Source organism: Oncorhynchus clarkii, chromosome 2 (genome assembly GCF_045791955.1).
Source record: "Oncorhynchus clarkii lewisi isolate Uvic-CL-2024 chromosome 2, UVic_Ocla_1.0, whole genome shotgun sequence".
NCBI lineage: Eukaryota > Metazoa > Chordata > Actinopteri > Salmoniformes > Salmonidae > Oncorhynchus > Oncorhynchus clarkii.
In genome coordinates this window covers 20,935,815-20,993,314 of record NC_092148.1, presented here as the reverse complement: position 1 = coordinate 20,993,314, position 57,500 = coordinate 20,935,815, and the positions used below count along the sequence as shown (strand labels likewise).

Here is a 57,500-nt window from a genome sequence, read left to right as displayed (position 1 = left end):
CTCGGACCAGTAACTGTCTAGAAAATATTCTATATTCAAATAGAAAATTAGAAAAATGTAATGTGTTATTTCAAGCACATGATTTGGCTGCTACTGTAGCCACACCAATTTTCAAAGGTACCCAACATGACATGCAGCCCTGTCGGTAATTCTCCGAAATAGGTTTAGGATTTTGCCAGTATTCCATTGTTTGTTTGTTTCCAGTACACATACAGTACACATTAAAGGAGTCAGACATACAGTTGCCAAGCCCAAAGGTCTTCCTTCATTTAGAATAAAATGTATATTTTAAAGGGTCTACAAAATGCATACATTATCCACAAATTAAAAAACACAGGTAATGTTTTGTTTTAGAATGTGCAAATGAAGGTTGCTGGTGTCGTCCCTCTATTGAAAGGCTCTTTATGATGTTAATGACTTGTTAGCGTAATTTCCAGCCTCCGCCATCAGCCGTGAGAAGTTCACAGACCCGCTGTTAAATACGAGTCACTGCTATGGCATCGTTTCAAGAGCTCCCAAACAGGACGGCAGGACGATAACGAACAGGTGATGTGGCCTGATGATGGCTGCCTATGACCACGGATAGGCGGGAATTATTACAAAGACAATTGAAATAGTGAAAGGATAAGGAATGAATCATCTGGACAGCATATCAAATGTTAACTCTAGCACACCAGTGCATGCTATTTACTCATGCAGTGGTAATAAACTGTGCTTATTTAAAAGATAGACGGAGGAGAAATCTGGGGACAGTAAATTGTGCATGCATGTTTATTCCTCTCTATCAGTATGATACAGAGGGTTTCTAGTCTGAGACTCACCGTCACAGGCACCTGTATTTTATGGCTACAGTGTCTGGGATATCACCAGGCCTATTTTTGATGTGGTGCTGCAGTTGTCATTAATGTTTCATTAGTATCAGTAGTATTTGTGTGGAAGGTACTGGAAGTGGACTTTGTTTTCTATTTCCTTAGTAACCTTATTATCAGTTCAGCGGCTAGGGTTAAATTTGAGGTACTTGTGGCTTTTGTGATAGAGGCACCACATTTCACACACAACTTGGACAAGTCCTTAGAAGCTATAGTGTCGTTGCAGATTTGTTATATTACCCCCTGGCGGCCATTTTTAATATGGCAGCCAATCAGCTCCGTAGGGCCCTATTAGACAGGTGTCACATGACCATATCTACATAAATAATTGGTACATGAAGGCCAATGATGGTTTAAAATGGTTAAAAGGGTCTGGAGAACATCATAAAACATCCAAATATGCCATATATATGTATCCTTTAAAATGTTAGTAGAAAGTGCCCAAAAAACGACCCAAATGACTTTCGTCCTCATTTTCAGTATTTAGGCCTACTGCGCTTCTTTGTAATGTTATGTATAAATGTCTATGAATGATTTAGTTTTTGAATAGAGGAACGATCTGGCTGGTTATCCCATTGTTCTCTATGGAGTCTCGGAGCCTCACAAGGTTAAACGTTCCAACATTCCAACTTTTTTCCCCGGGAATAAAAAGCCATTCCAACAGAGGGAGTTTCATCTCCTTAGCCCCCGCGAACGAACGACTGCTAATCTTTACCCTCCGCTATAGCGTTTCCATTCCGCTTCCTCCGACTCCAGACATATTTGCTCTCCCTTGCTGGCTGTGTCCCGTTAAGATTTAAACAGCAAACATAAAATACAGAAGATAACCTGTGCCGGCTTTGGAGAGACTTGACTCCCAACATTATTTTAAAGACCAGATCTGAGAGCTCCACCGCGGCAGTCGGGTGCGATTATCTTCTGTGATCCCTCTCCGACGCAACCAAAGTCATTCATCTGCCGATCCCTCCACCCTCCTCACCCCCTCCCTCACCCTCCCACCTCCCCCTATGCATAGGCAGGGCCCTAATCAGGTCTCCGTCGTGTGTCAGGATCTGTGGATGAGCAAGGCCTAAAGATGGGAACAGCTCTGTAAACATGGCCAGGCAGCAGGGAGCTTCCGTCTCCCCCACTACGTTCTGAATAAGCAAACATGGAAAGATTTAAGGATTTTGTCAGGCCCAACTTTGTAGTATAGGCTCAGGGTTCTTTTATTTCCAGCAGTTTCCGGGGCGCTGCTGCCTGCCTATGGGATATTGTTCTTAGCTTATGAAGTGCTGTGTCTTGTTATAAGCTGTGTGCTTTTGTCAATAGTATTACAATATGGAGCTTCTTATTTTTTTTTCTCTATTTTGTTTACACAATGGTCTCGTGCATTTTCAAGAGAGATGGGCTGCCTTGGGTTTAACCCATGGAGGTCCTGTGTGTGTGTGTGTGAATTGGTTATGTTTTTATTGACATTTCTTTTGTTGTTGCCGGCCTTTGTTTTCTCCCCCACTTAACCTAGATAAACACCATCAAATCTTCTCATAGAATTCACATTGTTATACAGCCATATAAGCCGAATGTCTTTCGACCCCTCCATTGTCACAAGTCAACTTTCCCGTCGGAACTGATTAAGAACTATCATGACCAACCCAGTAAATCTGGACGTGGACGGTGTACTCCATAATAAACGGGCTAATATAATTGGCTCTATCAAATGGGATGTATACTAACAACAGTCGGCTGTGCTCACCCCTGTCAGGATTCTATTATAGAGCCTGCTCCCTCCCCTTGTTTTGATACAGCAGTAATTTAAAGACCCATCTTAATTGACTTATTTTTTCTGCATGTCTGTCGGAGCTTGTGCTGTGCATGCACAGAGTGCAATAAGGGTCTTGTTCCTTTATTGGGCCACACACAATGTACTGAGTTCAATTTTACCATTCATAATGAATGCAGTCTCGCCATTCAAATGCAGCCATAAGCACACAGCAGATAAGAATTTAATTAAATGTAGATTAAAACCAAACAGGAAAACACACTCGCTGATCATTTTTTATCACGTCCCCTGGTCATATCCCCCTCATACTTTCCACTGACTTGTTCTTCCTTGGGCTACAGCTTTTCAGCGTGCCAAAAGTGGCGAAACACCTCACACATCTCGCTGTGGCGCTGTGAGATTGTGTAAAATGCAAAACGAAGGGGCGGTCACACGATTAATCAGAAATCTCATGTCGGGGGAGAATTGGGGGGTAAGGGGGAGGGAGGAGGAGAGGCAGAGGTGGAGGGAAGGAATTAGTTGCCTCATCCCCAAATTTGCATCATTTTTTTCCAACGGACAATCCCAGCACTGTAGGCAAGGGGAATCATATCTCTCTTCACAGGAAGGAACAATCACAATATTGCCACAATATTGAAATAAATGTCACCTTCACATCCTATCAAATTGTCCATACTTGCTAAACATGATGTTAGCGAGCTAGAGAGTAGTGCTTTGCAAGCATGCCTGATCCGTAAGAGCTATTTTAGGTTCCATCCACAGCCTCTACAGACGACTAGGCTTCACACTGCATGGTCACCTCAGGCTCAAGTGTGTTTGTTTTAACTGCAGTGGGATATAGGAGAGCTGGAGAAGAGTCGGTTGAAAATGTAGAGAGACATACCATATTATAAACATTATATTATAATATCATATTATACACATTATAAGGAATTCATAAAGGTTAACAAGTTAAAAAACATTATTCCTAAGGAACTATAGTATCCTCTGTCCAATTACATACCATTAAACGAAATAGCATAAAAGATCGCATCTTAACATGGGCTTCTATATTATTGTTTTGAAGTGTTACAGTTGTTGTCCTCTGTTTTTATAATTGTGAACTGGTATTTTCTAGGTTGGAATCTAATATGGAAAAAATATTTTATTTAATGTGTTCCAAATTCAGTATATTTTTTCAAACCATATTTGCAAGGATTCATTTTTATTCCTGTCATATGTAGATAATGTATTTAAATACTGGTAATTTCAATGCTTTATTATTTCATATAGTTCTGCACTTGAATTATTCCTTTTCTACACAAAACTAAAGTAATCACACAGCGTCTGGTGCGTTTTCATGTACAGTAGGAGCATATTGTTCAAGTTTCAATAAGGTGTTGTCTCACAGATAGAGTACCTGTATTCAGCGTGAACGTGATGTACTGATTCTCATCAGGTTCAAAGACCCGGTTGTTATTATCAGAGCCAGTCGCTTTTCATTTTAGTCTTTTCAACACACACTTGAAAACTAAAACGATTCATAACACCTCACACTTTTCAGAGAGGAGAGGAAAGAAGTGGAAAATATTGAAGTGGAAAATTGTGGCTAATATAGTTTTCATTTAGCTTCAGAGCTTGAGTTATTCTCACACTTTAAAATTGAGTGTTTTGTTGAAACAGCAGCAGCAGCAGAGAGTAAGAGAGAGAGTGTGGCTGGTCTATTGGCTCAAACTGGCATTGGACAGTAGTGGCTCGGCCACCTCACTCCTGCCATCCCTGCCACTACCGCTGCTGCCTGCCCTCCCGCCTGCCTGCCCGCCTGCCTGCCCGCCTGCCCGCCTGCCCGCCGTGCTGGTGGCGTATCTCAGTTCCACTCTATTACCCTCACGCAAGCGATTGGCCTTTTCTGTGGGGAAAAGAGCAATATCCTGTCGCAGTCTGTTTGATCAAGTGCTAAACCCTTGTGATCAATAGAGGGACAGATGTCGGCTCCAGATGGCTGCGTGGCGATACCTGGGGCAGTGAGGGGCCTTGCCAGGACGACAGAATGGCAACGAGGAAGGGCCAGCGGCTGCTGCTCCCATCGCACCAGCCACCGAGACCACAATGTGACAAACGCAATTAGGCCTTTTAGCTACAGATTATTTATTTCTCCTGCAAACTGACAGAAAATGTAATTAGCGCTTAGTTTAAGCAATATGTAGAATTACAGGGGTGCAGAGGCAGAGGGCATGTTAGGGTGGGATGCAGGGAGCTATGGTGGCTGTTGTGGTGGTGGGCGTCTGGACTCAGGAGGCTGTGCTGCCGTGTTGCTGTTCTCATTCTGTCTGTGCTCACTGTCTGTCTTCCTGTCTGTCGCTGGGCTCTGTGAACAACAGCAGGCACAATCCCACTCTGTTTTTCTTTCAGAGGAGGTTGCACAGAAACCTTTGCAGCACACAGTATATGTTAGTTTGCTCATCAAGTTCATGTAGACCACAACTTTGGAAATTCCGGTTCCATTCTCACCCAGATCAGATAAAATATGTCCCAACATTCCAAAATGGTTGATAGCCTAGGCAGGTGCATCTCTCATCTCCCCCTCTCATCGCCAGAAGGCCCAAATAGACCTTTCCAAAAAGGAGAGTGGCCCATTTTAAACGGTGTTAGGGCATTTGCATTAGGGCTGGCGTCCATATACCAGGCAGGCCATGTGGTGCGTGGTGGCGCGGGGACAGAGCCATGTTGGAGTAGCTACTGAGGCGCTGCGTCCTTGTGTCTCTCTCCCAGTCCCTGGCCCTCCCTTTGGAGCTCCGCCGTTCACCTGCTCCCCTGCTCCCTCCCCGAGTAGCATGATCGGAAGGGGGACGTGGGCCACAGGGCCACAGCTGAGGTTCTGGGACAGCTTTGCTTAGTTGGCTCTGCCCCGGGTGGTGGTGGTGTTGGTGGTGGTGCTCAACACAGCAGCGGCCTGTCACAGGGACCTCCACGTCCCATTAACACATAGCCTGGTCAGGACAGAGAGCCAGACCCAGGCCCCCAGCAGGGCCCCAGTAAACACATGTCGCCTGGCCACAACCAGGACCCAGCCCGGGAAGAGGAGAGAACATAGCACAGTTAGACCTGGGAAACCTAGAGGACAAGGGTGGGTTTTTTTTTATTTTTTATTTGGTAAATGGCATTAAAACAAAATGTACAATGCGAACCCAGAGGATAGCCCTTAAAGGTTTTAATTAAAACCCTCTCCAAAAGTGGTCCTCGTTATGCACCACACTTTAAATGTGTTGGTTAGAACATTTAGCCTAAGTCCGTAAGGGTTTTAGCATTGGTTCATGGAATTTGTCATGTTTTTACCTAGAAATAAAATATAAAAGTGACACCCATGAGAATCTAAAAGTCCTTTTGAAATGTGTTAGTGTTCGTAGTGTAATGTTCAGAAAAACAATTCAACTATACATTTCTGATCATGTATTATCATAATTACAGAAAGTGTTTGTGTCATTTTGAGATTGTTATATTCACTACATTTTTAAATACATTTCACAGCAGTCTCTTATCATATTTGGCTCACACATTTGTCATTTATAATTTTGATATATATGACAATTTACTTTATATTGTTTATATCTCACTGCACCAATTCATTTCAATAAATACTATTTTTATATAAATTGTAATCAAAGAAATGTAGCATTTAACATCTTTTCAATTCCCTCATCATTTCTCAGTTCTAATAGACCTATAAAAACTTGGCATATTCGTTCACATTTAGATCTCTCTCTGTCCCTCTCTCTCTCTCTCTCTGTCCCCCTCTCTCTCTCTCTCTCTCTCTCTCTCTCTCTCTCTCTTTCTCTCTCTCTCTCTCTGTCTCTCTCTGTCTGTCTGTCTCTCTCTCTCTCTCTCTCTTTCTCTCTCTCTCTCTGTCCCTTTATTTATCTCTCTCTCTCTGCCCCCCTCTCTCTCTCTTTCTCTCTCTCTCTCTCTCTCAGTGATATTACCAGACAAACAGGCACTTGCCAATATCATTTTCACTGTGCAATGAAACAGATTCATGCGTCTCCAGAGATTTGCTAAAGAAATATCATTTAATTATAAAAGGAAACATCTCATTTCTACACTGTGCAAAATCATCCACTCAATCAGATCATTGCTGGAAACTAGGAATTTTGAAACCGATTTTCTTTGTTCCAGAACTCAGAATGACGGAATTGAATATATGTTAAATGAAATAATATGATTCTTCTGAGATGTGTTGTAGTTTAGTGTCTTTGTAGCTGGTGTGAATGTGTACCAGTGGGATTCTGTATGACACTCTCCTGGGAACCCAGGTTTAATTTATGGACTCTGACCCCTGTGCCATTTGCTCAAGGCCATCCATGAGCTTTCAGTGTTGGCTATCATCTGCAAAACACTTGATGTTAAAATGAGTATATATTTATTATTTATTCAACCATGCTTATTTAAATGAGTGGTATTGTCAATAGAAGACATTATTTTATGCCTCAAAAAAAATTGTATTTGCTGCACCAAATTGACTCCTAGGCTATTAGTATTTTCACAAACGTGATGACTGGTACAACAGATCGATAACCGTCATAATACCTTAGATATGATGAATATCCTCATCATATACATTGTCATCAGAACAACTTGTTTTCACTGTAGAAACAGAGTAAATGAAGGTCATAAGAGTGCTTCCCATTCTATACCTTCTTGAACGTATGGACGGAGTCTGTCAGTCTGACATGCTGCGGTGTTTAGGGTGTCTATGCATCAACACGATATCATACGTACTGTGGTGGGTACGGAGTTGCATTTTAGCATGAGAAGAGCGCCTTCTAGTGGTGGCCAGAATAATATCATCAGAATGGGAGGCGGAGTGAGCAGAGAATAAGAGGATTCAAATCTATGTTATAAGGTTATAGTCCGCTAACTGCAGTTTATTCCACACCACACCCTGTAACAATAGGATTGTTTGACCCATTAGTGACTTTTCATATTCACTCTGTCATGGGAAGTCTCACTCAGCTTTCTCTCAGCCTGTCTGTGCTGCTGTCTGGCTGTTGTCTTAACCTGATGGTTTGACAGTCTGCTGCCATATCACCATCCTGTCTGTTCAGAAACACTCTCAATATTTGCTGTTATTCATGAGAAGAGGAGTTTGTTTAGTTTTTCTGTAGGTATAGGCTGTTGTTAGTATGAGAATTGTCTTCTGTTAGTTCCATATATTAATAATGTAGACATTGCACTGAATATGATTTATGTTTATGGTTTAGTGAACCATACTTGTGTGATTAGTAGCCTTGTGACGGAAACCTGAAGAGTTGCGTTAGCTTCCTGAGATAATTTCTAGGCTTTAGCTCAACGGGCTAACACAGTCTAGGTTAATAGAACATTTAAACCACGAACAAGTTAACAAACATGGCAGGCAGGCAGCTACTTGATATTTGTAGGTGCCAGGAGGCTTTCCCTGGTTAGCCGTCCATTCAACAACAGTCTGGGCTGATTTGGAGACAAGACCAGAGGTCTTTAATTACAAAAGCACTGAGCCCTCCGGCTTTACCACCATCACTTCACAATTGAGAGAGAGAGAGCGAGAGAGAGCGAGAGAGAGAGAGAGCGAGAGAGAGAGCGAGAGAGAGAGAGAGAGAGAGCGAGAGAGAGAGAGAGAGAGAGAGAGAGCGAGAGAGAGAGAGAGAGAGAGAGAGAGAGGATAAGGGGCTGAAATAATCAGACCGTTTGCAAATCACCATCAAGCTCCTGGAAACAGCTCCTCAAGGAGAGAGACCACATGGTTACAGTGTCCTGTCTCAAAAGTGTGCTGCAAATCCATAGAACACAATGTGGTTACTGTATGTTTGCTAAAAGCCACCCTCAGCCCCATAATGTGCAGTGGGCCTGGCCTGTGTTGTAGACAGATGGGAGAGCTGATGTGCGTAACTATGCATTTTACAGCAAACTATTACAGAGTCGTGCTGTTTACACACAAACATTTGAATACCTGTCTGCAGGCCAGTTTAATTATGCAAACCCTTCTGTTATGTGTGTTGCTTTGTTGTCTCCTCCCAGCTCTCTCACTGCAACAAGGCTGGAGAGATGTGTTTGTGTTCTCATTAAGATACGGACAGTGGTGTGGCGCAGGCAGGAGCAAATGTATTCCATTCCTCATAACCTCGAGTATCTTATACTGTCTGTTCCTCCCCACCACGGTGGCCCATGTTCACATTTACACTAGCGTGGCAGGTAGCCTAGTGGTTAGCGCGTTGGGCCAATAATCGAAAGGTTGCTGGTTTGAATCCCCAAGCCAACTAGTTGAAAAATCTGTCAATGTTCCCTTGAGCAAGGCACTTAATACTAATTGCTCTGGATAAGTGTGTCTTCTGAATGTAAATGTATAGCCATCAATGTCATTATTCCCCTCCAATCAGGGACTGATTTCGATCTGGGATATCAGGTGGGTCCAATTCATTATCAGGTAGAACAGAAAACCAGCAGGCTCTGGACCTCGTAGGGTAAAAATGGAACACTTCTGCTGTATAGGCTACTTTACTGTACATCCATTGTCATTTAAAGCTGAAGAAATGTAAAATGACCTCTGATGTGTGACTTTGAAATCTCTGGAGTTTGTAGTTGGGGAGGAGGGGCGTACAGTACATGTGCCTTATTTCCCCATACGATTCATCCTTTGACGTTTGATTCGTGAAAGTACTTACATATACGATGCACCCCCCCTCTCATCATTTTGTTTCTTGAATTCTGTCATATGTTCATCTTCAACTACATGTTCAAATGCGGCATTCATCAAAGGGGAAGAGAAGGAATGGGCATTAGGCCAGCTGAGCCTCAGTCGCCGGCCCAATGTAGAGCTGGTGAATATTATATTGAGAGAGAGAGAGAGAGAGAGAGAGGGGCAGAGAGAGAGAGAGGGGGAATGTAGAAAGCAAAGCAGTGTTTTTAATTATCTGGACTAGGTACAGGATGCGGTTTTTTGATTGTTTTAATGAAGCAGCTGGCCTATTGTCTCTCTTTAATTCCTCTATTGTTTTTAGAATAAGTCATAGTTCTTTATTCTTTTATCAGGTGCTCTGCAGGAGGATTCAGCACAATAGCGTTCATTCCAACTGCATTGGCCGCTGCACAAAGCCAGGCAGGCAGCTCATTGCAGAGAGCTAGCTTGCTAACAGGCAAAACAGTGCAAATCACACAAGCTGCTACTTTTTAGCCTTTTCCCCAGTTTTACTTGTGGGCTGTGCACTTTCAAAATTGGCAAAAAGCGGCCAGTATGATACAGATAAACTTTCATGAACTAATCACAAAATGATTTGCCTTTGCTGCCCCTCTCTCTGTACAGTAAGAGGTGTTTCCCAATCCTTGTCCTAGGAACCCAAAGGGGTGCACATTTGTGTGTGTCAGTGCTGGCCTAGAACAAATCATTTGGTTCTCCATCAAGACCAAGCTTGGGAAGCAAGAACTGTGGTGTACAGTGATGCCCTGAGAGCAACATCTCAGTGGATCTCCAGTGGATCTCCAGGGGATCTCCTGAGCCTCCATCTATGTGTATTTCCCAAATGCCACCCTATTCCCCATTTAGAGCACTACTTGTGTCCACGGCCCATAGCTCTGGTCAAAATAGTGTGCTAATTTGGGAATAGGGTGTCATTTGGGACTAAGCCTACACCTGAGTTTGGTGGTGGAGGTCTCCTCTGAGGCAGGAATGATTCTGTGTTTTAGAACACCACCCCAGCATTCTCACAGATGACAGATGGGTGTCTGTAGTGTGGCTGGCTGAAGGAGTCACATTGTTGTGCATATTTCATAGGTGAATTGCATTGTAGGTTAGTACTAACAGTCATTAGCAATTAGCAGTGGAAGGCTTGCAGTAATTCAGAGCATCTTTAACTGAAATTGTTTTCAAAGACAGTGAAAATGTAAGTCTGTCGTGAGTTCAGTATCAGGGTGGTTTTCTCCATTCTCTTTGTTAACCGAGAACCTGAGAAGTGGAATCTCTACCAATTTAAACTTTTGATGGTGAGTAGTGACGATCTGCCCCCCACCTGCCCCCATTGTGGCTGCTCGCTGGCAGTTAGTATCTACCTTGATGGTAACTCTGTCTGACGGTAGTGGAGTTTTGTTACTTTAATTAGGAGATAAAAATTCAAAGGGCCTCTCCAGGCTGTGTGTGGTGAGAGAGAATCAAAACCAGCGCTCAAGTGGAGGGACCTGAAGTGTGTCTCTCATCACGGGAGATTGGACAGCAGATAGGCACTGTTCTTTAAAGGAGCTAGTGCTGCCTGCTGCCTGCCACTCACACGGACACACACACACACACACACACACACACACACACACACACACACACACACACACACACACACACACACACACAGCTTTCCTTGCACACAGAAATGGGACTTTAAAAGATGGCATATTTTACTACGTCTTGCTTCACTCCTCTGACTCATTTCTATAATAGTGTTTAATTTCAGTGCTGTTTGACATAAATGTAATGAAAAGGTTGGGAAATGTGTTAATGGGAATAGCGAGGTTATGACCAGCGTCAGGTGGGAGGTGGAATGCCGTGGAAGGTGTACCAGAGAGGAATGATACATCCTCAGATTGGTGTAGAAGTTAGGCTCCATAACAATCATTCCATCATGTCATTTCATAGTAACTACAGCAGTTACTCTTCAGGTTTCCTCCCTGGGTTGGGGGAGCCTCACTTGAAAACCTCAACCCTGTCTACACTGACCTTTAAAACGAGTGATTTATACGTTTGTGTAAACATTTGTAATCAGTGTCTCTCTAAAGGAGGATGGAACTATGAGTGGGGTGCAGTTAGTATTCTGTTCTACCCTTCAAACCTCTCCCCTCTCTTCTGCAACGCCCCTTATTTCCACAACAGCTGGACTCAAATTACAGGTCCTCTCTCATCCTGACGCTGCTCTGTCGGAGTGTTTGCACATCTTTGAAAGCTAACAGAGTGCCCTAATTAATTGTCCAGCTTTTCTCTGAAACAATGTCCTAATTCTGCCATTTAGCGTGAGCGTATCATCGTTTGTTGTTATCGCCCCAGCCAGATTTTTGTAAATAGTCATATTAAAAACTTTAATCTCTTCAAAGGAAAATGAAGTGCAGCTGAAAAGCCTGTCATGTGCAGGAGATAAATATTATCTAAGCTAAAAACCTTCCTCTACCCCTTCCTCCCCTTCCGCTCTCTCATCCTAACTTAATGAATATGTTCAGAAGATTTCACTGGAATGTTTAATCCCTAAACACAAACATCTAATAGTGTGTAGAGGATCTGTTTGAGGTTATGCTATATTACTGAAGTATACAGTATAGCTCCAATGCATAGACCTACTACAATTTACCCCACTGAGTATGACATTTCTTACTGCTACTTTAACCAAAGTATGACATTGTGATTTCACACTTTAGTCATTATATAGTCATTATTATTAGGTCCTTATAATATTTCCCTCTGGATGGAATTCCATACCCTCTGAACTCCAGAGTTTGGAGTCACCTATAGGGTGAAACATCAATAATAATAATATAATACTGTCCCCAGTGGGAATTGAACCCATCAACTAAGCTACACAGGCTAACACTACCATGCTCTACCAACAGAGTCACACAGGATAAAAACAACATTTTTCAGCATGTTCCCCTTCTGTCTGTTCCAGGTGGCCAGCTGTGGTGTACCACCACTAAGAACATCATGGGGGGCGAGGAGCTAGTGGCGTTCGCCGTGGACTTTGACTCCCGTCTACAGGCCATCAACCACATGTCTCTGAGCGAGGGGATGTACCCGGCTAGACTGCTGGACACCATCCAGCTCCTGCCTCAGCAGGCCGCCATGGCCTCCATTCTGCCCACCGCCATCGTCAACAGTGAGTTACAATACACTCCATGGCCAGTCTGTACTGTAGTCTCACCTAGGGCTGTGTTTGAAATGGACTCTATTCCCTATGTAGTCCACTACTTTAGGCCAAAACTTTAAGTAATGCGCTATAGGAAAGAGGGTGCAGACTCTGGACAAAGGTATTGCACTATATAGGGAATAGGGTGCCGTTTTGGACATAGCCCTAAATGTCTGTCTGTCCATCCGTCTATGGGCTGTAGATTAACCCAGATGAGTCTGTGTTAAGAGCGGTTGAGATAAGAGCTGTCGACCTTCTGTTTGGGTTCACATAAACACAGGCGAGCCTCCCACTAACCTGTTAATTGCAAAATACAAGCTTCATGCAAATAGTGCATTTGTTTACTTAATAAGGGCTATCTGGGTTCAGCTCGACAGGGAGGCTGCTCTGCTGCAGGCAGATGGTCCAGTGTTTCAGTTGCCCTTGAGAAAGGGCATCAACCTAGTGGTATCGACACAGTCCTATCACAGGCTTGGGTATTACAGGGTTTTTGCCTGGCTTTGGGTATCAAATCAGAGCTATAAAGAGAAAGAAACGTGTGCATGTTGTTGTGTGCGCACGAAACGTACACGGACGTTCTACCCTGACGTTGTACCCTGACGCTCTACCCTGTGTTTTACCCTCTCTCTCTCCAGAGGACATCTTCCCATGTAAGGCGTGTGGGATCTGGTACCGCAGTGAGAGGAACCTGCAGGCCCACCTGATGTACTACTGCAGTGGCAGGCAGAGGGAGCCAGAGAGCCAAGGGGAGGAGAACGACAACGGACTCCACCAGACACCCAGCATTTGCCCCTTCCCACAGTGCAACAAGAGCTTCACCAGCGCCAGGGCCCTGGAAATGCACCTGAGCACGCACAGCGGTGAGTAGAGATGTCCTGCTAGTACTATTAGTATAGTAGTTGAGCTTCTACTGTAGTAATACTTGTAAAGTACTGTAAAGTAGATGAAATGTAGATTTATTTCAGCTTTCATTTAGTTGTAAGTATCTCACCATTGAGTGATGTTGACATGAGATGTGCTTATCATTAAAGGTGATGCTATGTATTATTTCATCACGTTGAGTAGTACAGAACAGTATACCTTTAATATTTCTCAGTCATTTTAGTATTCGGTTTTGTAATGAAAAGTATTGCTTGACATTAAGACACTGTCAGTTTCACATTAGTCAAGTAAAATAATTGGAAAAGTGAACTACTGCTCTTAGCGCCATAAATATACACATCCCCCTGTCAGCTTAAGCAGTTGACAGTTTAGCTTTCAGCCCAACCAAAAATCAGGAAGGTTGGCAGTAAGCTTGGCATAATGCATCAGGTTTTGATCGTAGCCGTAGTTAACGTTAAGGCAGAGTGGGAAGGCGACGAAGAATCTCAACAGTGTCCTTTTATCTCCCTAACAGGTGTCAAAATGGAAGAGACGCTCCCCCCTGGCACCAGCTTGAAATGCACAATCTGTAACTACACGGCGGATTCTCTTATTACGTTCCAACATCACATCCTCTCTCACCTGTCACAGGCCGCCTTCAGATGCAATCACTGCCATATCAGCTTTCAGAACCACAGGGAACTCTTGCAGCATCAGGACTTACACAGCCACCATGGCCACGGTGGTGGCAGCAAACTTCACAGGGAGAGCGACAGCGAGCACTCCCCCAGGGGGGCGGAGGAAGCCCTGCAGCAGGCGGCGGCCCGCGTCGAGCTGGCCAACCGGAAGGAAGCCCTCCAGAGTCCCAAAGGATCCCTCAGCAAGGACGCCACCATCGACAGCGAGCTGGAGAAGGCTGAGAAAAAGCCCATGCTGTCAGGGTTGAAGGGGGACGGTGGCCATCCGGGCAGTAAGGCAAGCTTCTCATACACCCGAATCAAGTCTGAGCCCTCCAGCCCCCGCTTGGCCTCCTCTCCTGTTCAGCATAACATGGGTCCCACCTACCCCATGGGGCCCTTCCTGTCCCAGTTCGCTTTCTCCCAGGACATTTCTGTCGTCCCGCAGGCTTCTGAGATTCTGGCTAAAATGTCAGAGCTGGTGCACCGGAGGCTACGCCACGGAGGGAACACGGTCTACCCTCCGGTGATCTACAGCCCCCTCATCCCCAAAGGGGCCACGTGTTTCGAATGCAATATCACCTTCAACAACCTGGAAAACTACCTGGTCCACAAAAAGCACTACTGTAACAGTCGTTGGCAGCACATGACCAAGTCGCCTGACTTCTCCAGCATCTCAGACAAGGCCGTGAGCCCCAACAGCGGCCACAGCTCAGTCAGTATGCTCACCGGATGCCACCCGTCTGAGGTCACCGACAGCCACCTGATGCAGTCGGCCTGTTTGTCAGTCAACTCTCAGAGTGTTCTGGACATGATCAATGCAGGAGGGGCAGTGAAAGGCCCAGGCCCAGAGAAGGAGCTCCCGGGGCAGGTGAAGAAGGTCTCCACCACCCCGACCGGCGTAGAGGAGAGGCCGAACGGGAAGCAGCAGGCAGTGGAGGGGAAGAGCCCTACCAACACGCCTCTGGTGGAGACTGACGTCAACGACCCCAACCAGACTTCCTGTGCGGCCTGCAATATCACCTTTAGCCGCCACGAGACCTACATGGTCCACAAGCAGTACTATTGTGCTACGCGTCACGACCCCCCCATGAAACGCATGTCCGCCAACAAGGTTCCCTCCATGCAGAGGACCATGAGGACCCGCAAGCGTAGGAAGATGTACGAGATGTGTCTCCCAGACCAGGACCCGAGAGGACCCTCCATTGGGCAGCCAGGGTTCCTGGGGGTCCCTCCTATGGCGAACCCCTGTACCTCCCAGGAGGCGGTGGAGAGCCTGGCCGACCGCTTTCACCCTCGCTGTGACATCTTCCCAGGGATGGTCCCCAAACACCTGGAGGCTTCCCTCACCGTCACCAAGTCTATCATGGCCCCCAACAGTAATACCACTATGGACCAGCAGGAGCTGGACGCACCCATCGATCTCAGCAAAAAGTGCTCGCCAATCCCCAATGACAAGACATCGCCAAACTCTCCCAAAAGACTGTTAGACTATCACGAATGTACAGTGTGCAAGATCAGTTTTAACAAAGTGGAGAACTACCTTGCGCATAAACAGAACTTTTGCCCTGTGACAACAGCCACAGCCTCCCAGCAGCACGGTGGTGAGACCATGTTCCCAGACGTGGTGAAGAATGAAGGCAGTAATCCTGATGACGCCTACGATAAGAGCCCATGTGAGAAGAACGGCAACGATAAAATGATTGTACAGAATGGGGGTGGAATGTTCCCCCCTCACATGGGCCCAGTGCCGGGTCTCAAGCCCTTCAGCGAGGCTCAGCTCATCCCGACTAAAGACGAGAACATGTTTCTGCCCCACTGCCTTTATCCCGGCGCAATAAAGAAGATGAAAGGTGCCGAGCAAATATCGCCCTACTTCGGGATAAAGCCGACCGATTACGTGGCCGGCGGGCTGGTCATGCAGGGCGAGAGAGAGGTGAGCAGCGAGCAGGAGCAGAGCACTAATGGAGGGGGACCAGAGACGGGGAGAGAGCAGCCTGCTGCCAACGGCTGCCCACTCCCCAGCAAAGAGCCACTGCCCCTGCTGCCCAAAAACAGGGGCATGGTGATAGTCAACGGTGGTCACAAGCCAGAGGAGCGCTCGGGATCGGGACCCGTCCCACCCAACCAAGATAACCAATCCCACAATCCCCAGCAGCAAGACGGCCACCCCTCACCCACGTGGGGCGCGGAGAACCCGTCCGACTCCAACGAGAACGTGTCACCCGCATCCAAGTCTCCGACCGAGGAGACAGTGCCCACGGTGACAAAGGGTGTGAATGGGTCGTCCCAGGCTCCGGGCAGCGGGAAGTACTGCCGCCTCTGTGACATCCAATTCAACAACCTATCAAACTTTATTACCCATAAGAAGTTTTACTGTTCGTCACATGCTGCGGAGCATGTGAAATGAACTAGTTCCTGTTTAGTTTTCCTGTCCCTTCCCACTCCCCTTTTTTCTGTTTGGGTACACTGTCGTGTCTGGAATAATGCATCACTCACGCAGTTCTAAACGCTGCTTGTGGACAATCAAGAGAGGCTTCTTCTTTCATCATTTTAACACCTCATTGCAAATCATTGGAAAAAAAAGAAAAAATGAATCCAGAGTAATATTGGTGCCACTTTCACATTTATTTATTTTACAATCAGTATTAATAGTAGTGATCTTAATTTAAAATTCAAATGAAATTTATATCAGAGTTGTTTGTAATGTTATTGTATAGTCATTCTTGTGTAGCACACATATTGTTTACACTGTAATGTAGGCTCAATGAAACGATAGAATACAAATGAGATGCATTTTAGACACAAAATAGCTACTGAAGCACTTGTCTATTCTTATTTGCTGTAACAGTTTTTGTATATGCCTAAATGTCATTTGCAGCTTTGCTATTCATGACTCGGATTCTTGGCCTTAACCCTTTGGTGGGATAGCCAGGTACAATCCAGCTGCATCTTCTGTTTTGGCATACACTTGGCTTAGCATACGTATGTGGCTGTGTCCCTGTCTCTTTTCTTCAACTCAGACGTGGATGTTTTCAGGAGGATGGCAACATTCTTGTACAGTACTCATATTTCTGTTTGCTGAACTACACTTTGGTCTCCCTTTTTAGAATTTGCTGTCGATGCAATACTTTGTAAATGAGGGAACATTACTGAAAGCAGTATTATGAGGGGGACTGCATATATTTGAGGGAAAAAAAATTGTACAAGAATTACATTTATTGCTGTTGATGATGGACAAGCTGGGTTGGGAAGTTGGTTGGATGGGGGATACTGATGTAAAATAATCATTCCATTGTCCTAATTATGGGAGAAAAAAAGTTTCTTAAAAAAACGTTGTTGCTATGCATGTATATGGATGGAATAAAGTTCCAGAACTGTTGGAAATAATTTTTATTTTGATGTGGTGTCATAATTAAACTGAAATCCTCAGGATAATCCAATGATGTTTGGTCTTTTCTTTCAAAGCTACAACACAGTATCAGTGTAGTGGATGTGTACATTAGATATAAGGGACAGAGTGCTCTGTTCAATCCACATCACGGAAATTCAGCTTTACAGCGTGAACCAAATTTAAAGTCAATGTTCCCGCTTTAGAGGAGACTGCATTCACGGTAAACCCCGCATGTGTCGGCTCAATCGGAAATTACTTTCACATCGTCACCTTTACATCCTATCATGGGATCTGTAACGCTGCAGCTTTACAGACTGAATACATCCCAGAAAGATAGAGTTAACACAGACACAAATTCAGAAGACTTTAGTATTTATTTACAAACATTAAGGCAAAACTGTCTAATATTTGTACTTGACATGTGTTCCTGTCAAAAATCATCACTGGATAAAAACTAAACATGGAACCTCTGACATATGACTTAATTCACAGTTGTGAGTGTAGTTGAGACATTTATCAGCAGAATCAGTGTGTCACTGGCACAGAATTTGAACCTTCAAATTAGAGCAATAGAACTAGATGTCTTCTATAGATCTCTATGGTCATTGGCTCTGCTGTTTGGACTGCCGTTGGGACACCAGCTTCAACAGGTGTTCGCTAACAACAGATGGCCTCTTGTAGATCATCCTGCGGTCCCCTCCTTTAACATGGATCTGGTTGGCTGAGGGGTAAGTCTGCTCCAGTAACGTCTTCTGAAGCTGGGCCACCATCTGATGTGGAAGCACATATAGTCAGTCAATGTTCATTTGAGTTAGTTTGAGGGCCCTGCGAGAAACAGTCAATATCCATTATCCCAATTCCATCCATCCCCTTTCTCCCCGAAGTGTGCACTGTGCAGTAGTGCCGTCCCCCTGAACTAGTGCAGACGGCAGCAATGAGTGGAGCATCACCTCGAGCTCCTACAAAACATTGCAGGTTTCTACTTTTTCTAGTGTTTTTCTAAAAATGTTCTTACTCAGTTTGTTTTGTGCATTACTTCATACCCCCCAGGTAGAACTATTGGAATATGAATTGCTTGGTAGTCACACCGTCCACCCGACTTTCTCGAATTCCCAAAGACGGCGGAACAATGGTCAAGGTTCTTCGGTGAGGTGCCGGGTTGCCTGGGAGTCCTACTGGAGAGCAGGAAATAGACACAGATGGAGAGGCAGATGTGGGAGGGTCTTAGTGAGATTGAGACGCTGGGTGACCCGTCCTCCATTAACAAGCATACTACTCTCCAAAGTTCAACCATTAGTGAATAAACTTGATGAACTTAGTGCGAGGATCTCCTTCCAGAGGGACATCAGATTCTGCAACATACTCTGTTTTTCTGAGACCCGACTTTCCTCCCACATACGAACAGATTATATACAAACAGCGTGTTTGACAGTTCATCAAGCGGATAGGAAGAGGGCTCTCTCTAGCAAGAACAAAGGCAGAGGGCTCTGCTTTATGATCAATAACAAGTAGTGCGACAAGAAACACTCACAGAAACATGCGAGCTTCTGCACTCCCGACTTGGAATACTTGGTCAAATGTCACCCTTTTAACCTTCCGAGAGTTTTCAGGGATTATCGCTACTTTTGTGTACATCCCGCCCTAAACTCACACCAAAAATATCTCAAAGATCTTCAATGGACCCTGAATAAACTGGAGACCGAGGACCCGGAGGCAACATTCATTGTCGTGGAGAACTTTTAACAAAAGTCATTTGAGAACCGTGCTTCCGAATTACTATTAACACGGGTATAAGGCCATCTCCTGTCCTCCTTTCGGAAAATCTGACCATGACTCCACTTTGCTCTTCCCCATCTACAAACAAAGACTCAAGAGGAAAGTTCCGGTGGTCAGGTCTGTACACTGCTGGTCTGACCAATCAGAATCCATGCTTCAAGACTGTTTTGATCACATGGACTGGAATATTTTCCTATGCTGTTCAGCTCGGCCTTCAATACCATAGCGCCCCCTGAGCCCACAGCCCTGGGACTTACGTCCTCCCTATGCAACTGGGTCCTGGACTTCCTGACGGGCCGCCCCAAGGTGGTGAAGATATGCCACATTACCTCCTCAACACGGGGGACCCACAAGGGTGCATCTTATTAGTCTCCTCCTGTACTCCCTGTATACCCATGACTGCGTGGCCTCACACAGTTCCAACTCCATTATCAAGTTTGCTGATGACACGACAGTAGTAGGCCTGATTACCAACCATGACAAGACGCCATACAGGGAGGAGGTAGGCACTCTGACGGTGTGGTGCCAGGTGAACAACCCCTCCCTCAACGTCAGCGAAACAGAAGAGGTGATGATTGTGGACTTCAGGAGGAACCAAGCTGGGCACGCTCCCATTCTCATCAACGGTCCCATCAAGGAACCTCAGCCACCCGAGTGACGAATCAGACGAGGGCAGTACAGGAGCTTCATGGCTAAAACTAACAGACTGGCCAATAGCTTCTAGCCCCAGACCATCAGGCTGTTGAATAGCCACCACTAGTCAGCTACCTGCTACCTTGAAAGTTTTAGGACTTTTTCAACCCTACCCATTGACTACACACTTCAGGGTGAAGATTGAGAAATTAAATTGGGCCAGCCACTAGACAGACTAATAGAGGGAGGAAGGTTGTAAACTACTCACTTGGTTTAGAGCAGCAGGAATTTGCTCATCAAAAGAATCCCCAATAATCACACTCACAGAAGTCCTACTGGAGAGGGGTTTGAATTTGGAGATTTCCCTGAAAAATTATCAAAACATTACATACAAATCTCAAAATAAGTTTGCTTTTACACTTGTAAATTCTGGATATACTGTAGAGCATATCCAAAATGATTGTGTGATGACAGCTTGATATTACATTCACATGTACTGTATGTTCGTCTCACCTGACTTGAGAAGCACTTTCATTCAGGAAAAAATGTTCATCTACAGCACTGCTCTGGTGGGCGGGGTTACTGAGGAGGTACTTCTGAGAACACAAAGACATATGATAACATTGGACCATGGCCTGAAAGTAAGTGTGTGTGTGCATTATAATCTTCACTTGTCTCTCTCCAACCCTTTCTCTTTCCCTACAATTTAAGCAAAATGACTCAATGTCCTTAACGCCTTGGTAACTGTAGTATTCAAAAGCTGAAATAAGTCCATCTCTGTTGCTATCAAAAAGTGGGTTCCAGGAAATAGAACCAATATATTTTAACAAACCGTTTAGACTTTAACCTGGAGCAGTTATCAATAGTCACAGTTCATTTCCCTCCCTCCCTCCCTTCTGAGGAACGATCATTACTCTACCACTAGCTCCATCCCGTGGCTATGTTAGAGATTGTTCTCCAACACAACAAGGTTGAACCATCACACCTGGACATCTCCTCCTGCCCAATAACAGAATAGGGAATTTCATTTCTGGTGTCAGCAGGTATATTGAGCCACATTAAAATCACACATTCAAATGCATTGTTTCAAAATAAGACATTGAGAACATACGAGCTGTTGACCTGACCCCAGATATGTTAATTTGGTCTTTATGATGGACCTAACGCCTTGAGGTATTCAGCGATATTTCAGTCAGACTCACCTGTCTCTGTATGAGGTCTTCAGCGATATTTCAGTCAGACTCACCTGTCTCTGTATGAGGTCTTCAGCGATGTTTCAGTCAGACTCACCTGTCTCTGTATGAGGTCTTCAGCGATGTTTCAGTCAGACTCACCTGTCTCTGTATGAGGTCTTCAGCGATATTTCAGTCAGACTCACCTGTCTCTGCATGAGGTCTTCAGCGATGTTTCAGTCAGACTCACCTGTCTCTGTATGAGGTCTTCAGCGATGTTTCAGTCAGACTCACCTGTCTCTGTATGAGGTCTTCAGCGATGTTTCAGTCAGACTCACCTGTCTCTGTATGAGGTCTTCAGCAATGTTTCAGTCAGACTCACCTGTCTCTGTATGAGGTCTTCAGCGATGTTGTCCCCCATGATGGCTGGCTTTAGCAGCCCCAGAATGATGAGGATGCGGCTGATGCCTGTGGCAGCTGAGAATTGCATAGCTTGGAGGGATGGCACCAGCTGACTGTACCTACAGACACAGGACACAACAACATGTGACTAACTATAGAGACACAGAACACAACATGTGACTGTACCTATAGAGACTAATACACAAGACACACACACACATACTGTACCTAGAGAGAAACACACATCAGATTGTCAGGAATGAAAAGCTTAGCAACACCAGCCCAACACCTACCTGACTCAGAGTCATGCGTATTATTATTATTTTTTTTGCGGGAACCAATGGCCAAAATCAATATATTTGAAAACGTTTGTGCAAAACATTTCTTAATATACACCGAACAAAAATATAATGATAATGCACAGCCCAATGTCGCAAGGATCTGTACACAATTTCTGAAAAACTCCCTGTTATTCAATTGCCTGCATACTCACCAGACATGTCACCAGACATGTCACCCATTCAGCGTGGTCGGGATGCACTGGATTCCAGTTCCCGCCAATATCCAGTAACTTCACACAGCCATTGAAGAGGAGTGGGACAACGTTCCACAGACCATAATCAACAGTCTGATCAACTATGCAAAGGATTGTGCTGCATGAGGCAAATGGCGGTCACACCAGATTGACTGGTTTTCTGATCCACCCCCCTATTTTTTTTTTAAAAAAGGTGTCTGTCACCAACAGATGCATATCTGTATTCCCAGTCATGTGAAATCCATAGATTCGGACCTAATTTATTTATTTCAATTGACTGATTTCCTTATATAAACTGTTACTCATTAACAGGGCGGCAGGGTAGCCTAGTGGTTAGAGCGTTGGACTAGTAAAGGTTGCAAGTTCAAACCCCCGAGCTGGCAATCTGTTGTTCTGCCCCTGAACGGGCAGTTAACCCACTGTTCCTAGGCCGTCATTGAAAATAAGAATTTGTTCTTAACTGACTTGCCTCGTTAAATAAAGGTAAAATAAATTGTTGCGTTTATATTTTTGTTCAGTGTACTTGCATGCCACTTCCTTTAACAGACAAGAATATAAATGGTTTCCAATCCTGATATTAAATTATCCCCAAATGCAATTTTTCAAAACTGACAAGAATTGAGTATGATTATAGAGCAATGCATGGAATATGATTCGAAAACAGCCCTAGGATAGGCTGTGTTTCACCGTTCCTTAGGCTGGGTTTCACTGTTCCTTAGGCTGGGTTTCACTGTTCCTTAGGCTGGGTTTCACTGTTCCTTAGGATGGGTTTCACTGTTCCTTAGGCTGGGTTTCACTGTTCCTTAGGCTGGGTTTCACTGTTCCTTAGGCTGGGTTTCACTGTTCCTTAGGCTGGGTTTCACTGTTCCTTAGGCTGGGTTTCACTGTTCCTTAGGATGGGTTTCACTGTTCCTTAGGATGGGTTTCACTGTTCCTTAGGCTGGGTTTCACTGTTCCTTAGGCTGGGTTTCACTGTTCCTTAGGCTGGGTTTCACTGTTCCTTAGGCTGGGTTTCACTGTTCCTTAGGCTGGGTTTCACTGTTCCTTAGGATGGGTTTCACTGTTCCTTAGGATGGGTTTCACTGTTCCTTAGGCTGGGTTTCACTGTTCTTTAGGATGGGTTTCACTGTTCTTTAGGATGGGTTTCACTGTTCTTTAGGATGGGTTTCACTGTTCTTTAGGATGGGTTTCACTGTTCCTTAGGATGGGTTTCACTGTTCTTTAGGATGGGTTTCACTGTTCTTTAGGATGGGTTTCACTGTTCTTTAGGATGGGTTTCACTGTTCTTTAGGCCAGCAGCAATAAACCCTCTAAGCTGAAAGATTGCAGGGGAGAGATGAGGCTAGCAGAGTCTTTGACCTTAGTTTCAACTACAACATCATAGCGATGTGTTTATTCTGAACAATCTGGTGTCCAACAGTGTGACATATAGACAATGTTGCATTGGTCTAAAAACAGACCTATTGGGAATATTCATTAGAAATATGATACCAAAATCCCAAACTTTCTCTAACAGACATTTTGACAGGAGCGAAAGAGATATTTTGGGGGGCAAATGAGGAGAGCAGCGCTGGGATTTTGTAACTCAGGAGGGCCAATCGGTCTCGGCTCACTGGTGCTTTGAATTGGCTGGTCTCAGCCTGCAGAGCCCAATCAAGTGGCGACCGCCTCACAGCTGCCCCCCCGCCACCCAACAACCAGTGCTCAGCCCCCAACCCCTAGTGTTCAGCCCACCCATCCACTTTGCTCAGACCACCCACAGCCCTGAGCCCTTACCCTCAGTGCACCGCCAGCCCTAGCTCTCAGCCAACCCACCCCACAGCTCTGAATCTCACAGCTATCCCCACAGCCCTCGCCCAACTGCTAGGCCCACAGCCACAAGGCCCAGGCCTCAGCCCACCCCACAGCCCCAAGGCCCAGGCCTCAGCCCACCCCACAGTGCTAGTCAGACCCACAGCCCCAAGGCCCAGGCCTCAGCCAACCCCACAGTGCTAGTCAGACCCACAGCCCCAAGGCCCAGGCCTCAGCCCACCCCACAGTGCTAGTCAGGCCCACAGCCTCCAGCCAGGCCTCAGCCCACCCAACAGTGCTAGTCAGACCCACAGCCCCAAGGCCCAGGCCTCAGCCCACCCCACAGTGCTAGTCAGGCCCACAGCCTCCAGCCAGGCCTCAGCCCACCCCACAGTGCTAGTCAGGCCCACAGCCCCAAGACCCAGGGTGCTCACCCCACAGCTTTCACCTCAAGTCGACATTGGCTTGTTATTTCCCATATGTTGCGATATCAAGTTGTCAAAGGATGTACATCCATAAGGCCTGATGTCTAGACGAGGCTGGAGCCTGATGTCTAGACGAGGCTGTAGCCTGATTGAGCCTCAGGTATTTGGAGAAACAAATGTTAAGTCTTCCAATCTTAAACTTCAGCAACAATACACGTGCCATCAATGGGACGTTCTACCTGCTACACAGCAACCAACCCAAATGGCTGATGGCAATGCCGGACCCCTAATGGCTGTATTGTAGCAGGGCTTTTAAGAGTTTACAAATAGACAAAAGTTTAATGGTGGCAGCAGACAGGAAAATAGTTGCTGCTACCTTTCTCAATTTCAGCCTCACAGACCATTTATTTTCTTCAAATCAGACATTTAAAGACTGACATTTTGACATTATCATCTTCTTTGCCACTATTTCACCCCTGAAGTCATTCTCGCCCCACAATTTAGAAGGGACTCTTATAACCTGGCTCTTTAGGGACTTCTCTGTCTCCACACATTTCCACCTGTCACCTTTTCCTCTCCATAAAGTTTATCAGCCCCTGTTTGAATCTGGTCAAATCATTGCTCTGTCTGTCGAATTATTTCAAAGATTCTCCAGCCACCTGTCCCTCCTTATTCCCTTCATTTTTAATTCTGCCCGGGAGGGAGGATTTGGCGAGGGAAGGCATGCGTGTCAAAGGGAAATTTAGCGGGTAAAGACAGCCCAGATTGGCGGGATGAATTAAGGCGATAAGAGGGGAGAGGGAGTGGAGGAACCATGTGCAAAACGCCTCAGCCATGTTGGTCATTTCAGAGGGCTCTTCTTTCCCCTTCCTCCTCAGGAGCGGCAAGGCAATATCTAAATGAATAACGTGATGAAATGAGTTTGTGCGGCGGACTTTCTGCTGTTTGACTTTCCCATCTGGATTAGTGCAGGCTGAATAGACGCTCTGTTACTTTTGTTACAACTGTCGCAATTCACTGTCGGAATTTGCCCCCCCGACAAGATAAGGGGGCCCTGCCTCATTAGCATGTCATTCCATATGCAGGGCCTCCATTACCTGAGAGGGAGCTCATGGACAAAATAGACTATTACACAAGTAGAACGTGGAACATGTTCTATTACATGACTAGGAGAGAACACAGAACATGGACAATTACATTAGAACACATAAAAGGGACTATTAAGTAAGCTAGAATGTAGAACATGTTCTATTACATGACTAGGAGAGAACACAGTACATGGACAATTACGCAGGTTGGCATTTTATTGTCATGAATCTTCCCCTTGGAGGCAACCCTGCAGAGTGGTCACTAGCTGGCACAGCCACAAATTCATACAATCTTATTTTAAACATAACCCTAACCACACTCTTAAGTCTAATGCCTAACCCTGATCTTAAATTACATCCAAAAAGCACATTTTGGTTTTCATACATTTTACGATACACAATTTTTACTTTGCAGCTGGCCCATCTAATGGAAATGGGTCAGTTCTGCCTCCTGGGCAAGATTCATGAAAATAAACATCAACCTGCAGCTATTACACAAGTATGAGAGAAAACGGAACGAGGACTATTACACGAGAGAAAACGGAACGAGGACTATTACACGAGAGAAAACGGAACGAGGACTATTACACGAGAGAAAACGGAACGAGGACTATTACACGAGAGAAAACGGAACGAGGACTATTGCACGAGTGTCAAAAAGAAAGTGTAATATAAAACTACAAGTGATTCATTGGGAGATTCCTGTGGAATACAGTGGCACCAAACAGAAGGTAACACTATTCTCATTGCTACCTTGTCCAGTCACATTCAAGCTGCGAACATTTGTAAATGAAATCAAAGTGCCATTCTTCCTGAGATGAACAACTACTGAAACTAGAGACATGAATGAATGACTGCAGACAGATGGCCTTTTTATTAAACCAACAGAGCAATTCCCCACATGGCCACAGTGTGGCAGTGTTGTACTACCCAGAACAGCCAGACCTGCAGCAGTTCCTTCCTCCCCGAATCAATACTATAGATTCTAGTGGAGGAAATACATGGGGGCCCGAGACAGCCCTGCTTCATTAGTGGAACGGAGCAACAATAGTTATGCTTACAGCGGTGCCAATTACAATTAATTGGGGTTCCTGACTCTCCTGCTCGTCTCTGGGGAGCTGTGCTGTTCTAACAGTTAGCAGAGGCTGAGAGGCAGAAAGAAACATAGGAGTCATGGTTATTCTCTGTCGCAGAGTAACACTCCCTCCCTCTCTCTCACGCACTCTTGAAAGATTCACACACAGTCAGGGTTTTTCAATTATCCTCAAATCGATATCCTAACAGAGTGCGTCATATTTCCTGGTGTTACTGTCCATTCCACTAGGTCACAGAGTATGGAAAGATCTTTACATCAGCTCTGGTATTGGAGGTGTCATCAATAACGTCACATTCTACCTCATGCACGTCCTTTGACTATTTTTGGAAACGTCAGCTCACAACTTCAACCCTAGAGACGGTCCCTTTTTAGTCATGTGTTTCAGAACCAGCCTTCTACCCAGCCTGTAAAACTGCGACGGAAAGCGGAGATGGACACACACTTTCAACAAACAAAGTGAAAATAAAAGCATTTGGTTTATAAATCAAATTAAACGAGAGGAATCATCTAAGCCGATCACACCAGTCCATCATCTGACAAAGTGACAGTCAAACAAAACTATCTCTGCCTACCTTCCTCCGCTAGCGGTCTGGCTAGGGGGGGTCTGAGTGTCAGCGAAACAGGAACACACACAGTGTGCCCAGGGCCGTCTGTATCCTCAGTGTGCCCAGGGCCGTCTGAGACAGTCTGTATCCTCAGTGTGCCCAGGGCCGTCTGAGACAGTCTGTATCCTCAGTGTGCCCAGGGTACTAACGAGGGATCAATGATGAATGGGGCCTGGCTGGATGTGATATGGAGTCTCCATCTGGACTCATAACTCTATCAGGTGTCCATACAGGTGAGACTGATCCACCACCAGACCAGGTCCACCACCAGACCACCACCCCAGCTGGTCCATGCCCACCACCCCAGCTGGTCCATGCCCACCACCCCAGCTGGGCCATGCCCACCACCACAGCTGGGCCATGCCCACCACCACAGCTGGGCCATGCCCACCACCCCAGCTGGTCCATGCCCACCACCCCAGCTGGGCCATGCCCACCACCCCAGCTGGGCCATGCCCACCACCCCAGCTGGGCCATGTCCACCACCCCAGCTGGGCCATGTCCAGGCCAAGCCCACCACCCCAGCTGGTACAGTAGCTCATGTGTGCAGCCAATCAGGTGGGGCTTCCATCACACCATCAGACACATTGCTTTGACCCTCTGGTTCTGCTCATTTAAAATGTCCCTGCAGGTTAACCAACCATTAACCCTTTAAAGTAAACCCCTTCTTAGGACACTAAGCCATCTTCCTCTCACCTTTAACCAGCATTGTCCTTTTCTTCTACTTGATATTATGAAGAGGGCAGATGTTGCTCATACTAACATGAAAACAACTTTGTCCTGAATATCTGAAATAAGGAAAATAAGCAACATCATGAATGCAATTAGCCTATTTCTAAATAGTTATAGCCCAGTGATTTCATGATGCAAAGGATTCAGTTTGAGTAAACACATTTGAAAAGCTAGAGTTTGACAATCAAGCAACGCTCATTAAACAAACAATAAGGACAAGCTCATTAAAATAGAATACTTCCCCCTGTTTTGGATTATATTAAATAGGAGTCAATATTTTCTAGAAGACAAATTCATTCTATAATATACCAACTCTAATACACACACAAACACTGTCTCTCACATACACAAGTTATGAGGTCCAATTATAAAGTCTGGTATCTATGGTTCCCCATCTCCTTCCTATATAAAACACTAAACACTGACTGTTACAGTAGATATTAGGAATCTGGCCTTCATGCCAATGTCTTACATTTACATGTAGGCCATTGTCTACTGTAGACTTTAGGGAGAGTGTAGGGTTGACTGCAGATTTATGTGATTCTGCTAAATATTACACTATCATCAAGTGCGAACGCGAAGATACTGTACATATAAAATTGGGTCAACTTCACAAGACCCATTTTCAGGGCAAAGAAAACAAACTCATTGTATGCGCTTCATCCTGTAGGGATACGACTAAAACCACGTCCCTGAATGAATGCAATCTGTATGGCTAGACAGAGGGGCTTCCACTAACTCCTGGTGTTCTGCTGACTTTACTTCTCATCAGGAAGTATTATCTCTGGCTCCTAGCCTCAGAGGAGAAATACCAAAAGGAAAGATATAGCCTGGGATCCAAACTGAGACAACGGTGAAATAGAGCATATCAGTTTGGATTCCAGGCTAGGGAACTCTAGTCTCCATCTCGCTCTACTTTCAAGTTAATCTAAAATAAAATTATAAAATAAAAAGGAGAAACTCTCAGGAGACGGTGCCGATTCATTTTGTCTGGTAAAACAGCAGTAATTTGGGAGAGAGCCGTGGTTAATGAGAAGGACTTTGATGTGTAAATCCTGGAGCCCAGGCAGAGAAGAGCCTCGCTGATACCGTCTCCTCGGGTATCATCACGGTGTGTGTGTGTGTGCACGCAACGTTGTATGAATGTTAAGTTGTATCGGACGTTGTTGTACTTGTATTATGTTCTGAAGAATGTAAACACACACACACACTTCGGTGGCTCCGGATAGAACTACAAAAATGGTTTCAGTAATCTTGATATTACATATTTCCTGTTTCCTATCTAAAAATCAGAGACTAATAATATAAATCTACTTTATGCAGCAATCCTTTCCTCAGTTGATTTCTAAGTTGCAGAGTAATTGGATCTCCAGCCAGTACACTGTAGTCTGCTAGGCAGCAGGGAAATTAAATGAATGCCTATTAATCAGAGGATAATTGGAAACATATCTCTGATAAATGACACGGCTCCACTTACAGTCACGTACAAATTAGGCCATTTTCATCGACTCATTTCTTATCTCACTAAAGAAATGAAATGTTATATAACCCCACAGAGCAAATGGGATGCTGGTGGAGGGAAATAACAGAGACAAAACTAGGGTTGGAAAATCCCTGGAACTTTCCTAAAATTCACAGGTTTTCCAGAAATCCCACCGTTTGGAGGATCCTCAGATTTCCTGCATATTCATTGCTTATTCCAGGAATCTTCCAAGTGCAATTTATGGAAAACTTAAGACTTTTTGGAAAAGTTACAAGAATTTTGCATAACAAATGTTTTTTTGCAAAGCATATGGAAAGTGTTTGTTCATGAATAATACCTTTGAATACAATGTTTTTGTTCAAAGATATTACGCTTGGGGAGCATGTAGCACTCACCCTCCAATTGATACAAAGAAAAGCAATATTATAAATGGTAGGGTCAAACTATTTTCAGCTTACATCTTTTCACGTGTTTACCTGTATTGTTTTACAGCATATTACCATATTGTTATGTAAATCACTGCTATTTACTGATGACTGTGAATAACTGACAGTTTCACTAATGTCCTGCCTGATTATCATAATATCCTATATGGTAATTTATGAACAATGAATATGAATAGGGTTATATGTCCATTATCCACAGCTTGACATGAATCATGCATAGGGAAAAAAGAGACGTATTATTAAAATGTGTGCCATCTCTCCCCAACCCTAATTCTCCGCTCTCATTTCTTCCTGATGAAAGAGAGTGGGATCTACTAATGAGTTCCTTTGGCCTCATTAATCATGTTAATGCTGCTTCCTGTCCAACAGAGATAATCAACTACAGTGGATCCTATCCACTATCCATACAGCAAATATGGATGGAGTCAAGGGCTTGAGTAACACAGTACTACTAACTCGCTCTGCTCCTCCTTTCTCCATTCCCTCCCTCCCCTGCGTTCCTCCTCCTCGAGGTGACTTACCAGTACTTCTGCCAATGGTCCTCCTCGAAGATGTCCTCTGGAATGGGATCAATAAGGACAAGGTCTGACACCTGCCTGAGAACAGAAGAGGGGGAGGGAAGAAAAACAATTAAAGGGAAAGAGCGCGAGCGAGAGAGAGAGAGAGAGAGAGGGAGCGAGAGAGAGGGAGCGAGAGAGAGGGAGCGAGAGAGAGGGAGCGAGAGAGAGGGAGCGAGAGAGAGGGAGTGAGAGAGAGGGAGCGAGAGAGAGGGAGCGAGAGAGAGGGAGAGGGAGAGAGAGATGACACAGTGAGGAAAAAAGAGAAAGAAACAGTGATGAAGTGGGCCTCCAGTGTCCGTTCTGACCCATCCCCTATACCCTTCCTGTCCTGTCCGTAATGAGTGTGAGAAGGATTTCTCTACCCCGGTTTTCTGTCTGATTGATCCAGGCCCACTGGCAGACAGATGGATGGGCCCACACCCCATCACCACATCCAGGGAGGAATATATTTTATTCTGCATGTGTCATCCTCTCACCATCGCTTAATTTAATCTCTTAACTGACGCACATCACGGCTGATGAAATGCTAAATCTCTCACCTCGGGCCGGGAGGCTGATCCCTCCATGCTCGTGTTAATCACTAGGTTTCTCAGAAATGGGGGCTGGTGGGGAAGTGGGGAGTGGGGGTAGATAATTTATGATGTCCCTGGGTTTGATGCAGTGCTGAGTATCTACAGACTGTGATGATATTTTTGAAGTACTGGAGTTACTGTAGTCAATAACGTGAGAGGGAATAGGATGGAACTCAAACAGGGATGAGAAAGTGAGAACGCTCAAAGTTTGTCAAACTGTGCAAATCTTTCCCCTTCATTTAGGATAGAGGCATAAAGCTGAATCTACACAACCACTTTTGACATATGAACATATCAACCAACTTTTGGAGGGTACCTATCACTAAGCGATCTCAATATATTTTGACTTGTGGCAAGTTTGGCAACAAGAAACGAGTTAGCCTATATTTTCCATTGAGATCCCATTGCTAGGTGGGCAGGGAGACTCACGCGTCATGGATATGGCTGTAGAACCTGGCGTTGAGCGTGCCCAGTTCAGACCCCACCAGGATGAGAGGCGTGGCTAGACCAGCTAAACCGATGAGGCGGTGGAGGTTGTCCACCATTCTGTAGATGGGAAAGACATCAATCAATTCATCAAACGTATGTCTTTACAACCACAGCTGTCACAAAGGGCTTTTACAGTAAAACACATCAACCCCTAAGACGGCAGCTACACCATAACAACAGAAACACTGCCATTGAAACCCTTTTGAATCAGCCAGTGTAAAGAAGCCTAGTGGAAGAAGACCCTGGCTACTTTGGCTTGTAAAGCAGGATAGATGCAACAGAAAAAGAACATCATCAAGTGAAATGCAGCTCCCCACATACAGCCATCTGATGTGTTGGGTCTCTTACACTAATAAATCAACATTGGAGAGGAGCGAAGAGGCCAGGATGAAGAGGTTACACTTCAGCAGCAGAGAGAAGAGAGGAATGCAGTCATCAAACCCTCAGCTTGCCAGCTTATTGAATTCTGGGTAATTGATTGCTTGTATCAGAAGGCGGCGGCTGCCTGCTCTGCTGTTAGCCTGGGCCAGATCCCAAGGTAACAGAGACTGCTGACCTGACCGTCTACATACAACCACAACGACATCCACCCATCACTCAGACAGATTTAATGCTTAACAACACGTTCCTTTGTCAGCCACAGAGATTAGGGGAGAGTCAAGGACAGGGCAGGCCATGGCAGGGAGATTGTGGGGCAATGGACACCGATGTCTCTGATTGTACAATCCGTGAGGTGGCCCCACATGGCGCTTAGCCAAGGGGAATACTAAATCTGATAGGGAATGGTGTGTGTGCTTGTTGAGAATCAGGGCTTTAGAATAACTTGCATCAAACACCTGTTACCTTGACTGTAGTAGTAGACTATTAGGTAACACTATTTTTTTGGTACTTTTTACCCCCTTTTCGTGATTTCCAATTGGTAGTTAGTCTTGTCCCATCGCTGCAACTCCAGTACGGACTCGGGAGAGGCGAAGGTCGAGAGCCATGCGTCCTCCGAAACACGACCCCGCCAGGCCACACTGCTTCTTGAGACAATGCCTGCTTAACCCGGTAGCTAGCCACACCAATGTGTCAGAGGAAACACTGTACACCTGGCGACCGTGTCAGTGTGCATGCGCCCGGCCCGGCACAGGAGTCGCTACAGCACGACGGGACAAGGACATCCCGGGCCGGCAACCCTCCCTAACCCGGACAACGCTTGGCCAATTGTGTGCCACCTTATGGATCTCCTGGTCGCGGCCGGCTGCGACACAGCTTGGTGTCGAACCCGGATCTGTAGTGACGCCGCTAGCACTGCCTTAGACCGCTGCGCCACTCAGGAGGCCTATTAGGTAACACTTTACATTAACAATGCATGAAAAACAAGATGGAAAGGATGACAATTTGCGTGACAGAGTAGCCTAAAACTGCTTCATTTTGGTATTCTGGGGCAAGCAGTTATAGGTAAAACTTTAAAATTACAGGATAGAGAAAACAAGATGCTTACCGTCCAGTGGTTGACATCCCCCAGACTTTCTCCGTCCCTGTACTTTCATTCTGCAGGACTCTTTTACTGAACCCCAGTCCCACTCTGTCATAAGTGCACACCTGTGGGTGGGAAAATGGGAACAATCAAATTAATTTTTTAAGCCTTTTTCACATCAGCAGTTGTCACAAAAACATTGGAACCAGGACAATATTTGCAATCATATTATACACAATTCTGGTCAGGGAATGTAGTCCATCAATTTGTTTGTCCCTCAAAAAGAAAACCCTTCTAGAACTGTTGAATCATTAACAGAGTTGCCTGAAACGATGTGCTGTATTTCTCCATACCTTGGTTAGCAGTGCAATGTTCTCTTGTACATGGAACCAGATGTCAGAGGACATACCAGTGGGGGCATCCAGTATGACTACACAGGAAACAGAGTAGTTAGGGCTTACATCTGAGAGGAGATGACGGTTGTGTTGACATTTCTGGCAAGCTAGCAGACTTACCAACTGGCTGTCCTTGTCCTTTGCACATCAGGTGCATCTTTTGACCTAAACCAATATCTATAATTTCACCACCTTAAAAAAAGATACAAATGAATCAATGCTGATAATCTTAATCATAATGTAATGGTTTTATTGACCTTCTGTACTCATTAAAGAATAAAGTTGAGGGAGGAGAAGTGAATGTCAGGGAGGCAGGAAGGTGAATGTCATGTCTGCAGCAGGTTACCTTCTGGCAGTAACAGTTGGCCCTCTCTTTGCAATGATGCATAGTTCAGAAAGGGAGGGATGAGGATGATGAGGAGGAGACATTTTCCAACTGAGGTAACAGTCGACCAGCACCTGCTCGTTTTAGCCCCTTGTTGTGGTCGATGTTGTTGTTGTTGTTGACTGGTCTCTCCTGAACCTGCAGTCTGTCTGTCAGTCTGTCATAGGAGAATAATAATCAACATGTTATATCAACGTGTGGATAAGCTACCTAGCTGGCAGTTGCAGCTGTCAGTAAGCCTTGGTTACATAAACATGTGTCAGTCAAAATGCCTCTGCAATGAGCCTTGGTATGGCTTTAACTAAAGCATTGTGTCCACATGTAAGTTAAGTAATGTAGTCAGTGTAACGTTAATGGAAGATAGTAATATCAGGGCTAGGTACAGCAATTACCTAGGCTACTAGCTATGCCTTGCGGTAGTACTTAGCTAGTTCCGTTTGATCTGAACATCTGAGAGGAGATGGCAGTGGTGTCGACATTTCTGTCTCGCTAGCTAACCGAGCTAGTAACGTTAGATTAGCAGCCTAGCGAAGTACAGTAGATAGCTAGCTACCTTTTTGTCTGTCCTAGCATCTCCAGTGGCTTCTTGACCGTCTGTCCTTCTGCGCATTTTTGAGTGTCAAGTTATAATAAAGTATTCTATAAACTATCTATCTATCTATCTATCTACCAGCTGAAACCGGGATGTGAATTCACAGGATTGAATGCGTTAGCTAGAACTTCCTGGAAATGTACAGACGCCGAAATGGGACAACAATGCTTTTAGCTCAAAGGCGAGACTGCAGCATAAATTAGTGTTCGGTGTTCACTGCCACTACTGCCGCCGCCGCCGCCGCCTTCTTCTTTGTCTTCTTCTTCTATGAAGTTTAACGGCGGTTGGCATCAAATTTGTTGCATTACCGCCACCTACTAAACTGGAGTACAACTCCCTTATACTTTACTTGAAAAATAAAAATGTACTAAATAAATAACCTAACATCTAACACTATACTCACTAGGTTTAAAATTATATAAAATAAAATTAACACCCTCCCTACTCCACTAATTAAATGTATTTATTCCTACCTCATGCCATCACCCTGAAAGGATGGGACATCACCACTTAACACATCCTGTAACTCTTCTGCTGTCAAGTCTCACACACCCAAATACCTCTCTGCAGCTGCCACCATAACATCAATTTTTGAAGGCTTCCGTTCCATCCCTGCAGAACAATTAATAACCATTGCTATAAACACTAAAAATACAATCTTGCTGAAATTTGTTTGACTTTTTGGCCTATCCCTCTGTACTGGTATATCTCTAATACTCTCACCACTCCTCCCCCTTAACCCATATTCCTATACTTTCTTCACTGCCTCAGCATATGACAACTTCTGCTCTACTCTATCCCTGGAAACCTCAACCTGCCTCTCTCGCACAGGATATTTCTGATCCCCAGCTCCATGAGCAACCCCTACAATTAACACATTCCACTACTTTTCCCAATACTACACATTCCTTTGTCTCATGCCCTTCTGCACATTTCTCACACCTTGGACACTCCCTCCTACACACTGCTGCCACATGCCCATAAGCTTGAGACCTGTAACATCTTAATGTATTCGGCACATACGCTCGTGCAGGATAACTTATATATCCAAACTTTTATATCCTTCACTTTGTCAGGCAAAGACTCAACTTCAAAACTCAAAAGAACAGACTTTTGTCTGCGTCGCATCAAACAATGAGCATCACATACACCGGGAATCTTTGCCGTCAGCTGGTCAACGTTTATATCTACTGCTACCCCAGTTATCACTCCTTTCATTTGTGCCCTTTTCTTGAGAACAAAACAATTCACTTTTCTTGCCCCGATTAGTTTTACTTCGAGTGCATTCTCCATCTGACCAACAGAAACACAAACAATTATCACTAGACCACTTCTGGTTACCCTCACCGATTCCGCATGACCCAACTGTTTTTTCAGCCATCATGAAACCACAAATGGATCAGCCAAAAGGCAAGAGTCCACTTTTTCCATAAACTTCACTCCTACTGTCAGACTCTTCTTCATCCTGATCCTCGGTGCATACCTCTGTCTCCGATAACTTTACTACACCTACCACCTCCGATACTTCCCCCTCGTTCACTTCCATTTCTCCTCTGGTCTTCAGCTCCCTCGGCTTACACTTTCTACCATTCTTCTTTGACAAACTATCTCCCTTTTCCCCACCATTTGTATCTGACTCAAGCTCCCCCTCATCTTCCCTCACTCTCTTAGACCTCTTCTACCCCTTTTTTCTCTCCATTCCTTCTCCATTTTCCAAGTACACGTCTCCTTGTGATAATACTGCCGCTTCATCCCTGACACCCATCTTGTACTTGCTTTTTCTAGGGACACCATTTTCCCCTTCCGGAGTTCTGCTCATGTCCCCCATCTGCAGTGTTCACTGCCTTTCAAAGTGTCTTGCTGCTGCACTATGGGGATATGGTCATTCATGTGTTTCTATTGAACAAAACACAACCTAAACTATCTGCAAATGCATCCAACAAGTTTGTAGAGTCACAAGCTTGATAGTCATTGTGTGGAAAGTACTAAACCTTTGACTAGGCCTACTTTTGCACTTTTTTTGTCTGAGTGAAGGAAATTCTGTAAATTAAGATGACTCTATGTATTTTGAAAGATGAGATATTGAGGATTATACATGTTTGGCTTGCTTGTCATAGAACAAGCCAAACATCCGTGATTCCAAATGTGCACTTGAACTTCACATTTCCTAATCATAAAACTCATGTCATACAGTGTCCACATTTATGATCACTATGTTTGATGTACAGTACTACAGTTACAAGATGACATGGCTCATGCCCTGGGTTGATCTGAACAGAATGAACCTGTTTGTTTATTGTGAAGAAAATTTGCTGGGGCACATGCACCTGAATGCACTCATGACTCCTTTCTATGTGCACCAAAATGACGATCTGTAACGAGGTTTCGATTCAACCTTTTTATGCCAGTAAAGTATATGTCATATGAAAAATGTCATGAATAGGCCAGATGGAAACAGAACATTCGCTTGACAAGGTGGGATCTTTTTGTGTCAGTAAAATTAATTATGCGAGAAATTTCAGTAGAAACGCTTTTATGTGCAAACATTGATATAATAGGCTTTTATTTGCAAACATTGATATAATAGGCTTTCATTTGCAAACATTGATATAATAGGCTAACCATCATATCGAAGTAAACATGTTGTGTGGTCCTCACACTACGACTCGTCGGGAAATTCATGCAGTTTATTAGGCTACAGATGAAATAAATTATGATGAACATCACATGCTCCTTTCCAATAAATATCGAGGGTCTTATTCTGGTGACATGATAATTGATGCTTGTCTGCCCGTTTGACAAATAAAAACAATGTAGCTCTTTTGTCCATAATAATAATGTCATCATGTGTAGCCTATACCTGCGCTCTAGCCCAGTGGTTCCCAAACTAGGGGTGGCACGGGGTCCCAGTTTGTCCTGATCAACTAGCTCATGTCAGCTAACGTTTTTTTTTTTTAGCCTATAGACTTTGTTGTAATGTGTGAGTCACTCAAATATCGCATGAATACACATTAGACATGGCAAAATGTATAGAATTTCAATAAAATTAGCTTTAAAACTGCTAAATGTTCTCTCCACCAACAAAAGGGGTGTGAACAGTTTGGGTCATTAACAGTGCTTGTGCCCATTGAAATAGACGTGGCACACACGCGCTGGAAGGGGAGCCTGAGTGGTAACGTTTGGGAACCCCTGCGGGGCTTTTGGCTAGAACGCATGTGCCAAAACCAGTGGGCACACTCGCTATTTAACGCAACATTTTTGGTGAGAAAACCAGTTAAATGTTAACCCATTTAACTTGTATTTTTTATTCTGAACATGGGAATTTAACCGCTGTTTTATGTGCACTACGTCATCAAGCACAGCCTTTTATCTGCAGCAAGTCAATTTGATGGGAACACATCTCTGGAGGTGTTGATCACTTGTTTTTATGCAGATTTTAGAATAATTGCATGAAAATCTGTTGCCAATTGGATGGAAACCTAGCTTGTTTCTCTGAATTGCCTTCTGAAAGCCTAACACTAAGATAATATTTTGTAACTTACCTAGTCATGTTGGCAATATTAGCTTTCAAACCATGTTCACCTGACCTAGATTGCGATTTATAATGGACCGTTTTTGGATTGCGTAAACAACAACAGTAGGCTAGCCTAATTGTGAGTGCGGGGATGCAGGGATGTGTTACAAATGAAACAACTACATGTGTGCTTGCTCTAGTTCCTCATGGCACAGGGAACAGCTAGGAGAGTACCTTGTAGTTGAAGACTTTTCTTTGAATCATATAAGTGCAGTGAAATGCTTAGGAACTGTGCACGCTTTGGAGAGGTGTGTGGCCACTAGACACCAGTTAGTCCTCTCACTCAAACCCTTGTAAAAAAAATATATCTTATGTTGCACCTTCCTCACATTTTCCAGGAATAGTCTTATGAGGTTAGTGAATGTATGCAGAGTATTTTCACATTTCGTTATGAACAAATGCGGCAAAAAAGTACAGTCAATGTTAAATGCACATAAAATCAGTAGTGTTATGTTTGGATTCAGTCTGTGGCCTTAGACCTTTGGTCTAATAATTTCACATTATCTCCAAACTGTTCCCTTTCAATTGCTGCCATGGTTATGCATATGTTTTTGATATTTATCTATAAGAAACATTTAAATGTAGCCCTATTCATAAGTGAATTTGTCCAAATACGTATTACATGTTCAAATGGGGGGACCATTGCCACTTTTACGTGCTGGTCGGAACGAGGAAACTCTGAAATGTTCGTCGTGCTAACTGGTTGAACACAGCACGTGTATAACTACAACCAGTTCCCAAGTCGGAAATGTCAGAGTTTCCTATTTCCGGCTAGCACGTGAACGTAGCAATAGTCCCCCCATTTAAAGAAGTCATAAGAATTTGGAATAGATACATAAAGTGCCTATTTTTTTTTCGCAAAAACAATCATCCAATAGCCCTGTAAAACTGAATTGGTTATATTAGAAGGTTGAGGCTCTTCTAATTAAATGTAGGTTGTATAGTCAACTCGTGTGGCCCTGCTTAGCCTTAGCTCACCTAACATTCTGCACTAAGATGGGGGGAGGTCAAACCTCTCCAAAATGTCACATTGTGTAAAATCTTTCTATGCCTTCTTATAACTTCTTAAAATAACATTATTTGATATAGACAAAAAAAAACACAGTTGTGTCCTTAATAAGACTGAATAGAGAAAGTATTCAACAATTGCATGCTGTTAATATCTGCACTGTATGGTTATTTCTGATATATCACATGCCTTACTTTTGTTTTCCTGCATAATTAAAATGAGGATTAATGTTGATTTAAATGTAATGTTTTTTGTCTTCCCTTCTCACCATCCTGCATCTCCATAGCCAATTGAATGCTGATGTTGTCTTTGGGGATTAACTCTCCATGGCATTGCAACACTGGTGTCCCAGTCGCAGCTCTAATGGCTTCACTGAGGTAGAGCCTCTGTCACGCAGCAGCCATATTGGCTCCCCAGGGGAAAGAGCAGGGCTCAGAAGGGATTGACACTGCAATCCTGAAGAGTTGTCATCTGGATGCTGGAAATAATTATGTTTGTGTGACTTGTTTGTCTCTCTCTCTCTCTCTCTCTCTCTGTCACTCTGTCACTCACTCATGACTCACTCACTCTGTTTTTCAATGGTTCACATTAAATTTCCCTGATCTGTTCTGATGTTTTGAGTTGCTTGATGATTTCTGTGCAAGGTGCTGAAGTGAAAAGGGAGGGTTGCAATATATCTGAATACCTCCAGGGGTCCCTGTATTCCATGAGCTCGGACATGCAGTATTCTGCTCTCTCAAACATCAACATAAGCAATGAATGATAGTGAACTGGACCAAAATATTTCATGGTGAGTTTAAAATCTCACAGGTGTATAAAGAAGAAGGGGCCAATATAAATAGAGCTGCATGAAAACTGAAGGACTCTACAATACAGCTTTACTGTGAGGAAAATGGGGTTGGACTGTTAGCCTGACTGAACAAGACTGAACACTGTGCTGTGCTCTCCATTGTTTCACTTCAAACAACAGTGAAATGTACTGTAGAGCAACCAATTTGGATTCCAGGCAATTGGATCAGCTTACTTCAAAATAAATACCCCAAACTACCACAGTGATAAAAACATTTCAGTAAGGGGCCAGTCAGTCGAGCTGTGAATGGGAAACAATTTAGTTTAAAGTGTAATGCAGCCTAAATCATGCAAATTGATATTTTTATACGTTGTGTGTAGGCTAGCAAAGAGCATCTGTTGGCTTGCGTCATCTAGGGACATCCATATTCCCTATTGATGATTGTCTGCATCATTTAAGAACAGCACAGCAACCACTCTGACTGCATCTATTGGCAGGATGGCATTTGCTCTTTGCTGCCTGCTAACATCTCACAGATTACAGAGAACACTGTAAATCCCTAAATGGGAACAATTCTGAAGATTAAAACTAGGTAAATCAGTCTATGGAACAGAGATAAAGAATGTGAGACATCAGTAGTTCATCCGACTGCTGGGGTAATCTGTCATATGTTCACAAACATCACACATGCTGTTTTAGCTAGTTAGCCAGACAGTTGTAGAGTAATGATTCCAATAATATTTCTAATTAACTACCAATATGCCAACATTCCATACAAACAATGCAGTCAATTGACAGTAATTATAATACACAATTTCTGATATATCACATGCCTTACTTTTATTTTCCTGCATAAGTAAAATTAGGATTAATATTGAATGTTTTTTGTCTTCCATTCTCACCATCCTGCATCTCTTCTCAATCTGCCTAATTAAACTGGGAGAGGAACAGCTTTAGACAGACCATTGTCATGACTCTCCTGTGAAGACCTGAAGGATCAGGTTATAGTGGGTCCGCTCTACAGCCCCTTTTTCTCCCTCAGAGGTGGAGAGGTGGAGTGGGCCGCTTCATGGCTAGCGTAAATACTCTGATTCTGGGCTCTGTAGTATTGAGATTGGAATGTGTGACTGTGGGACACAGAGAGAGACTTGGCCAAACTTTAACATCAAAAGGTTGAATGATGAAATAGTATTTCTGTAAATCCAGACAGTTGGGTGCTCAGTGGGAAACCAAAGAACAATCCTGTCGAATTTGTTAATAATTTGTGATGTAACTAAAGGTAGGACAACGTAATGGTATCTCTTAATGTATTTATTTCCCAGTTGTCAGAAGTCTTAACCAAGTCAGTGGCCAATCCCCCGTGAGCACAGACATTACACGGTGTCATGGAACGCCCCCCTTTTCTACTCCAGTATAAAACCTTCCAACAAAATATTAATTAGACCAGAGAGCATGGAGCAGTAGCTAGATGTTGAAATGGTTGGCAATTCAAATAAAGACCAGTTACGTGCAGCGCCAGCTGAATACGTGTCACGATTCCTACCGAAGGTGGCTCCCCTTCCTGTTTGGGTGGCGGTCGTCGTCACCGGCCTACTAGCTGCCACTGATCCCTTTTCCCCTTTCTGTTTATTGGTTTCACCTGTTTTGTGTGTAGGCTGATTAGTCGGGCTATGTTAGCCAGTGTTGTGTTGCTACTGTTCACGTTTGAGTTTGACGTGTTTTCGTTCGTGGGCTTTTCTCCGGACTGTTTGATTCCCCGTGTTTGGAGCATTTGTTTTGTGTGCGCCCTGTGTTTCGTGGGGTGGCTTCTGTTCGCCGTGTGTGCAATTAAAAGCACTACCCTGTACTCTCTTCTTCCTGCGCCTGACTTCGCACCCACTACGCCCAGAGCGTTACAAGACGTTACAAATGGTTGAGAAATCTACCCCTCTATAGACCAAGCAGACTAAGGCGTGAGTCGGATGTTGCAAAATGGTTTAAACTATAACTCTACCAAAGGACAAGACCAGATAACGTGGGGATCATCCCCATGCTGAAATGGTTATGAAATCTACAAACTAAAGACCAATTATTCAGTCTGCAGCTGTTTAAGTACTTTAGTCTGGTAAACACGACCAATCAAACGACCGAATGGTACTCTCTGAAAGATCCATTCTGGAGAATATTTCCTTGTCAAATGATCATTGGTATGAAATACCTTGTGACTTCTGGGGAATACAACCGGAGACTTTCTGTTGACTTTATCATACAGACGGACCGGCGATTACAGAGAGGGACAACAAAGGCGTACACTCATAAATATGTCAATTGCTATTTATTTTCGATTGAGCGGCTGTTCATGTGCAAAAGGGGTAGCATTTCCATGAGTGTGGTTATTAACTGTATGTACGTGGGTCCACTCTGCCTTTCCCGCTCTTGATCTGTGCCCACCCCTTTCCTTTGTCTACCAAGCTGTCATATTGGGTTCATCCCCTAAGGACGTTAGTATGTTAGTAACCAATGTATGACCTATTGTGTGTGTGTTAATGTAATTCTGTGTGATTTAGTTAGGTAGTAAGTAAATAATTAAGCCAATTTGTATATCGCTGATTCATAATTTGTGCTAGGGTTTGTGTAGATATCCAAGGATTTGCGACATTCAGAATATGACTGATGAGGTAATAATACATTGATAAGTGACCGTAATCGCTAAGATATTAAAATATCTGAAGAGGTAAATTCGGGAAATAGAAACTCTTTAAACAACATTTTCCAGTGGTGCCCCAACTTCCTAGTTAATTCATGTTTTCATGATTAGTTTAATCACGTAATGATAATGACACAGAGAATGTATTTGATAATATAACAATCTTCACATGAATGAATAGAAAACCAAGGTCACGACACCATGCAAACAATCAGTCACAACATCTTCCTTGGATGAGGTGAATTTCCCTCTTACTATGTAAGAGCTTTTAGCATCTGGAAAAAAAGTTATATAAATCAGAACGCACTATGTCAAAGACACTCTCAGTGCTTAATTGACCAAATTTCATTTGAGTTGCCTCTTCGTTAATTCTCTAGCCCCCCTCTCCCTCACTTTTTGTTCCGGCACCTCCCGATTTATAAATTAAGCACTTGATACACTAACACGTCACTCACAGGGTAAAATATATCATTCTTGGTTTACGCATGAATTGTCTGAGAAATTACAATAAATACATTTATCTTGGGCTAAAATTTAGCTTGGGCTAAAGGCTAGACTGACTGATTCTATGTCTGATTGGCAGTCCTTCAGATATTTCAGAAATAGATGTCTCTCTCTGGTTAGAAAAGCAAAATCAACATATTTCTTGAATTGTGTATCTGAGAGTGGTTGTAATCCAGATAACTTCTGGAATCTTTTAAACAACTCCACCCCCTCGTTGCCCCAGCAGGTTTTGACAGCCTCTGGTCCCATACTAGACAACATTTTAATTGACTGTTTTTCTTTTTTACGATTTTGCTTCAGCTGGCCACCCATGTGAAAGGAAAGTTTAAAAAAATGCAGGTCATTCCACTAGAGGGAGTCCTTTAGTCACCTCAGAACAAATTTAAGAAAATTACGCTCTAAAAGACTTGCATACTTTATTTTCATTTCAAGCATTTGATTTCTATAATGTATTAAGTGCCTTGCCAAAGTTTGATATAAAAAAAATCCATAGGGGCTGATTCACTTGATCTCTTCTTACCAGTGGTGTAAAGTACTTAAGTAATAATACTTTAAAGTACTACTGAAGTATTTGTTTGACTGTACTTTACCATTTATATTTTTTGACAACTTTTACTTTGACTTCACCTTATTCCAAAATAAAATAATGTACTTTTTACTCCATACATTTTTACACCCAATAGTGCTCGTTACATTTGGAATGCTTAGCAGCAGAGGGAAATGGTCCAATTCACACACTTATCAAGAGAACATCCCTGGTCATCCCCACTCCCTCTGATCTGGTGGACTCACTAAAGACAAACGCTTTATTTGTAAATAATGTCTGAGTGTGGAGTGTGCCCTTGGCTTCCCATAAATAAAAAAAACTAGAAAATTGTGCCGTCTGGTTGGCTTGATATAAGAAATTAATTATACTTTTGATACTTAAGTATATTTTAGCAATTACATTTACTTTTGATACTTACCTATATTTAAAACAAAATACTTTTAGACTTTTACTCAAGTAGTATTTTACTGGGTAACTTTCCCTTTTACTTGAGTCATTTTCTATTAAAGGTATCTTTACTTTTACTCAAGTATGACAATTGAGTACTTTTTCCACCAATGCTTCTTACTGCAGCTCTCTGCCCCACTTATTGCAGAACCATTGGCCTATATTTTTTACTTGACTATTGTTTCTGCTGTTTTCCCTAAGATCTGGAAACTGGCACATGTCCTCCCCTACATAGAGGAGATCCTCCTGACTTAGGTTACTTAGGTCCAGTTGACAAATTATCCTGCTTTTCAAAAGTTTTAGAATCCCTGACCAACTCACAGCTAAGAACTTGTTTACTTCTCACTCTATTCTTAATGTGCACCAATCTGGTTTTAGACCTAGACATAATCAAAACAAATCAAAGTTTATTTGTCATGTACACAGACTTCTGACTCGTTTCAGGAAACTAGGCGTATGTCACTCGTCACTACTTCACAGGAGAGCCATTTGAACACAGACTTAGTTATTTAATCAAAATGCCTTCTGGAACATGTGAACTTTCATGTGCCTTCATAACAAACGTGTATGCAATCTGTAAATATGAATACTATTGTTAAATTTCAAGCCTAGTTAGTTTACCACAGAAAAAGTCAGCAACCTTCCCGCTAGCCATGATTGGCTGAGATAATAGGTCTGCCATGTAGCACGTTTCTGTCTATTTGAGCTGGTCAGTATGTATAGATAATCCTGTCTAATTCAGCTTTTTTCTAAATATATTGCATAGTAGAACTGCATAAGGGTTGCTCTCCACTTTGTGGAGGACCAAGTTTTGAAATAGGTGGAATTACAGTATGATAGCTAAGGAGATGGAGAAAACACCTGTCTTCGGATTACATCTTCAAACTAAGGGCAACCATGGCATCCGTGACAGAGAGGGAGAAGCGTCCATCCATGTATACGGGTAAGATAGTCTTGCTAGCTACATTTTCAGATATTACACATTCTAATTTTGTCAGAAAGTCATTTTCATTTCAAGTTAAAGTGTACTGTTGGCTAGCTAACGTTAACTGGCTTGGCTTGCTAGTGTATGATCTGTGTAGTAATATTATTTGGATCTCAGAGCCATTTGCTTAGCTAGTTATAGCCTAATGTTAGCTAGCTAACATTGAACCTGGTTGGTTAGCTACCTGCAGATTCATGCAGTTGAGATTATTGTTCATTGTTTAGCTAGCTAGCTAGACTCTACTATACAGGTAAGCATTTCAATTTTCAAAAATTTCTAAAAACCTGTTTTTGCTTTGTCATTATGGGCTATTGTGCATAAATTGATGAGAAAGCAATTTGTCAATATTAGAATAAGGCTGTAACGTTGATAAATGTGGAAAAAGTCAAGGGGTCTGAATACTTTCCGAACGCAATGTAAATATAGCTTGTTCTCTAATTCTCGCAATAATTTTTCAGATGAACAACAACCAGTGCCTTTAGAAAATATTCATACCCCTTGACTTATTCCACATTACTGTGTGACTGTGTCCTGTATAAAATGGTTGGCTGGTCCTCATTAGTCCCCTATATCACATTGGTTAACTCTTGAGGTTCCTAGTGTCTCCAACGAATTAGGTAAATCCACCTTCAGTTTTAATGCCCACCATTTTTTGAATAACCTGCAGAACTCCCTGTGTCTTGTTTCCCTAGTGGCACTAGGGCAGTTTGGGAGTCTAATGCTAAACGTGTTAAATTACAATTTCATTTGTTTTGATTAAATGTTAACATTTATTCTGGTATTGAAATTGTAGTTTTTCTTTATTGTAACCTGTAGTTTTGAATGATTTATTTATTGGAATGTTTGTGCTTAATTAGTTGAATTTGTTGTCCTCGGGGCACTTTCAAAAATGAGACCCTGCTCTCATTGGGCTCCCAAACATGGCAGTCATGGCAGACATAGATCTGAGAATTATGTGTCAACAGAAGGTCAAATGAGCTGTTTGTCCCATCAGCAGGTAATAGACATCACATACAGAACCAAATGACTCTGCCTGTCACTCACCCTCATCTTTCTTATTCATTTTAACTCCATCGACACATAAAACTGCAATGCACAGCACTCTAAGAGGTTGGATAAATATTTGATGAATCTTTTAAAGGGGCCTAAACTCTAAAGGAGAGGCTCAATAGACATATCATATTCGATTTAAAAGCTATGTTAACATTGATATTATATGACAGCAATCTTTACTGGTCTTTAGTTTTATCCACCAAATCAACATGAACTTTATCCCTTAACCTCATACCGTGCAGTGGAGAGTGGTTATATATTTGTAAAGATTCTATGTTTGAAATCTTGCTAATAAGCTTACTCCATGGGAATAAAATATATTTCTCACATGCGCATACATTTTACACAAACACCTAAACAACAACTTGCCATCTAGACATTGTCAGGAGACATTCAATAAGAGATAGTCTACATTTATCCTTTCATTTTCAAAGCTACAGTTCAATATCAATTCCATGTAGTTCCATGTAGAATCCTCTGTGTAGAAGCTTCTACAAGGAACCGAAAGGGGTCCTACCTGGAACCAAAAAGGGTTCTTCAAAGGGTTATACTATGGGGACAGCTGAAAAACCCTTTTAGGTTTTTTTTTTCTCTAAGAGTGTAGCGTATGGTAGGCTACTGTAGTTGATGCTTGTAATAAGGATTACCTGTTCTGCATTTAGAGCTTTACATGCCATTGATTGTGAATAAGGCTCTGAATTTAAGTAATGTGTTCCACTGCTGATTTGATAGAGCTGAGACGACTGTGTCATACATTGTAGCATCACGGTGATATGATTGCTTTCCTTTGATGTCTTGAAATACTATACGCTCTTGATCCCTGAAAGCCTGGCTTTTATTGTAATTTTTTAATGAAATACAATCTCCCTGCAATTTAGTGCTCACATAAGAGATCAGATATGAGATTTCTGCTCATGAGAGACACGTTTTGCACTTGTTTTCAAACATAACCAGTATTTCCGACACATAAAGTTTGTCTGAATATTGTTCTATCTGTGCCTACCTGGCAGAATGCTTCAGCAGAGTCATTCAGTGGTATGTTGATGAGCTCTTTCTGCAGTGCCAGCTCTCCTTGACACCATCCTTGACATTTCTGTTCTGTCTTCAGGAAGCATCCATTTTTACTGGGTTGATCGCTTCATCCCCTGACATTAAATATCCTCTCATAAAGTGTGGTACAAGTGGTTCTATACACTCTTAGAAAAAAGGTTTCCAAAAGGGTTCTGTCCCCATTTTTGTTTCCAGGTAGAACTCTTTTGGGTTCCATTTAGAACCCTCTGTGTAAAAGGTTCTACATGGAACCAAAAAGGTTCCATCTGGAACCAAAAAGGGTTCTTTAAAGGGTTCTCCTTTGGGGACAGACGAGGAACCTTTTTAGGTTGTAGATAGGACCTTTTTTCTAAGAGTGCAGTTCAGCCTCTCCTACAGGGCATTGCTCAAAGCCACTTCTAGCAGAGAACAGTTGACCTACAGCTTTATAATACAAGTACAAACAAAGTTATAGCATATTGCACACACATACCGCTGTCACGATCGTTATAAGGAGTGGACCAAGATGCAGCGTGGTATGTTTCCATCCTTTATTTTGGAATAGAAAACTTTAAAGAACAAAACGAACAAATGAAACGTGAAGCTACTATAATGCTCACAGGCAAGATCCCACAAAGCACAATGGGAAAATGGCTACCTACATATGATCCCCAATCAGAGACAGCTGCCTCTGATTGGGAACCATACTAGGCCAACATAGAAATAGAAATCAACTAGATAACCCACCCTTAAATCACACCCGACCTAACCAACATAGAGAATTAAAGCTCTCAATGGTCAGGGCGTTACAACCCCAGACAGCACATAACATTCTGAGAACCATATGTTTCTTGAGACTGGTGAGCGCGCTGTTGTCCTATGGTTATTTTGCATTCCACCTTCCACAATGTTCTGGGAATGGTTCAGGATAGTTGCTTGGCTTTGGAACATTGTCAGTACATTTAAGTTATTTTCTTGGTATTTCATTACTTTAACAGAATGTTTACTAAAAGTTCAAACATGGTTACATTTCATGTAATGTTTGGTAGTGTTCTAGGAACGTCCTCCAACTGGTTTGACATTGGGAATGTTCTTAAATAGTTCAGAGAACGTTAAGAAATAACATTCTTCTGTGGAAATGTCATTACTTCAGCATAACGATTTCTCCAAGTTTCCTCAAGATTATATTTAAAGTCAAAACTTTCCATAGAAACCACAAGAAAACATTAGTAATGTTCAAGGATTATTTAAAACATACATTCCGTTCTCAGCAGCAACAAAACTCTCTCTATCCTCTATCTTGTTACGTGTGTTCAGGTGTGTTGGCCACGCCCACTAACTGGCCACACCTGATCTTAATGAGTGCTTGTTTCCTTTGAAATTGGGTCTTTTGAAATAGACTAAAAGTAACAGCTTTGTATGAGTTAAACATTGCATGCTAACTCCATCCTGGTGGCGCAGTGGATTCATTCCATGGATAGAGAACAAATGATCATAGGTTAAAATCTCACTGACGCCATACCACAATAAAAAAAAAATTTATTGCATGATTAATGCCTAAGCAAATTTATTTCTGTGTCCTATCTGTGCTTGGAGTTCAAAACAGTTCACCTAAGCTATCAGTCTTATTGAAACATTTAGTAAAGGATTCAAGGATGTTATTCAAAAACCTCTAAATAACGTGTACATTTCATTCTCAGAATGTTAATAAAACCTCCCCGGAAAACTTTCAGGGAACCATAATAAAACGTTCTCAGAACCTCCCTGCAACCTAAAAAAAAATGAGTGTTCCCAGAACAGGTGAAATGTTCACTTCCGTTCTAAGAACCATTAAAAAAAACAAAAAACTTTTACTGATCAGGAAAAAACCAATTGGAAACCAAAAATGTACGTTCCTACAACTTCCAAGGAACCAAATGGGCTAGCTGGGATACATACTCTGTAGTCAAAATATTTGATTAAACTCACTCTTGAACATTGATAAGGGATTTCTAATTAAAATGTGAGGTGAATGGGCAAATGAAGCCCTAACATTACATTACATTTCTACACATCCACAGGGCAGCTCCATGAAATCAGGCGGTAATTGAGATAGCATGGGAGAAACCATGAAAACCCATTTCCTGTTGTCCTTATCTGTTCTGTATAGGGTAGATGAAGCAGGTTAACAGGGAAACATATCCGCTGCCAGCAGCATGTTTATATCACAGAGGCCATCGCAGGGCACCAACATCTGTCTGTCTACAGGGCATTCCCAGGGATGGATGGGCAGGTGTTTTTATCTCCCACCTCACTGGCTTGACTTCATTCATTTGATCCTGTATTCACCTCAGTCTGATACATTGGCTCACAGTGTCATACTGGAGATTGAAAATAGGCAGAAGGGAGTCTGATCTCGCACTTCTCCTAGGATGAAATGTGAATTAAATGTTCCAATGCTTCAGTGTTTGCATCCGCAACACATTGATTTATTTTCACATATGTTATGAAGCTAGTAGATCTTTTGTGATTTGTCTTATTTTGGTCACAATGATAAGAGGGAGTCAAGGCCAAAGAGGATTGGCTGTTATTTAGTGCCTGTGTTGTACCTGGAGACTGAATCCTCTTCAGAGGGTTAAGGGGCAGAGGTCAGGGGCCACTTTTCAAAGCAATACCTTTTCCTAATCATCTATGACATTTTCATTTGCTAGAGCTGGTGATGGTTTCTGTTGCTATCAAATATGATGTTGTATCTTAAAGGGAGGTGTGAGGGGAATGTATAATGAGGGAACCAATTGCCAGACAGACAGTCATGTCAAGCAGATGCTTCCACAACAGCAGCAAGGCTGTTCCTTCTTCTTGAAGGTAACTTCTAAACTCCTAACACCCCTCTCTCTCTCTCTCTCTCTCTCTATCATCTCTGACCCGTTGCTTTGAATGTTCTCTGTCGCTGTCAGTTACACAGCAGATAACGAGGATCTCTCAGGTAATAAGGTAGAAGGAACCAGTGTGAGATAAGATGGAAGGATAAGGGCAAATGCCATCTGGGTGGGAGCTGTGACAGAATTAACGCTGACAGTGGTGCGATAGTGTGTGCGTGTGTGTGCGTCTGTCCCTCTCACACAATCTGTCCCCTGACAACACCACCACCACCTCTCTCTCCCTCTCTTAAGAAACCTGCAGTTTTCTTTGCTTATTTATGAGAGCATAGTGACAGGGTATGGACCGGGGTGTTCATGACTGGGCATCAGTCTTCAGCCCTCCCTCAGCCTCCACACCGCGCTCATCGATTTTTGCCCCTCGCCATCGACACACTCCATCAATCAACACGGTAACAAGTCTTCATTTATACTTGAGAAATGTTTCCAGCTCACTGGGCCCAAAACTTCTGATGCTGTCAGAAGATATGGGCCCTCAGAGTCACACCACAAATAGCAGACTTGACGGACATAATACAGTATGCTGTGCATCCTATTTCAAGTCAATCTGACTAGTTCAAATTAAATGAACACTGCTCAATAAACATGAATGTCTTTTTTAAAGAATTAAGTCAAATGTGCCATTATTTCCATACCTTACATGTGTTGAGTACTCCTGTCAATAGTGCACGCTCTCTCTCTCTCTGACATGCACTTGAATGTTTTTCTTTATTTAACCAGGTAAGTCATAATATTCTAATACATTTTTACCTAGCACCACACAACATGGAAAGTATGTTGTAAAATGTGTTGTCATCCAGGCTATTCAATGTGCAGTGCAACCTCTTTTTCCTTATCTCACAACAATGAGCTGTACATGAAACTGAAAATGTCTGAGTGATGGTAATGTTGATTTGTTTGTGTGTTATGTATAAGGTTGTAGAAAATAATTTCCTCCTCAGAGGACAATAAACTATTGTATTACTTTCTATTCTATATTATTTCCTTTCCATCCAGCCAAGGCCAGTTGATTAATATGGTTTATTCAAGAACATCTCAGTGCAATTTATATTAATTAAACCCTTATCATTCCCTTGGTCCAGGCTCTCTGTGAACACTGCATGCTAGCACCATGCCTGGCTGCCATTCTCATTAGATCCAGCACAGTCAATTACAGGGTGTTAGTAGAGCTAAGAGCTGACCCCACCAGAGCCGGAGGGATTACCATGGCAACCAGGTAGACTAGACTGTAGCGAGCTAATGAAGAAAGGCCCCACACTGACTTCTAACAATCAACCTTGTTTAAGTAAATTAGTAGTAGATTGTATAACTGAAATGTCAATTGTTTTTCAATGAGATTAATTTAATCATTGATTGTGATGTGGATTAGTGGGGTGGCAGGGTAGCCTAGTGGTTAGAGTGTTGGACTAGTTTATTTTTATTTTCACCTTTATTTAACCAGGTAGGCTAGTTGAGAACAAGTTCTCATTTACAACTGTGACCTGGCCAAGATAAAGCATAGCATTGTGAACAGACAACAACACAGAGTTACTTACACATGGAGTACACAATAAACAAGTCAATAACACAGTAGAAAGAAAAAAAGAGTCTATATACATTGTGTGCAAAAGGCATGAGGAGGTAGGCGGATAATTACAATTTTGTAGATTAACACTGGAGTGATAAATGATCAGATGGTCATGTACAGGTAGAGATACTGGTGTGCAAAAGAGCAGAAAAGTAAATAAATATAAACAGTATGGGGATGAGGTAGGTAAATTGGGTGGGCTATTTTCCGATGGACTATGTACAGCTGCAGCGATCGGTTAGCTGCTCAGATAGCAGATGTTTGAAGTTGGTGAGGGAGATAAAAGTCTCCAACTTCAGCGATTTTTGCAATTCGTTCCAGTCACAGGCAGCAGAGAACTGGAAGGAAAGGCGGCCAAATGAGGTGTTGGCTTTAGGGATGATCAGTGAGATACACCTGCTGGAGCGCGTGCTACGGGTGGGTGTTGCCATCGTGACCAGTGAAGTGAGATAAGGCGGAGCTTTACCTAGCATGGACTTGTAGATGACCTGGAGCCAGTGGGTCTGGCGACAAATATGTAGCCAGGGCCAGCCAACTAGAGCATACAGGTCGCAGTGGTGGTTGGTATAAGGTGCTTTAGTAACAAAACGGATGGCACTGTGATAAACTGCATCCAGTTTGCTGAGTAGAGTATTGGAAGCTATTTTGTAGATGACATGGCTGAAGTCGAGGATCGGTAGGATAGTCAGTTTTACTAGGGTAAGTTTGGCGGCGTGAGTGAAGGAGGCTTTGTTGCGGAATAGAAAGCCGACTCTAGATTTGATTTTAGATTGGAGATGTTTGATATGAGTCTGGAAGGAGAGTTTACAGTCTAGCCAGACACCTAGGTACTTACAGATGGTACTTACTTACAGATTACACCCTTACAGGGTGGTGATGCTAGTCGGGCGTGCGGGTGCAGGCAGCGAACGGTTGAAAAGCATGCATTTGGTTTTACTAGCGTTTAAGAGCAGTTGGAGGCCACGGAAGGAGTGTTGTATGGCATTGAAGCTCGTTTGGAGGTTAGATAGCACAGTATCCAAGGAAGGGCCAGAAGTATACAGAATGGTGTCATCTGCGTAGAGGTGGATCAGGGAATAGTAACCGGAAGGTTGCAAGTTCAAACCCCCGAGCTGACAAGGTACAAATCTGTTGTTCTGCCCCTGAACAGGCAGTTAACCCACTGTTCATAGGCCGTCATTGAAAATAAGAATTTGTTCTTAACTGACTTGCATAGTTAAGTAAAGGTAAAATAAAAAAGTGTCTGTCTGCATGTGTAATGTATGCATATGTGTTGTGTATGTTTTTCATAGTGTAGTGGGTATTAATTGCGTGCCAAACAAAAAATTGATGACAAGCAGCAGCCCCAAGGCAATAAACATGTCCCCTTCATGTAATGGACAACACATACTTCAGTCGGCCTACATGTCTGTCAAGTATCATCATGGGTTATTCAGCTCAGATAAATATTAATAGCCCTGCTGATAATATTCATATTCTCTCATATGACTGTGTCATATGATATCAAAACCAAAATGTATTTGTCACATGCTTCGTAACCAACAGGTGTAGACTAACAGTGAAATGCTTAGTTACTGGCCCTTCCCAACAATGCAGAGAAACAAACAGAAATAAATAATATAAAGATTATAACACAAGGAAAGAATCACAACGAGTAACGATAACTTGGTTATATACACAGGGTACCAGTACTGAGTCCATGTGCAGGGGTATGGGGTACTGTAGATATGTGTAGGTAGGGGTTAAGTCACTAGGCAACAGGATAGATAATAAGCAGTAGCAGCAGTGTATGTGATGAGTCAAAAGAGTTAGTGCAAATGGAGTCAATGCAGATAGTATGGGTAGCTATTTGTTAACTATTTAGCAGTCTATGGCTTGGGGGTAGAAGCTGTTCAGGGTCCTGTTGGTTCCAGACGTAGTGCATTGGTACCCCTTGCCGTGCAGTAGCAGAGAGAAGAGTCTATGACCTAGGTGGCTGGAGTCTTTTGAGGGCCTTCCTCTGACACCACCTGGTATAGAGGTCCTGGATGGATATTCCTATACTCTTATGTTCAATGATATGGTATACACTTCTGGTTGTCTACAGCATTAATAACAGCAACAGACAGACAGCCGGTAGCCTAGTGACACAGCAATGTTGTGGTGCTGCTGCTCTGAGTAACTAACTCACTGAAGTCTTTGAGACAGCTTTGTGGCAGTGACAGTGACAGAGCAGTCCCCTGCTGTGTCCCAGAAGGAAAGCTGCCAAGCTGCCAACACACTGGAGACTGGCTGTCCATGGCATGCATCATCCTTCCCCCTTCCCTCATGCCTCCATCTCTCCCTCCATCCATCACTAGAACCCCTGCTTTCTTCTCTGAATTGACCACCACTGTCTATCTGCTCTAAATTCCTTCACACAGACATCAGCTCTCCTGTCTCATAGTCTGATAAATGAATAGGTCGATACTGTTTTGGTATGATGAACAACTGACGTGTTGTAATTTCCCCTCCTATCCAATCCGCTTCGTCACAACCAGTTTGCAATATCTCTCTCCTTCAACGCCTCGATGCATCCCTCCTGTTGCTATAGGGCAGAGTTGTATCGGTGTTGGTTTGATCCTATCCTCCCCTGCTCCTCCTCTTCGTGATGGTAGTTTCTATTAAGAGAGGGTCAAATTACTCCGCATGTCTGCAACTATACCTACTTTCTGCTATGATGCTGCACGCTTGAAGAATAATTAAGAAGATTGAATTCTGTTTCACATCGACTGAGAATGTTTGTAAACAACTGAACCCGGGTCATTGCACGAGCTCCCTTCTGAAAGTAAGTAACGACGAGAGTTTGTTGTTTTATTGTGGGACTGACGCGTAGGCTATCGCGCGTGATGTTTTTGAAACGATGCACACACTGGTTTATATTTTGGAGAGTTATCTTTTATACATGAAAATATATGTATTCCCGCAATTTATGTATATTCATGCATTGACATGTTGTTCACTAATAAACATGTTATATACAACCCCTCACAGAGCTTTGAGAAAACAGCTGAACAGTGCACGCACGCAAATATCTGCATTACCAGTTAAAAGACAGGTAACAGTCTTGACATTGAACCACCACATTTGGTACACAAAAACTGTCTGTTCAGTACGTGTATTCTTCAAAATGCCGCGCGCGGTATCAACTTGTTTGATGAGAGAGACTGTCATTGTTTCTGAAGAGATTATAGTTTATGCTATAGCCTGTACAGTAGCCATACTAGTACTGTATATAATTGTCCAGCAGCCTCGAAGTAGGCTGGTATGTGAAGTATAAGCTGTAAAAAGGATGACACAGGAACCGGGACATAATAATAACATGATACATGTTACTACATACCTACATGTGACACGTGAACATGTGATTGTATTACAATGGTAACATTATGTGCAATTATGCAATCCCCTATTATTCCTAGTCCTATAGACACAAGTTTTAATGTTAGTTCAATAATTCATGGTGTGAGACTGGATAGAAAGTTATTCTATGGAAAGCATTCGGTGGGGAATGTGATGAATGATGCCTGCCTCCATACACATTACTCATCACTGTCTGTCTGTCTGCCTGGCTGTCTGTCCCTCTGTCTTAAACACTAATTCACCCTAATTATAGCCATCTGCCTGCCACTCTTTATAGAGATAATATCCATCCACAGCAATCGGCTGCATAACGCATCAAGGTAGCCAACAGCTGAACATGTGACATGCATGGAACTTGTACAGTATGTCTTTGTTTCAGTCATTGGTTATTTCTTTTCTACATGCACCCCATGCATTGCCCCTGTTCCACTAAGGAACTCAAGACTCACGGTCAAGACAAGCACCACAAGGGCAGACAGAACTTGGTCACAGTCACACTTCATTTGGATAGTCCCTATAGATCAGGGGTGTCAAACTCATTCTATGGAGGGCCTAGTGTCTGCTGGTTTTTGGTTATTCCTTTCAATTAAGACTTAGACAACCAGGTGAGGGGAGTTCATTACTAATCAGTGACCTTAATTCATCAATCAAGGACAAGGGTGGAGCGGAAACCCGCAGACACTTGGCCCTCAGTGGGATGAGTTTGACACGTGCTATAGATGGTCTTTAGTTGGGCTTCTCAAACTATCAACAAACTACTGCAACTCTTGATCCGCAACAATTTCCCACTGTAGAGTTACGGTTAACATGAGTCAACATTACAAGCATCGTGACCATTCAAGCATAAGATACATAATGTAATCTTTACAACTAAAAAAATACATATTTTAGTCATTTAAATAACACTCATTCAAATGTTATACCATCCCTCAGCCTAAAGCTGCAAAATGTAACTTTTGGAAATGTGTTATCAATCTATCATTGTCATTGAAAGCAAGTCATTCAATTAATCACATTTTATTTATAAAGCCCTTTTTAAATCAGCAGATGTCACAAAGTGCTTATACAGAAACCCAGCCTAATACCCCAAACAACAAGCAATGCAGATGTAGAAGCACGGTGGCTAGGAAAAACTCCCTAGAAAGGCAAGAACCTAGGAAGAAACCTAGAGGAACCAGGCTCTGAGGGGTGGCCAGTCCTCTTCTGGCTGTGCTGGGTGAGGTTTTAGGAGTACATGGCCATTAAGGCCAGATCGTTCTTCAAGATGTTCAGACATTCATAGATGACCAGCAGGGTCAAATAATAATCACAGTGGTTGTAGTGGGTGCAACAGGTCAGCACCTCAGGAGTAAATGTCAGTTGGCTTTTCATAGTTGAGCATTCAAAGGTCGAGACAGCAGGTGTGGTAGAGAGAGTGAGGGGGGGGGGGGGGGGAGAGAGATGGTGGACAACAGCAGGTCCTGGACAAGGTAGCACGTCCGGTTAACAGGTCAGGGTTCCATAGCCCCAGGCAGAACAGTTGAAACTGGAGCAGCAGCACAACAAGGTGGACTGGGGACAGCCAGGAGTCATCAGGCCAGGTAGTCCTGAGGCATGGTACTAGGGCTCGGGTCCTGAGGGAGGGAGGATGAGGGATAGAGTAGATATATTCTATGTGCCCTATTTCTATGCTTCCTCTTCTTAAGTTTTGTTTTTGTGTCTTTTACTTTCGGTTTTGTACACCAGCTGAAAATACAATGATTCTCTACACTATACTTGCATGTTTCGTCACATAAACTGAAATTAGGCGAACCATTAGAATTTCTGCAACCAGTAAATGGGGGAGTTATTTCTGCATCGTGCATCTTCAACTCTAAAACCAATTCCTCTTGACCTCAAATGGATAATTGACTTCAGCTCATGCAATTCCAATTGGAAGATGTTTAGATCCAATCATGCTTTAGTTAACAAGATAAGTCACTTCAGACATTGGTATAATATAAGAGTAAGTAATTGTATGGGGCTAACGCACCTTCCATCCTGAGTCGCCAGTCAATGTGCTGTGATTATGCATGCTCTTGCTAGACTTGATTAAAACACCTACTCTCAGTGGGGTGCATCCCAAATGGCATCATATTCCCTATGCAGTGTACTCCTTTTTACCCAAAAGTAGTGCTATATTTATGGAATAGGGTGCCATTTGGAATGCAGACCACTGAACGCTGCCTGGTACAAAATGGGTTATTATTATCCGACTCCCTGTCTATGAAATTGGAAGCATTCTCATTTCTCAGAGCTGAAATGACAACAGTAGGCCTAAATCATCACTAAAGGCACTATTGCCGTGAAAACTACCTTGAGCAGTTGACAATTGAATCAGGAATGCATGTCAAAAAACAACTGAAAGCATGTAGAGAAAGCATAGGAGCTACAAAAACATGACTTTATGCTCACAGGTAACCATCACCTCATTCAGATAATGTAACAAACAGGCATAGCAATTTTTCTACAGGGATTTTTTTTTGTGGGAAACAGGTATTAAATGCTAATTTCTAGTGACTTTTGAGAAAAGGATACAGACAAATCTTAATTTACAGATGGGAAAATGTACAAGGATAAGGGGGGCCTTGCAGAGGGGCACTTACACTGGTACAGTCCAATCAGTCTAAAGACCTGGGCCATTCATACTATACTGAATACCAGTGTGACTGTTAATATGCATATATTTAATTAAACTACCATGTTGTACTCTCTGCTACTATATGATTCATTTTCTATTTTTCTCACTTCCCCTGTTAGGTTGTTACTACTGCTACTCTACATTCTGTATGGTTTGAAACTTCAGTTATTATACTGTAATAATAACCAGCAACATACACAGTTAAAAACTGTTTTAATAAAAGAAAGTAGGCATGAATGGTCATACGGAAATTAATCAATCGCCA

General features: G+C 43.1%; 2 protein-coding genes across 3 annotated transcripts in view; one reads left to right on the top strand and one right to left on the bottom strand.

The window, feature by feature from the left end:
- Nucleotides 1–16,646, top strand: part of LOC139424150 (zinc finger protein ZFPM2-like) — a 143,327-nt gene extending 126,681 nt beyond the window's left edge. The window contains exons 6-8 of the mRNA XM_071175843.1: nt 12,279–12,485; nt 13,151–13,375; nt 13,912–16,646. Coding sequence (XP_071031944.1) covers nt 12,279–12,485; nt 13,151–13,375; nt 13,912–16,463 — 2,984 coding nt within the window. The 3' untranslated portion in view covers nt 16,464–16,646. The remainder of the gene's footprint in view (nt 1–12,278; nt 12,486–13,150; nt 13,376–13,911) is intronic.
- A 1,152-nt stretch (nt 16,647–17,798) lies between these two features.
- Nucleotides 17,799–34,353, bottom strand: LOC139424161 (uncharacterized). Of its 2 annotated transcripts, none has more exons than XM_071175855.1 (11): nt 34,048–34,353; nt 33,456–33,651; nt 33,230–33,301; nt 33,068–33,144; nt 32,739–32,839; nt 31,193–31,309; nt 30,153–30,227; nt 21,411–21,549; nt 20,370–20,452; nt 20,125–20,221; nt 17,799–18,622 (listed from the first exon to the last, which is right to left on the bottom strand). In XM_071175855.1, the coding sequence occupies exons 1-11, from the start codon at nt 34,102–34,104 to the stop codon at nt 18,620–18,622; spliced, it is 1,017 nt and encodes a 338-aa protein (XP_071031956.1). In that variant the 5' UTR covers nt 34,105–34,353; the 3' UTR covers nt 17,799–18,619. The 2 variants fall into 2 exon arrangements, with proteins under 2 accessions (XP_071031956.1, XP_071031948.1); XM_071175847.1 differs by having other exon boundaries at nt 17,799–18,217.
- Nucleotides 34,354–57,500: the final 23,147 nt, after the last annotated feature.

Excerpts from the sequence above, each read along its gene's own strand:
- LOC139424161 (XM_071175847.1), bottom strand. The coding sequence starts at position 34,104 with ATGCGCAGAAGGACAGACGGTCAAGAAGCCACTGGAGATGCTAGGACA. Across the intron at positions 30,228-31,192 it reads TACAGCCATATCCATGACGC|GCAGGTGTCAGACCTTGTCC; the intron begins GTGAGTCTCCCT and ends TTCTGTTCTCAG. Across the intron at positions 21,550-30,152 it reads GACCATTGGCAGAAGTACTG|GTACAGTCAGCTGGTGCCAT; the intron begins GTAAGTCACCTC and ends CTGTGTCTGTAG.